The sequence below is a fragment of the Lemur catta genome, chromosome 26 (assembly GCF_020740605.2).
Source record: "Lemur catta isolate mLemCat1 chromosome 26, mLemCat1.pri, whole genome shotgun sequence".
NCBI classification, from domain to species: domain Eukaryota; kingdom Metazoa; phylum Chordata; class Mammalia; order Primates; family Lemuridae; genus Lemur; species Lemur catta.
In genome coordinates, this window is record NC_059153.1 from 7012671 (window position 1) to 7084759 (window position 72089).

General features: G+C 41.9%; 1 protein-coding gene and 1 long non-coding RNA gene across 2 annotated transcripts; one reads left to right on the forward strand and one right to left on the reverse strand.

The window, feature by feature from the left end:
* Positions 1-12574: 12574 nt before the first annotated feature.
* On the reverse strand, positions 12575-18062 carry MAD2L1 (mitotic arrest deficient 2 like 1). The gene is made up of 5 exons (XM_045537353.1): positions 17854-18062; positions 16987-17133; positions 15718-15838; positions 14628-14731; positions 12575-13436 (listed from the first exon to the last, which is right to left on the reverse strand). The coding sequence occupies exons 1-5, from the start codon at positions 17924-17926 to the stop codon at positions 13264-13266; spliced, it is 618 nt and encodes a 205-aa protein (XP_045393309.1). The 5' UTR covers positions 17927-18062; the 3' UTR covers positions 12575-13263.
* Positions 18063-28664: 10602 nt separating this feature from the next.
* LOC123627669 lies at positions 28665-32887 on the forward strand. The gene is made up of 3 exons (XR_006731407.1): positions 28665-28679; positions 32478-32681; positions 32815-32887. It is a non-coding gene; the product is annotated as an uncharacterized LOC123627669 (long non-coding RNA).
* The last annotated feature ends 39202 nt before the right edge of the window (positions 32888-72089 follow it).

Consider the following 72089-nt stretch of genomic DNA (forward strand, 5'->3'; position numbering starts at 1 on the left):
GCAAAAGAGAAACCGAATAGCTGTGGAATCTCCTATGGGATTCAAAAGAGAGGAAAGAAAGAAAGAAAAGAATAGAGGAATAGAGGTGGCCATGCCCCATGTTGGCTAAAATAAGCCTGTGTGCCTTGGAGTGCAGAGATCCGGTTTCGGACAAGGACTGATGTGGTGGCAGCCGCAGGACCTGGGAGCAACCCGGGCCGGGAGCCGCAGGGAAGAGGGTCCCGTCCCAGGGCGGTTGTCAGGCTCGGACAAGGTCAGGGGCACGGGGGCCTCAGCCCGGCACCTGGCCCCTAACGCGCCCCTGATAGACCATGCCCACAACCATGGCCTCTCGGATTAAATCCAACACCCCAAACCACTGGCACTTAACTTTGCACGTCTCACATACCAGTGGCACTTAGCTTTGCACGTCTCACATACCAGTGGCACTTAACTTTGCACATCTCACATACCACTGGCACTTAGCTTTGCACGTCTCACATACCAGTGGCACTTAACTTTGCACGTCTCACATACCACTGGCACTTAACTTTGCACGTCTCACATACCACTGGCACTTAGCTTTGCACGTCTCACATACCACTGGCACTTAGCTTTGCACATCTCACATACCACTGGCACTTAGCTTTGCACGTCTCACATACCACTGGCACTTAGCTTTGCACGTCTCACATACCACTGGCACTTAGCTTTGCACGTCTCACATACCACTGGCACTTAGCTTTGCACGTCTCACATACCACTGGCACTTAGCTTTGCACGTCTCACATACCACTGGCACTTAGCTTTGCACGTCTCACATACCAGTGGCACTTAGCTTTGCACGTCTCACATACCACTGGCACTTAGCTTTGCACGTCTCACATACCAGTGGCACTTAGCTTTGCACGTCTCACATACCACTGGCACTTAGCTTTGCACGTCTCACATACCACTGGCACTTGGCTTTGCACGTCTCACATACCAGTGGCACTTGGCTTTGCACGTCTCACATACCAGTGGCACTTGGCTTTGCACGTCTCACATACCACTGGCACTTAACTTTGCACGTCTCACATACCACTGGCACTTAGTTTTGCACGTCTCACATACCACTGGCACTTAGCTTTGCACGTCTCACATACCACTGGCACTTAGCTTTGCACGTCTCACATACCACTGGCACTTGGCTTTGCACGTCTCACATACCAGTGGCACTTGGCTTTGCACGTCTCACATACCAGTGGCACTTGGCTTTGCACGTCTCACATACCACTGGCACTTAACTTTGCACGTCTCACATACCACTGGCACTTAGTTTTGCACGTCTCACATACCACTGGCACTTAGCTTTGCACGTCTCACATACCACTGGCACTTAGCTTTGCACGTCTCACATACCACTGGCACTTAGCTTTGCACGTCTCACATACCACTGGCACTTGGCTTTGCACGTCTCACATACCATTGGCACTTAGCTTTGCACGTCTCACATACCAGTGGCACTTAGCTTTGCACGTCTCACATACCACTGGCACTTAGCTTTGCACGTCTCACATACCACTGGCACTTAGCTTTGCACGTCTCACATACCAGTGGCACTTAGCTTTGCACGTCTCACATACCACTGGCACTTAGCTTTGCACGTCTCACATACCACTGGCACTTAGCTTTGCACGTCTCACATACCACTGGCACTTAGCTTTGCACGTCTCACATACCACTGGCACTTAGCTTTGCACGTCTCACATACCAGTGGCACTTAGCTTTGCACGTCTCACATACCACTGGCACTTAGCTTTGCACGTCTCACATACCACTGGCACTTAGCTTTGCACGTCTCACATACCACTGGCACTTGGCTTTGCACGTCTCACATACCATTGGCACTTAGCTTTGCACGTCTCACATACGACACACACCCCCGAGGGCAGCAGAAGAGAGTTTTATTTTTCTCTAGTGACCGAAAAGCTTCTTGGTAAGATTTTGTTTGTTAAAATATTCCTTTGCTTTCGTAGTATTTCATGGACAATACAGACAAAATAGAATAGGTAAACTGGCGGCCAGACCGCTCGGTCCCCTGTCCCCGCCGTCAGCCACCTGCCGAGCACCCGCCACCTGCCACGCCCCCGGCCAGGGGTGGCGTCTACTTCGGGGCCCACGGGAAGGTGTCCCCCCGCTGGCTCTGTCTCCAGACTATATCCCAAACCCACCTGCCGCTTCCTCCTTTTCTCCTGGCACTCGGAGCATGGAGTCCTTGTCACCGTGTGTCTGGGCCATCGCCTCCCATGACTGGTCTCCTGCTTCCAATCGTCCCTGCCCTGGGCCGTCTGCCAACAGCCAGAACAGTCTTCTAGAAAGACTCCCCCGTTTGCAGCCCCCCAGCACAGCATCCGACCCCTTCCTGTGGCCCGCGGGGACCCCGAGTGACCAGAGCCTCCGCAGCTCCCGGGTCACCCCCGGCCTCACGCGCCTGCCTCAGTCTCCCCGAGGAGGCCCACGCTGCGCCCACCTCAGGCCTGTCGCTCCTCGGCCTGGAAGGCCCAGTGCCCACATCTGGACACGGGGGCGGCGTCTCAGCCCGTGGGTCAAGTTTAAATGTCGTCACCTCACAGAGGCCTCTTGGACGGCTCCTGCTCAGCACGGTCCCGCCGTCCTCTCCGCGTGGCCCCTGTCCTGGCTGCCATCAGGAGCACCAGCCGCCTGCACTGTCCCCGCCTCTCCCTGGCATCGCCTGTCCGTCGGCCCGGGCAGGAGGGTCCCCACCTGTGACAGTCCCCGTTATGTCCCCTGCGGGGCCGCAGCATAGCACGGGACCTCCGCGGACGCCTGTTGAACGAAGGATCAGAACATTTGCAAAAACAGACGGAAAAATTCCTCGATCTTTTCTTACAGAGAGAGCGGGTGGAAATGCAGTTTATTAGTGACAATGCGTTTCACGCTCATCGCGAGTGGGGAGCGCAGACGTCCCTGGGGTTCGACACAAGCAGCGCGTCACTGAGCCAGAAGCTGCCACTCTGGCCTCCTTCGGCCCCCGTGAGCTCCGCGGGGCCCTCAATCAGCAGCGTGTGACCGGCGGCCTCCGGTGATGTCATTTTCTCACTGCGGGTGTCCGGCTCAGCAACACGGCTCGTCCTGCAACATGCCAAGCACGGCAGCACTGTCAGCGGTCCGTCACGTGACAGCGCTTCATGCCACCTTGCAAAGGTGACAAAACCCAAAATTGGAAGAAGTGCATGCAGCCCGTGGGAGCAAACTCCAGCCCCAGGGACAGCAAGCAAAGAAGGGGGGGACCTCAATACCCCAACCTCAAGGGACTGAACTCAGCCAGACGCCTGGGCTCAGAAGCAGATTCTGCCCCAGTGAGGAGTGCGGCTCTGCCCCCCTCCACCAGCCTTCTGGGGTCCCCCAGGCAGAGGACCCAGTCCAGCCCACCTGGATTTCCGGCCTCCAAAATGGTACCATAAATTCCTCCTGTTGTCAACCCCTAAGTCTGCAGTCATTTGTTACAGCTGCACAAAAAACAAATATGGTCCCTGGATGTGGGGGCTGCTGTATAAACCCCTAAAACCCCTAAAACCGCGGAGGCGGCTTTGGAATCAGCGGGAAGTGGATGCTGGAAGAGGTTTGAGGAGCTGATAGAAACAAAGGCCTAGATCGTCTTGAACAGACTGTTAGTAAAGACACGGTCGTTAGAGGCGGCAGTGAGGCTCAGACTCCATGAGGAGCATGATGGAGAAAACCTGACTTGCTTTGACACATCCCTCAGTCATCCCAAACAAACTGAGGAAAGAAATACGAACTTGATGGCCAGGTGTGGTGGCTCATGCCTGTCATCCTAGCACTTCGGGAGGCCTAGGTGACAGGATCACTTGGGCCAGGAGTTTGAGGCAAACTGGACAACATAGCAAGACCCCCTTTCTACCAAAAACAATAGAAGGACTTAGCCAGGCGTGGTGACAGGCACCTATTGTCCCAGCTACTCTGGAGGCAAAGGCAGGAGGATCCGTTGAGTCCAGGAGTTTTTGGTTGCAATGAGCTATGATGACACCACTGCACTCTAGCCTGGGTGACAGGGTCAGAACCTGTCTAAAAATTAATTCATTCATTAAAATAAAAATAAAAGAAACATGGATTTTCAAAGGTACTGCTGGTAAGGGCTCATAAGAAAGATGTAAATTCAGTAAAAAAAAAAAAAAGAAGAAAAGAAAAGCAAACACAAGACAATTTATAGCCCAGTGTATATAAAACACAATACCATGGAGATTTGTGAAGAAATGACTACAATTTGGTTTCACATCAGCAGGAAAATTTAGATAACTGATGAGTGTGGAAAATCTGCTTCTACCTCATGTAAATCAATATTAAATTTTGGGAAAACAATTTGCTAAAGATCACCAAATGATACTGGAAACAGCAAAAAGTTTCTAATCAAAAAGAAGCACTTAGGTATCATTTGGTGGAGCCATAACCAAGCTCCAGCAGGACTCTGTGCTCGTAGTAGCTGAAACCAACTAGTTTGAATAGGACATAAAAACTCTCAGAAACAGGCAGACTTTTTCACAGATGTGCAGAAAACTGTCTCCCACAGAGCCAGGAGAGTGTTTCCCCAAGAACACTAAGCCTGCCCTCCCGAGCTCAGCAGCACTGAACCTCATGAACATGAGCAGCTTTTCGTGAAGACAGTGCTGAAGTTAAGAAGGAGTTCTTAGGTTTTAGAGGAAACAAGACAGAATATGTCTTGGGACCACGAGTCTGCTTTGATGACCAAAAACAGTACATCAAACGACTACCTTGTGCTGCGAGGGCTTGAACAACCACCAAAAAGGTTGGGGTGCTTTTTGACTGATGTGAACTTCCTTTTTGCTTCAATTCTCAGCACCAGAATTGGTCACATCTACAGCAGTTGGCAGAGCACTGTGGTCAAACCCGCGAAGCCTGCAGACTCCTCAGTCGTCTGGACCAGTGACCAGTACGATGTCACGGTTCTAAGGCTCATGCCATAACTGACAAACCGACATCCTGGCGTCCTTGCTTTTGCTACCTTCTTGTAACCTTTTAAAATATATACATATTTTTAAAAAACAATTATCTGGTACTATTGTAAGTTTAGTTAGTTTCTCCATATTTTGTTTTCTGCATCATTTAAGAGACTAATGTATTTAAAATAATAGCAGGCACATCTCAGAGAGATTGCAGATTGGGTCCAGACCACTGTTCTTTGTGGTTACCATGTGGGGTTACATGTGCCACTAGATCCATCAGGCAAAATCATGGTGGCAGAAAGTAGAATGATGGTGGCCGGGGGGGGGTGGAGGGCGGGAGGAATGTGAAATTATCGTTTAGTTTCCATTTTACAAGATGAAAAAAGTTACGGAGTTGGTTGGTGATGACGGTTGTACAACATAATGAATGTATTTACTATCACTATTGTACCTGTACAATAATATAATGGTAAATTTTGTATCGTGTAAAAAAATAAAAATCAGAAAAATTAAGTCAATAATAAATATAATGGCATTGTTATTTCTTTTAATTGAATGGAAGAGCTCTAAATGGAATAACAGTGATATATAGCCTGTGTCTTTGTCAACTCAAAGCACCATAACAAATTACCATAGACTGGGTGGCTTGACCAACAGAAATTCATTTGTCACAGTCCTGGAAGGTAAAAGTCCATGGTCAAGGTACCAGCATGTTCAATTTCCGGTACGAGTCCTCGTTCTGGCTCGTAGCTGGTCACTTCTCACGGTGTGTTTGCGTGGCATGGAGAGAGAGGTTAGGACTTCAACACCTGACTTTGGGGACAGGAGGTGGGACATAAGTCAGTCCACAGTAGTCTATCATTCATTTAATCGAACACTAAATTTTTCACCCTAAATAGCACATAGAAGAGACAGCATAAAGTAATGCTATGGCAATAATGCCAACATTTAAGCCCATCACAAAGACAAAACGATTTTCTTAGTTGTATTTTTAAATGGATGATGAAATGTCTATATAGGAAAAGCAGGTTAAGGCCATGAGCTCTGGTTTCAAACTACCCGGTTTTGAATCCCCTCTCGTTATTTACTGCCAGTGTAACACCGGGAAAACCAGTCTTACCATTAAAGTAAAACTCAGCATCCTCATCTGCAGAACCGAGATGATTCAGGGTATGTCGTGGGGTCGTGATGAGCATCAGACGCGGTCACACTGCAGAGAGGTCAGCGTGGCGCCTGACACAGCAGTCCCTGGATTGACGCCCCTGTGCCACAGGAGACAGGGGGGACTCTGCCCTCAGCACTAGCACGCCGTGACCTGGGTATTCTTCCCCGAACAAAGAGGAGGGGACAGAACAGTAGAATTAATTGAGCAACTACAAGTCGCCAAGCTCTGGTGTGTGCACATCATCCCATTGCCTGAAGCAGCCGGAGGAGATAAGAATCATTATTCTCATTTTTTTTTTTTTTTTGAGACAGAGTCTCACTCTGTCACCCGGGCTAGAGTGCCGTGGTGTCAGCCTCGCTCACAGCAACCTCAAACTCCTGGGCTCAAGCGATCCTCCTGCCTCAGCCTCCCGAGTAGCTGGGACTACAGGCATGCGCCACCACGCCCGGCTAATTTTTCTATATATATATTTTTAGTTGTCCAGATAATTTCTTTCTGTTTTTAGTAGAGGCGGGGTCTCGCTCTTGCTCAGGCTGGTCTCGAACTCCTGACCTCGAGCGATCCTCCTGCCTCAGCCTCCCGAGTAGCTGGAACTACAGGCATGAGCCACTGCGCCCGGCCCATTATTCCCATTTTTGCAGACGGAGAAACTGAGGCTCAGGACAGGGAAGTCACTGAGTGCCACACACGTGACACCGGGACACACGCTAACCCACGTCACATTTAGGGGGCTCCCAATCGTCTCCCTGGCACGTACCCGCGATGCCCTCAGCAGCCGTCAGAGTCTGTGTTTCGGGCTCTCGGCCCGCTCGGTCTCTTCCCCCGAAAGGGCTGGTTCTGGCGCCCACAGCCCCCGTCGGCAGCTCTCGGGGTGCGGGCAGAGGCCTGTGGCTTTGGGGGGGGCCGGGCCTGGGGCCTCGGAGAGGCTGGAGCAGCAGTGAGGACGGTGACAATGATGCCCACGTGTGCACGTCCCCACGGTGGGTGGGAGGCTGTGACCAGACCCTTCCCCACTCCCCGTTGGGCCTGTTCGTCCTGGGTCACTGTGGCCGGGAGTGACTTCCACCCCGACCCCGGCCCTCCGGACTCTGCTTCCCAGGAGCCGGGTTTGGCCTCCCCAGGTGAGGGATGCTCAGGCCCTGACATTACCTCAGTCCTCACATCAGTCCTGCAAGGATGTCGCCGCCCCCTGCTGTCCTCTGCCGCCCACGGCTGGAAATGTTGCCTGTGTAACGGCAAATTCCGTGTCCCGTCCTGCGAAGGACACCGCAGGACACAGCTGGAGTCATCGGAGCCCGGGCGTCGGCGCGAGAAGGAGCCAATTGCAGAAAACTGGGAATAAAGGAACTCAGACTTTCTGCAGGCTTTTCATCTGCAAGAGGACGTCGTGCGGGGGAGGTGAGAGAATATGGCTCAAGTTTGGGACATTTTTACCCTGTTGATCTGGTGTTTGCGTTCATTTCAGAGTCTGGGGACCTGTTCCGGGCGGGCCTGGGCATCGTTCGTGGGAAGAACCAGACGAGGGAAAGACTGTTCAGCTCAGGGTGCTGCGTGGGGTTCCGCCTGACTCGTGTCGCTCGAGTCTTTTGGGAGCAAAAAGCCCATCAGCAGCTCCAAGGGGACTCAGTGTAGACAGAAGCGGGTTCGGGTCAGTGAGAACACAGCAGCCCTCCCTGCTGGGGGGCACGGCCCAGCCTGGCTTCCTTCTGAGCTGCTGGTGACATTGTCGCCCCGGTTACAACATGGCTTCCCAACCGTCCCCCACACGCCTGCGGGCGTCGTGTGTGCGTGTCACCCATACCAACACCGATACAGTAGTTTTCTCTAAACACTCAGCGTGTACTTTTGAGATCTTGCACTCAATTGTTTGCTTAGGCTAAACAACATGTTCAAATGTTAGTTATGCATCTTTCTGAATATGGATTAAAATACATAATCAGTAAATTTTTTTAAAATGCCTGTCAGCAAGCTACCTACAGCCAGAGTCCACAGAGCCAGTGGACACGCTGTGACACGCTGTGACACGCTAGGAGAGGGAAAGGCCGGCAGGTGAGGGAGGGACGATTCCCACCCACCCTGCAGGTCCCCGCCCCGGTCCCGGGGACAGAAAACCAATGGCAGGAGGAATGTTTTGGGCTCCTCGCTCCACCCCACGTGGCGGAGAAGAAACCTCTCTGAGACCGCGGGAGCCCAGGGGCCGTCTTCCCACTTCCTCCTTGGCGACTCGGTGACCACGCAGCTGCTGGGTCCACTGAAGGGGAAGCAGCAAACGGCGTTTCATCCTCGTCTGAGCCTCATCGAGACACCCAGCTCTTCTGGGGAGCCCTGCGATGTGGGCAATAATGTAGACATTAAATTTCAAGGCCGGGCGAGGTGGCTCACGCCTGTCATCCCAGCACTCTGGAAGGCCAGGGAGGGTGGATCATTTGAGCTCAGGAGTTTGAGACCAGCCTGAGCAAGAGCGAGATCCCGTCTCTACTAAAAATAGAAAGAAATTATCTGGACAACTAAAAATATATATAGAAAAAAATTAGCCGGGCGTGGTGGTGCATGCCTGTAGTCCCAGCTACTCGGGAGGCTGAGGCAGGAGGATCGCTTGAGCCCAGAAGTTTGAGGTTGCTGTGAGCGAGGCTGACGCCACGGCACTCACTCTAGCCCGGGCAACAGAGCCAGACTCTGTCTCAAAAAAAAAAAAAAAAAAAAAAGAACAGCAGCTTTGGGATCGAGCCCGGGATGGATTCTGGGTGTTAGAAGCTGGACAAATTACCCTTCCTGAACCTCAGTTCTCACACCTGCAAAATGGGGACAGCAATCCTTGCAGGACTGATGTGAGGACTAAGGTAATGCAAGTCACGAACTAATTTAACGCCCGATCCCCTCCCTGCCCACAGATCAGGGTAAAGATGTTCCAGAAAGAATCCTCTCTCCCTAGATAGGGCTTCTGCGTGGTTTTCCTCCATGGTGGGGCCTGAGCAGACTTGCGAAACCTTCGTTTGGATCCAGTTATTGCCCCTCCCCCACACACTCCTTCCCTCACAGACCTGCATTGAGGCCTGGGGGCTCTTCCCTTCTCCAGAGGATTCCTTATTTCCTTTATCTCACAGTCCCCCGATCCCTGTGAGTCCCCAAGACCACAGCCTGTAGCCCAAGTCGCCCACTTCCCGACCAACCCCAACCGCCATTCACTAAGGAGCCCGAGAACAGGTGCCCGGCACTCGCTGATAATCAATATCCACTCAGTTCCTCGCCCAGACGTGGGCTCTAGATCGTAGCGCTGAACCATAGTGAACACAGTGCTCTAAGAATTGTACGTTAGACAGGAAATATTTTGCACATCAGCCTCAATCTTTAAAACCACCAGCATCTGCCCTCGGTCTATGAGACCGTGTCTAGGAGCCCACTGAATATGCCCATATCTAGAGAGTTTTTAAAAATGTTCGAGATCTTTCCCTTGCATGGAAATGGAGTATGGGTGGTCTGGCTTACACTTGGTGGCCTTTTTCGGCACAGATAAAATTCCAAGACAATAAAGATCTTCATCTGATGTTAAGTTCCTTTGTGCAAACAAGCTTGCCTAGCAAAATAGTGCAGATAACTACCTAGATGGGAATGGTCTTTGCACAAGTAAATGTAACTATATTATGTTTCTCTGGCATAAAAATAGATCAGATGGTAGAGGACAAAAATAGGTGACATGGTAACATAAACTGGCTTGTGTAATCAGAGGGTCAACTCTGACATTTTTCTCTCTAGGCCTTTTCCAACGGTCTTGTTGCTACGGCTACAGTGTTTTTGCCAGATTGGAACAGAATTGTCAACCCTAATGAAGATTAAGCAGCTTGCCCAACTAGATTTTTTTTTTTTAATAAGCATCAGAGAATACTGCTGGCTTTAAAAGTCATAATCATGAAGAATGGAAAGATCTCGAGAGATCTGTTTTTAGAAAATAGAGCTAATAAAATTAGAAATTTAGTAGACTTTCCATTTCACAGTTATTCCACAATAAACTTTTATCACGGTCAGTCACGTTGAACAAAATAACTTGAAATATAATTTCATATATTAAAAAAAAGAAATTGTTTATAAATTAAGTCAAAAGTAAATTTCCTGAAGACTCTGAGTAACCGAGGTTACTTAGTGAACAATTCTTCTGATTTAGTTGGAAAATTATATTTCACCACTATTCACAAAAATCACACCTGATTTATTCTTTAGACGATATAAATAAAGTGTAGGATAAAGTCCTCTGTCTTTTGGTTTCTGCCATTAACTGGTCCAAGCCATCTGGTTATCTGAGAAAGTGTAAATACAAAGTTACCCAATAAAGGCCGGGCGCGGTGGCTCACACCTGTGATCCCGGCACTCTGGGAGGCCGAGGCGGGAGGATCGCTCGAGGTCAGGAGTTCGAGACCAGCCTGAGCAAGAGCGAGACCCCGTCTCTACTAAAAATAGAAAGAAATTAGCTGGACAGCTAAAAATATATAGAAAAATTAGCCGGGCATGGTGGCACATGCCTGTAGTCCCAGCTACTTGGGAGGCTGAGGCAGGAGGATCGCTTGAGCCCAGGAGTTTGAGGTTGCTGTGAGCTAGGCTGACCCCACGGCACTCTAGCCCGGGTGACAGAGCGAGACTCTGTCTCAAAAAAAAAACAACAAAGTTACCCAATAAAACCTGATCAAGTTTTGCAAAGAGCAATAAAAGAAAACCAGTTTGTTCTGAACACTCAGTTGCTAAAAGATGTAAAAAGTAAGAGGAAAAGGGTGAGGAAACACTCTTTTTGAGGTGCTTCTTGGGGAGTCAGGAGGAGCTTCCTTGGCTGGGGACAGAAGGAAGAGACAATCTAATCTTCAAAAAACACAGTGCGATTTGCATCCCCCTTCACCCGCATTCTCCTTGGGCCCTAAACTATGAGAATCAAAAAATTCACCTAAAGAAAGTGCTTAGCACACAACAGATGCTGAGTGTTTTTTACCCCTGATGTAGTTATATTTTTGTAGCAAGAAATTTCAATGTTAACTTCCGATAAGAAAAGCTGAATGTCTTTAGAACCAACAGAAAGTCACCATAATTTGAATATTGCTCCACTAACGACATCTGGTGGAAAATATAGGCGTTGCAATGCAGCACTAAAAAACTATTCCAACCTTTCATGTATAGTAAATTTAAGATAAATTTTACTAACTAAATGAAAACAGAAGGCGAAGAAAACAATGTCTATGAGGCTACCCACCTTACTGTGTTAATAACTTTTGAGTGTATATTCTAACATAGGAGGTTAAGGAACATGAGAAACAGTGCACTCTAATAATCACATGTTTTTCAGCGTGCATGTTATATAGTGAAAAAGTGATTTAAAATAGAGGTATGGACTGATTATGCTATTCTGGGTCCCGTTTTTATGTATAATGTGCCGAAGAACCTCCCTTCCCAAGCTTTCCGATCAGAGTTCACGGTGGAGCGTCCCAGGGATTATCTCAAAGAAACAGCCAGTTGTGCTTCAGAGAACATGGAATTGAGCCCAAATCAGGAGAGACATCGAACATGAGCAACTATGGATGGAGGCAACAGATGATGATGTTTTACAAGTGAGCCTTAAATATTACAAATCAAGAGTTCTGAGCTGGGGAGGGGTTTGAATACTTGTGACCGAAAGAGCAAACTGTGACCTATCACAGGGTTGGCAAACTACGATTCTCGGGACGAGCCAGCTATCCGTTTTTTTTTTTTTTGAGACAGACCCGCTCTGTCACCCTGGCTAGAGTGAGTGCCATTGCGTCAGCCTAGCTCACAGCAACCTCAAACTCCTGGGCTCAAGCGATCCTCCTGCCTCAGCCTCCCGAGTAGCTGGGACTACAGGCATGTGCCACCATGCCCAGCTAATTTTTTCTATATATATTTTTAGTTGTCCAGATAATTTCTTCCTATTTTTAGTAGAGACAGGGTCTCGCTCTTGCTCAGGCTGGTCTCGAACTCCTGACCTCGAGCGATCCTCCTGCCTCGGCCTCCCAGAGTGCTAGGATGACAGGCATGAGCCACCGCGCCCGACCAAGACTTTTTAGAAGTCTGCCTTAAACTGACCTTGGAAAGACAGGTGACAACTGAATAGAAAGCATATATCTGATGAGACTACTGATGAAGGCACAGGAATAGCGTGGTATTTACATATATAAGGAAAACGAAGCTGACAGGAAGCCTAAAGGTACAGAAATGTCCCACATCCAACATTTGTTAATCTGAACCAACTCAGGACATCTGGCCTTTCACAGCGATGAAGCAATAGATTATTCTGAGTCTGTGGCTGAGGTGAAAAGGGTATAATCAAAGCTTGTCCATCATTCAACTTTGTATGCTGAGCCACTATAACCTAAGAAGCACAAGAAATAATTTGCTATACTGAATCCATTCTATCACTTAACTGTATGAATACTACATACATATCAAAATATTTTAAGACAAATTTTAAAACATAAAAATTTAACTTTATTTCCTCGTTTTCATTTAAAGCTTGATTTTATAAAACACACACAAAAAAATTTTTTAAGAGTTCTGTATCAATCACAGTAAATTAAACAGTAGAAATACCCACTGCTTCATGGGTTCAAGTTACATAAATTAAAATCAAATTGGAGATGTATTCAATATGGAAACTATACAATGAAATAAACGACAAAAGGACGTAATAGAGCAATATATCATTACTGATGGATTATTAGTTATTTTTAGGATTTAAACAAAGAGTCTGAATATTCATACTTCTTTTGCTGTGTATTTAAATTTCTCCCTACCTATTTCGAGTCAAGCTACTTGACCAAAATGTCTGACTCAGGTAAGTACTTAGCAAAAGCTTCTCCATCAACAGTCACCAACTTCGAAGAAATTAACGTAACAATTCTGACAAACATCTGCTGGTTCCCTTTGAACAATGTGCAGTAAATTCACTACGTCAACCCTATGGTAAGTCAAAAAGGTACCCCCCAAAATGGAACAATTACACATAGTTCACTGAAGTATAATGTTGGTTTTCCTCATCTAAAAATTAACCAGTGAAACAAAACATCATCAACTATAGTTGACTCGGTTTCAGGAAAACCACATTTAAAAATTACATATGACATGATTTTCCTCATCTCATCCTTAGTCACTGACGGGAATTTTGTAGGCCACCATGCTATTCACTTTGTGGATCGTGGTGGTGAAGGAACGAAGGCGGACTTCCTCGGAATTGGTAATGAACTGCGGTCCCGACTCCTCCCACTTTTCAGGTACGACCAGATCTTTGTCTGTGTAAATCAGCAGATCAAATGAACCTACATTGGGGTAAGACCATAAAAGTACATCACTTTTCACAATTAAAACTGCCCTCCCGGTCACTCTCGTATTTTGTTAACCCACTGTTAGAAAAGAGAGGTTAGCCTGGTCTCTAATCAGTAATTTACTTTCCTCAATGGAAATTTCTTTTATTAAACACTGTACCTTTCAACTTTATCTTATGAAAAATTCAAGTTTGTTTTCTTTAAAGAGAAAACCATTAAAAAGATCTGACTAAGTATATCATCCCATGAGAAAATATGAACGTAAGGAAAGCTCGTTTCTGCCCCTGTGGTCCTCCAGTGTCCGGCACACAGTAGGTCTCTGGTAAATACATTGTGAATGAAGGCGTGAGCTTGAGACGACAGACACAATCACAACCACAGTCTGAATCACATACATAAACAGGTGTAGAAAATAAAAACCAGTGAAAGAAAGTACATCAAAATATTCAGCAGTGGCTACTGTGAAATGTTTTTCTTTCTTTTCAGCATTTCCAAATTTTCCAGAATGCACACGCAGTCATCCCCCTTTTTCCATGGTTTCACTTCCCCAGTTTTGGTTACTTGTGGTCAACCATGGTCTGAAAATATTAAATGGAAAGTTCCAGAAATAAACAAGTCTTAAGTTTTGAACTGTGCACCATTCTGAGCGACATGATGAAACTTCATGCCACCCACCCCCCAGGGACACGACTCGTCCCCTTTCCAGCGTGTCCACACTGCAGATACTGTTCATCAGCCCCCGAGTAGCTGTCTCGGTTATAGGATCAACTGCTGCGTTTACACAATAATTGTGTTCAAATAACCCGCAGTTTACTTAAAAATGGCCCCAAAGCACAAGAGTAGTGATGCTAACATATTGTTATAATTGTTCTATTTTATTGCCAGTTATTGTGTTAATGCTTACTGTGTGTGACTTATAAATTAAACTTTATCATATGTATGCATATATAGGAATGAACACAGTGTGCACAGGATTCAGTACTAACCCGGGTCCCAGGCATTCCCTGGGGCCCTGTGGACAAGGGGGCATACTTATACATCACTTTTCCTTTATTAAGCTTTTCCCATTTATATTACATGATACTGATAATTAAGAAAAAAATTAATAAAGGGGTGATTTTTAAAGCAGTAGCTCAGTCTCTTCCCCAATAAATTGAAGTCAACGAGAAGTTATGGAATACTCACAAGAAACTTCCAACAGTGGCAGAAATGTCACTGTCGCTGTGATCTGTCTGATCACCGAGCGGATTTCATCCTGGATAGCTTTCTGAGACTTTTCTCTGGGTGCACTGTCAAAGAAATCAACTCAATTAATTCGTTTTAGGTCTTAATTTATTTAAAACAGAGTGGTAAGATCATTTATCTGATTAAATACTCACAAAATCAAATAAGCAATGCATTAAAAAGGAGATTTTTTTTTAAAATATGAGTAAAAGTATCCTTAGGACCTACAACCCAGTAGGCAGAATATATATCCTGATTATTTCATTTAACCTTCCAGTCATCTTTTAGGGTTGGTCTTAGTATCAAGTCATTTATAATAGTATCAGATTGACTAGAAAATTTGTCAACTACTTCAGGTTAGGAAAACTTTATCTGTTAAAAATAACAAGTGGTATCTAAAATATGTAATTGGTATAATCATTTTGGCACTTTTCGTAATGTCTAATTTCTTATTGATGCAAAGAAAATATTAAATTGTATTCAAATTATTTTTATAAGCAAATAAATTTCCTAAAACAGACCAAAAGCTTCAGAAGCAAATGGCACTTTGTGACGAGAAACGGTTCTGGGTTTACAGGGAAGCAGCCAAGGACAATGCGAGGCCCTGACATATGAAGGGGGGACACTTCCCAGCCAGGGAGTCTGGAACCTTCAGAAGCGTCTTAGGACGATCAGGCCGCCAAATGCAGTAGAGCCGCATCTGACGTTGTGTCAGAGTCTAAAATCATCCCTTCTAGTTAAAAGCACCTTGGAACAATTCATTAAACGGTCCATCTAGTGTATTACATACAGTTCTGTATACACCACCATAAATACCTAAGTGAGAAATTCACTGATCTAGAATAAGCACAATGATGTTAAAGGTGTATTATATACACAATAATATGCTAAAGTGAGTACAACTCTTTTCTACCGGTGATTGACGACATCTTAGAAGACATACCCCACAGACTATACTTTATATAAAACTAGTTCAACATAACTGGAACATTTAGTAATGAAGTTTTGGGAAAATATTAATCAAAGTGAAAATAACTTAATACCTTCTTACCTATCATCTTTTGCAGTCTTGTCACACTCAATGTCAAACTGCCATCTTTCAAGGACCTCGCCGCTTTCAATATTTGAGATAACTACAACCAGCTTCTGAACGGAACACTTGTACAGCCAATCTGCAACACACAACCAGGCATCCTTTTCGGTCTACTGCATTGCAAAGCAGCTCTTTCCTTAGGTCCCACCTCCCGTCCTTAGGAAATTCGTTCCTACCACTGGTATTCTGGACCTCCTCCCAGATAGATACAAAGCAAACCTGCCCCGTCAATAAACTAAGCTTCCGTTTTCAAACTCAGTATTTGCACCAGGTATAGCACCTCAGTACTGCGTGCCGAGGACACAGTACTCAACATGTGGTATTTCCATCCTAATCCAAGGTAAGGGTATAGGAATATGGGCATTAATCTAAACATCAAACCAATACAAGAGAAATAATTGGACCCACTTAGGGTCAAACAGAGTGTAGCTATTGGGATCAACAGCATTAAATATGCAGAAGCAGAGGGAAGAAGGTGCAGGACTTAATACTCAGAAGGGAAGAGCACGTGACCAGGGGACTGAAAGCAGGCCAGCAAGACTGCAAGGAGAAAACAACGGTGAACAGGATTATTCTGGCAAGATAAACAGGAGCCACGTTAACTGCAAAACCCGTTTTAAAGGAGTTAGTTGATGGAGACTTTTTTGTTAAGCCTTATCAGATTCCTAACATCAAAATATTCAGGCCATTCAAAATGTAGTCGGGAAGGCTGAGCTTTCTTTCTTTTTTTTTTTTTTTGAGACACAGTCTCACTCTGTTGCGGGCTAGAGTGCTGTGGCTTCAGCCTAGCTCACAGCAACCTCAAACTCCTGGGCTCAAGCGATCCTCCTGCCTCAGCCTCCCGAGTAGCTGGGACTACAGGCATGCGCCACCATGCCCGGCTAATTTTTTCTATATATATTTTTAACTGTCCAGATAATTTCTTTCTATTTTTAGTAGTCGGGGTCTCGCTCTTGCTCACGCAGGTCTCTAACTCCTGACCTTGAGCGATCCTCCTGCCTCGGCCTCCCAGAGTGCTGGGATTACAGGTGTGAGCCACCGCGCCCGACTTGGCCTTTCTTTCTATGTACATTATTTACTTCCTCCCGGGTGAGAATCACTCTATTTGAGATGGGGGTATGTTTTACACTTCTATGTACAGAGCTGAAAAATGAACATTTGAGATGCTAGAAAATGCAGATCCTGGAAGGTGTGCAAAATTCAAATTGTTTACAACGATTAAAATACCTTTTAGTTGTTCCACCACGTTGTTTAGGTATTTTATGAGCTCGAGATCAGTAGTTACAAGCAAGGTGAGTCCGTATTTCTGCACTCGAGTAAAGGTTTCGGAGGGATATATGCCACGCTGATACAAAATGCTGTTGATGCCAAATGCTGAAAGCAAAAGAAATGTGATAGCAAAGTTATCATCCCTTTTTGAACTCTAGAACATAAAACATATTTAGATGTGGTTATAGTTTCATTAATGGAATAAAATTGTAAATGACTAAAACACACACGTGTGTGTGTGTTCTGCTCAGAGTAGGTACAAACAGGCATTCAAAAATCTTAACCTCTTGCTTCTAAGTAAAAGAGAGAACTGCATTTAGGTGGCAATAAAGGAAAAATGCCAAAGGGCATCAGCCATCGCCAAACTGCAGCCCAGCGTGATGCAGGTCCCAATTCGGGTTACGGGGCTAGCGGGTATCAATGCAGGCTTCTGCGTCCGAACCCAGCGGCCCAGGCAGGCCTCTCCTTCGCGTTGTCCTCCTTGTCGCCTCATTGTCCTGCCAGGTTCCGTGACAACGTGCAGCTGGCCCGGTGGAGAACAGGCCACCGGCCCCGGAACCACCGGGAACGCGGTGCTGGGAAAAGCACACACAGCCGCGGACCGCAGTGGCGCCACGTCCCGAGTCCCGGGAAACGAGGGGGGGCGGGGAGAGTTTGCACGTTAATCAGCATCGATGCTCCGGAAAGGGCTGCGCCGCGAGGCAGCACCCGGGCCCCGCTCGTCCCCCGAGCGCGGCGGCAGGAGGCGCCGCCCCGGCCGGGGGTTCCCGGTCTCGGAGGCCCCGCCGGGCCCCGCGTCCCCCGCCCGCCCGCGCGCGGACTCACAGAAGAACTCGGCCACGATGTCGGCGCTCCCGCGCAGAGTGATGCCCTGCTCCCGGGCGAGCTGCAGCGCCATGGCCAGGCCCACGGACGGCGGCGCGCGAGCGGCCGGCACACGGCGACCTCGGCGGCCCCCACGGCGGTTCCCCGCCAGGCGTTTCAAAAGTAACGACGCGGCGCGCCGTCCCGCCCAGTACGCAGGCGCGAGCCACCTCTAAGCCCCGCCCCCGCGGCAGGGGGCGTCCTGCTCTTTGCGTCTTGCGCGTGCGCAGTTGCAGAGCGCCGGTTTGCGCAGGCGCAGTCGGGGCGGGCGGCCGAGCGCTTCCGGGTTGTAGCGGTCCCGCGGGGGCCTGTTGGGAGCCGCCCTCTGGGTCGTCATCTGGCGGATGGGGCCGAGGGAAGGAGGGGGCCAGTCCCGATTTTAGTGGTGGTTCCCCGGGTCTGCGGACCCGGCGGCCAGGGAGCGCCATTTCTGAGTTCCAGAGAGACTCAAACCGCCACGGACTGTTCGCCAGTGCCGCGTGCTGTCGCCCCCGCGGTCCTCGGCGGGCGGTCGCGACTGTGCCGGACGCTTTGGGACTTCAGGGGACGCCGCGCCGCGCCGCGGCCTGGGGGGATCTGTCTGCTGTGTGGGACCCGGCCTTCCTTGAGAAATTGGGTTGAGGGATTGAAGGGACGAGCCGCAAACGCTTTTCTGTCCCCTTGTCCGCGTCTGCCCCGGGTTTAGGGCGCCTTCCGAGGCGGGGAGAGTCCGGGGGCCCCGGGGCCCCTCCTGGTCCCGGGCCCTTGTCCGCCTGCCCCGCCGGTGGCCGGCCGGGAGCGCGGTCCCCTCGCCAGTGCGTCCCGTCAGCGTTGGAGGGTCGTGCAGTGCATTGTGACTCACAGACTCAGTGACTTCGTGTTAGGGTGACAGGTGTTAAGGAGATAGCGCCCAATTAGTGTTCGCGTCCATCGTGAGAGTTCATTCATTCTTAAAGCTGCTTGGAAAAACTATTGTAAAAGGAAGCCTGAAAAACTCGGATATTCACTGGACATAGTGTTATGTAATTACATGAGAAAGGCCCGAGCGTGTCATTCGTAGTTTTATATTGCCGTGTAGCAAGTGACCACCAACCAATGGCTTAAAAACAACACCGTTTGTTGTCTCGGCCCTGTAGGTCAGAAGTCCGCGCGTGTCTGAGTCACACAAGGGTAAAATCAAAAGGTCCGCAGGTGGGATCTTTGGGGTCGTCTTATACGGTCCCTGGTGGTGGAGCTGAGGTCCCTGTGATCTCGCCAGCTGGTGGCCAGAGGCCAGTCTTGTGTGTTTGCCACAAAGCCCTGCCAAAGGCCTTCTCACACTTCCAGCCTCTGACTTTTTCTTTTTTTTAATTTTTTGGTCCCTCCCAAGCCTGTGACATGTTTACATCTTTCTTTTCTTTATTTATTTTTTTTTGAGACAGAGTCTCACTCTGTTGCCGGGGCTAGAGTGAGTGCCGTGGCGTCAGCCTCGCTCACAGCAACCTCAAACTCCTGGGCTCAAGCGATCCTCCTGCCTCAGCCTCCCGAGTAGCTGGGACTACAGGCATGCGCCACCATGCCTGGCTAATTTTTTCTCTATATATTTTTAGCTGTCCAGCTAATTTCTTTCTATTTTCAGTAGAGACAGGGTCTCGTTCTTGCTCAGGCTGGTCTCGAACTCCTGACCTCGAGCGATCCTCCCACCTCAGCCTCCCAGAGTGCTAGGATTACAGGCGTGAGCCACCGTGCCTGGCCTACATCTTTCTTAAATGTTAATGTATTACATTTTTTTGATCCCTCCGACCGTATAAGGACCTATTATTAAGGATTCTCGTAGCATTTCATAGTGCTACTTCAGAGCATTTCTTTCATTGTAAATGATGATGTAATGTTTTGTATGATAGCTTTCTTGTGTCAAAAATAAAATCCTTGCAAGGTAGAATAAATCTGAAAGTTTACTATCCAGCAAAAATTACAGATCGCAATCCAGGAGACTTCAAACCACGTGGTAGAGGGTGGTAAGGAGCTTGCCAAACACCGCTGATGGCACAGTTTATAAAATATGAAGGAGGAAGTATTTTGGTCTTTTTCGTGATTGGTATTATACATTTAGTGTTTTTTGTTTTGTTTTGGTTTTTGCGGTTTTTTTTTTTTTTTTTGGGCAAACAGACCTGTTTTAAGTTGCTTTGTCTATAGCTGATTGGCTTGATTTCAGTGACTCATACTGACAAAAATGGAAAGCCTAGGTTTTGTGTTTATGAGTGGAGATAGTGTTTCAGGAAATCAGGGTGACTTAATGTTTGGTTATGTGGTTATGGGCAGTTGGCCTTGGGCTGTATCTAAACCGTGACCTCCATTTTCAACATATGTAAGACCAGGATGCATTTAGTGGGTTCTTTACAAATATTTGTTGAGTGAATGAGCATTTGAATATTTGCCTGGAAGAGCTTTATGGAAAAGCCTAAAACATTTTCTAATTAGAGAGCCAGTTGGGTGGATGAATGAGGTCACTTTTAGGGAACTTTGAGTACCCATCTGAGTTGATTGGAAGTACCAGGGAGTTCTAGGTTCTTAGGATTGACATAATTAAAGGGACATTTTTTTTTTCAAATGTTAATTCAATAATGGTGGTAGACTGCATTGTTTACAGGACAGTCTAGGGTGGTGGTCCTCACACTTGAGTGTGTAAAAGAATTATCTGGATATTTTGCAAATTCCTGGCTTTTTTTCTCCCTTCCCCAAGGCTGGTTCAGTCCAATTTAATAGTCACTAATCATAGGCGACAGTAAAGCACTTGATATATGCCGGTCTCAACTGATACATGCTGCAAGTGTAAAACAGGAGACATCAAAGACTTAGTATTAAAAAAAAAATGGATGTAAAGTATCACATTAATATGTTTTTCAATTGATTACATATTGAAATGCTATATGTTTTTCAACTGATTACATATTGAAATGCTATTTTATTATATTGGATTAAATATTAAAATAATTTCACTCATTTCTTTTTAGTTTTTCTTTTTATTGTGACTACCAGGACATTTAAAATTGCATATGTGAATCCTGTTATATTTGCATTGGACAGTGCTGGTCGACAGTGTGGGGTTCAGGGGATGACTTGTTTTAGCCAGCATCCAAAATGATTCTGATGCAAATGCTGAGACCACTCTTTGAAAAGCAAGGGACTGTGAGGGATATTTTAGCATACCGGGCTGGGAAGTTTAGAGTCCCAACTGCCAGAAGATGGCACTGTTTCCATGTGAAATAATACATTTTAAAAATTTAGTACCAGGTTATGTGCTTTAGTTCAAGATAAAATGAAGGAAAATGAATTCAGTAGTTTCTAAGGTAGTCATACATGTGGAATACTTCAGAATGAAATGTTGACTCATAATATATTACAGAACTGGTAACCTTTTAAACATTCAGCATATATATACACATACACACACCCATATACTGAAAACATATATACAGGTTGAACATCCCTAATCTGAAAATCTGAAATCCCTAAAATCTGAAATTTTTGAGCACTGACATGATGCTCAAAGGAAATACACATTGGAGCATTTCAGATTTCAGATGCTGAACAGGTGAGTTTATATATGCAAATATTCCAAAATCTGAAAAATATCCAAAATATGAACCACTTCTGGTCTCAAGCATTTCGGATAAGGATACTCAAAGTGTATGGGATTTATATGCATTTATATGTATATATGCATTTATATGTATATATATGCATTAATTTGCATATTCTCACTTGGAAAAAGAAAACATTTTAGATAATTAAATCATTATTCTCATAGACTCATGACAGTTTTTCATCAAATTGCCAGTAATTATTTTATTTTTGAGGCCAACATCTTGAAATAGCAGTATATTCTAAATTTGATAAAACATATTAAATTTGGTCAGACATTTTATGCCTATAGTAGATTTTTAGCTGGTTGCTTCTAATACGTTGTATGTGGGATTATTTTTATTATTGCTTAATATGTAAATATAGGTGAATTATTACAGTTCTGCTAAATCTACCAACTAATCATAAAACTAAAATGTTTGAGTAAATAGAACAATATTTTTTAAGGAATTCCATAGTAACACAAAATAAATAAGATCATAAAGAAAGACTGAAGTCTTTCTTAAGTATTTGTCCAAACCATTTATGGGAGGAAAAATCTGTCTGAAAACGTGAAAAATCACTTTGTATTCATTTATATTTTTCTATCTGCAGAAACTTGGCTTTTTCAACTGGAACAGTTTTCTTATAACTTGCCTTGTGTTTATAGCTCATTCAAATAATACAGTAGTCAAGCAAGATTTATCAGGTCAAAAATCAGTCATGCACATGAATTCCATAATTTGTGCTGAAGTTTTCAACTTATGAATTGAATGACAGTGATTTTTATTCTTTACTTTATTTTATTTATTTATTTATTTATTTTTGGAGACAGAGTCTCACTCTGTTGCCTGGGCTAGAGTGCTGTGGCGTCAGCCTCGCTCACAGCAACCTCAAACTCCTGGGCTCAAGAGATCCTTCTGCCTCAGCCTCCTGAGTAGCTGGGACTACAGGCGTGCGCCACCATGCCCAGCTAATTTATTCTATATATATTCTTAGTTGTCCAGCTAATTTTCTTTCTATTTTTAGTAGAGACAGGGTCTTGCTCTTGCTCAGGCTGGTCTCAAACTCCTGACCTCGAGCGATCCTCCCGCCTTGGCCTCCCAGAGTGCTAGGATTACAGGCATGAGCCACCGCACCCGGCCTGATTTTTATTCTTGAATAATGTATATAACCCTTTTAATATCAGCCAACAACAAAGGCTTATTGGACTCCAGAGTTTTTGGTTTAAAGTGAGCGATCAAGTGGATTCAAAATTCAGTGATGTCTTTTCATGATTGCTTAGTGCTAACACAGTTGTAAACACAGATGTTACCTTTTTGCACTGAAGTAGATGGTAATTCTCTGTTTTAAGGTAGTTTTTCAGATGACCCACAATATGCCTTTCTTCACCTGTATTACATTATCATCAAAATACGAGAAAACTTGAAAAAGTTTCATTTAACTAATATAGCTACAAGAGTAATCTTGCAGACTCTAGTATGAGGAGCAATAGACTAGCATTTGGATATTTTAAAATTATTCACAAGATTTTGAGGTTTACATTTCAGATGTGGTTATGAGTTTGTATTATTAAAAGATAATGAGATAGGTTCCTTTTTGTCTTGGAATTTTACATTGACTCATTAATTTTTGAGTTATTCTAATTTTAGGAATAATAAGATTCTTCATCTCCATTGAAATCAGAAGAAATTATTTAATTCCCAAAAGCACCCAAAAATACTACTGTAACATAGAAGATGAATGTCTTGGGGACTTAGGGCGTCATGTGGTGCTACTCCTGCCTACCTGTCTTAGGAGAAAGATCAGGACTGCAGGAAAGGCAGGTCCTAAGTCTACCTGTGCCCAGGTAAGCTCACCTGTGCTTTCTGGGGGATCGAAACATGGAAGAAAGTTTTTTGAAGGACTGCAGAAATGTGACTGTACCTTTCTCTTCTCCTTCTCAAATATCTTGTCTAGAATACTATATCCTGTCAGTAACAGAAATGTAATGAATAAACCTATATAAATGTAGGTTATATACCTCTAAATTACAAAGATATTCCGCAGTGTTAGACATTATATATGTATATGTAAAAATTATATACAGTTGTTAGAAATTAAGATGAGAAAAGAAATACTTAACTTAAAAAATAATTCTTTTTATATCATTAGAAAATAAGTTATTTTTACTTTCACTAAATATATGAATAAATATATTAAGGCTTATGTGGTGAATATGCCTCATTACTTTTTAAAATCTTGGTTTAATTACCTTTGAAAGAGTGATTTAAAAGTCTGATACTTCAGGGATTTTGTTTGTTTTGGGACTTTGTGTTTTTTGGCCATCAGAGCTAAAAAAAGATATGTCATAAAGATGTGAAGATCCAAATGGAAGAAAGTGTGCTGTTGACTTCTTATTTCTTTTTATTTACCCGTATTAGCAATTATGCAAAGTTTTAGTTGAAAACAGATTATTAGATTTTCATTTTCCTAGTGCCAATTAGGTGGTCTTACAAGCTAATTGAAAGGTGATGTATGATATTTTTATGATTTTAATGAAGAGTCTAAAAATGAAGACTTCAAAGGTTTAAGCAGTTTTTTGACCCATTTGTTAAAAATATCAAAGCACAAGTACTTTCTATTGGTTGGGAACTAATTGAATGAATTGTTTCCACCCTTTAATTAGTTTTAGAACTAATTTTCATGTAGAAAAATGATAAATAGTTTAAAGGAATCTGTCCAAATTTTTCAATTGTGTAGATGGGAAGTGTTTTGTTGTTGCTGTTGTTGTTTAATACTTGACTTAAACATGCTCTCTCAGTAGCATGAATGTTGAAAAACATTTACTTGATCATTCGTTTAAAAGAGTCCCCTTTCCTTTGAAAAACAGAATGAATGAGTGTTAATTTTTCTGAAATTGCTGGATAGCACAGTATTGCAAAGAGAAGGGGCCAGTATGTCTGGGACAGTTGGCCGCCATTTCCTCAGGGGACCAGTTGTGACTCATGACTTCCTGACATTCGGCCAGTGTGAGTGTGCAGTGTTGATCCATTTTTTAAAATTTTACTAAAGCCTAACATATTTTCTTAGGTTAAAAAATAAATGTAAGTAGAAGTTGTAACATCCCTTCCTGTATCCGCAAGGGTTGTTTTGTGCATATATTCCACCTTGGAAGCCATTGAGTTAGAGACTGTATATAGAAACCCTACAGGTTGAGGGGTCAGGCCTGTTTTGTTGGAAATGGTAATGTTCCTTGCTGTCCACTTTCCCTGGTAAATGTGGAGTAGGTGTGGTTAGAACCGCTGACCTGCATCCCTGTGTGGAAATCTGAGCTATCCTTCTTTATGCTGGACTCTTCCAGAACAATCCCGTGAGGAAGATACATTTTCCGTATCGGAAAGGAGTACTCCAGACTTTTTAACCCTGTCCCGTTACCACTTAAATCTGCTCAAGGCACAGAATAAAAGCCCTCTTCGAAGTTTCGTTAAATTCTTGTGTGATAAAATCCTGAATAATGTATCCAAGTTCACCCAGCTAGGAGAACGGAAGTCAAATCCAAGCAATCTAGATGACAGGAGAATGTGAATCCTGAATGTATAGAAGGTCTGACTATATTTTAGATGATCTACCTTGAGGCAAACTATAGAGGGTCCTTATGCCCTGTCCTTCCTCCGTCCTTGATGTGAAACTGCTGAGACCCGTCCAGCAAGGGAACCCAGGGGAGCTGAGTGGCTGGAAAGTCACCGAATTGGAGCCAGGAAAAGAGGACAGAAGTGGAAGAAGAAAAACAAGAGGATAGAGTCCAGGGCAGAGTATTGGCACTTCTGACCAAGAGTGGGTAGCCTAACTAGAGCTGCAAAAACAGGAGTGGTTTTTATTTTGTGCATTAAACAAATGCTCTGGCCAAGGGCTAGAGTGGTAGTTGAAATCTGGCCTATTGCTTGACTTGCCAACTCTACTGGTAGGTCTGGCAAAAAAAAAAAAAAAAAAAGAGAATGTTCAGTGCAGTAGGAATGTAAAAAGATGACAAATTTAAGGGGCATTTTGAAAATGTGTTCAGATATGTTTGGTTGAACTCTGAAGAATATTCTGGATTCTTTGCAGTCATAGTGGAGTTGCATACATGGCGATGATAGGTAAGTTTGTGGCATTGGATTGGTTTTCCTTCAAGTGATTTTAGGCCAGGAAAAGAAAAGATTCAAGGGGAGATTTGGAGGTAATAACTGATAAAATGACACATGGAGAAAGAAGAGGTGGTGAAGAAAATTCGGAAGGCATGCAGAAGCAGGAGGCAAATCATGAGAGGAATGTCCTAAGAACCTACTTCATGAGTTTGGGTTAGGTGGGAAAATATTATTTAGTAGTTTAGTACACAATTCTGCACAAATAAGAATGACTGGGCAAACTCATTAGATTTGGTACTTAAAAGATCTTAATAGGTGAACCAACCAGAGAGGAAGCAATTTGGGTCACATACTGGAGGGTGAAATTCTTTTTCAAGGAGTTCGGAAGTGAGAGATAAGAAGATATAAACAAGACATTCTATAAAAAAGACATTCTGCACTTGAATGTTTATAGCAGCACAATCCACAATTGCAAAGATGTGGAAACAACCCAAGTGCCCATCAATCCACGAGTGGGTTAATAAAATGTGATATATGCATACCATGAAGTTCTACTCAGCCACAAAAAACAATGGTTATCTAGCACCTCTTGTAGTATCCTGGATAGAGCTGGAGCCCATTCTACTAAGTGAAGTACCCCAAGAATGGAAAAACAAGCACCACATGTACTTACCATCAAGTTGGTATTAATTGACCAACACTTAAGTGCACATATGGTACTAACATTCATTGGGTGTCGGGCAGGCGGGAGGGGGGAGAGGGAATGGGTATATTCACACCGAATGGGTACGGTGTGCACCGTCTGGGGGATGGACACGCTTGAAGCTCTGACTCTCAGGTGGGGAGACGGCAATATATGTAACCTAAACATTTGTACCCCTGTAATATGCTGAAAAAATAAAATGATATAAGCAGAAGATTTGTAAAAGAAATGGAGAGTGGGAGAAACAACATCAACAATTACTGGGTCTTGGGAATTTTGTTTTTAGAATATAGAGGAAAGAGCCAGAAGAAATATAAACACAAGTTGAAAATTGGAAAGGGACAGACATATGATAACACTCCCTTAAAAGCATCATTATAATAGTTTTTGAGTATCTGGAAATCATTTTTAAGTTACTTTTAAGGCTTCAGAAAGTAGACATTCTGAGTAATTATGCTTCATGCAAATTGTACTGAAGGCAGTAAGAAAGCATCGAGTAGTCAAATTGACTTTTTAATTATAAATGAGATATTTTATTAATGATTCAGTCCTGCACTTCTGCCTGAACACTTCTCCTTGAAAGCTCTTTCTTTTTTCCTCGGTGAAAGAGGACAATCAAACTTAGTTTCAACTCAAGAGTTCAAGAAGGGGTGAAAAAAAATGAATAGAAGGAAGTCTTCGTGCTGGAAAACAGATCCACTTTGAAGTGCAACTGGGAAAAGCTCTTTAAAACATTTTTTGTATGGAAAACGGTATCTCAGTTTATAATTAACTTGCTTATTTGATTTATAATGTAAATAAAGCATGATGTTTCTTGCAGCCTATGAGTAAACACTTTCTCCAAGCACGGCAGATTAAGGGAAAACAAAGGGAGGGAACAAAAATAGGAGGGTCATGAGTCCCTATCTGCATGGGGACGAGGGCAGTGCTTCTGGGGAGGACCATTTGCATGAGCATCTGGGTCTTTTGTCGTGGTTTGGATGGGTGACCTGAGTCTGATATATTGGTGAATAGCATTAACAAAGGTCTGGTTGTCAAAGGCGAGGAAGAAAAATGCAATTAGCCACAGCAATGAAGTGACGTCTGTGTTTGGGAGAAAAAGAACCCACACCTAAATGGCAATAGAAAACACTGAAACAATAGCATTAGCAAAAGGCCAGATTTGTGTGTGTGCGTGTGTGTTTTCCTGTATCTATAATATAGCCATCTTAACTCAGTCGGATATGACAAAAAAGTCATTTCTTTGGTAATGTTTGGTTCCTGTGGTAACAGTGAATTTGTACCTGTTATTAATGACCTTGTGTACTCAAGGCATTTGTGACTCATAACACACTAGTTTCACCAACCTGACATTTGTAATTCTGTTTGTTTCTGTGTAAACAAAATTAGAATTAAATGAAAGTACATTGGAGTTCAAGAGACGTTTGCTCTTTTTTTGGGGCTCATTTTTTCCCCCCTGTAAACCACGCCATCCAGAGTGGAGAACCATATCTAATCTCCCAATTAGGTCAGGCCCCGGGATAATCAATCTCCTTAACAGCAGATGCCTTGTTTTAGCAAATGAATGCTTGGTTTCAAAAGAAGTTTTGTGTGGAGAGAGGACTGCAGTTGGCATGGGCGATTAGAACTCTTTTAAACCTTCAAAAAAGCTTCTGCGGATTGTTTTGTGCCCACACTTTGGGAACTGAAGGAAGCGCCATCCACATCCCTGTTGAAATGAACGTGGTAGGGACTTTCTACAGCCTATGAGAACATCTATAAGGACAGAAATGGAACTATTTCAAGTAAAAAAAAAAAATTGTGCATTGGAATTAAACTGTGATTTTGATGAAATCTAATATATATGTTTTGAGTAGGTGCTCTTCATATTTATTATGCTCCTTAATAACAATAATAATTAGATTAGCATCGTTTACACTGAAGATATAAGAACAAGTTAATACGATTCTCATGTATTGCTTGGACTCCCTTCACACTATTTACAAGTGCCTTTCTTCATTCCTGATGCCTTTTCAGTTCGAGTTTGTACCATATGGAAACGGGCAGTGTGTGAGACAACTTGGAAGTCAGGAAGAAATAATTTTAAAATTAGTGTTTATAAATAACGTATATTAAGTCAAAACCAAACACTGACTTTATTTTGCTCACAACTCATTTAATCTAAGATATACTGAAATATAGTGAAATAATTTTTAATATGGTATAACTTTTTAAAAAAACTCTAAAGCCTGAACAAATTATTTTAGATTGTCTTTGTTCAAAATATGATTATTGGACCTTATCAGTGATACCTGAAGTAATAGAGAAAATAATTCAGGAGGCTACATGAGTACATGTTTTGTTTTTTAGGACTGCATATTACATAATCAAAAACATCAAGCTGGAACATTTGCGAGGTAGGTAAGAAAAAAAGCAGCAGCATATTTTGAATTTTATCATTTCAATGTTACTATATAATGGTCAGTGCTGCAATTTTTGTCCCCTTCTAAAAGTTATTTCAATTCTATGGAAAATTAACATTTTCCATAGTGAAGGCTGATAAGAGGAAATATGAAAAATAGATGATCTCTAATTTAAGAAACATTTGATGCTCATTACTTCTTACCTTTTCACAGAACCTAAATACTGGTAAATGTATAGGATTACATTACTTTTCTAAGTGAAATTTTAATGCTAAATTGGTAGCTAAAGTAGAGATTCATTGAGATAATTATATGTTCATACAAGATTTTAAAACTACAGACATTCTTGGTAATACAAAAATACCAGAAGCACCGTGACAATTGACTTTGGTTTATTCTAATTTGGAACAGCATTTTAATATAACTAGAATGACTTTGGCATATTAAGCTTCTTACAGTTTTTAACTGGAAAAAAGTGTGCTGTCCAGATCAGTTACTCAACCACATTTTAGATGTAAAACTTAATTTAGTTGTTATAGCATGTAAGGCAGTATACATTTCATTTAATGAAATTCGCACTTAGGTTTATAGACTGGCTTTCATGCTTAGATTCCAGTGAGTTTCAGAATCCAGAAATTTCCAAACTTAATTTTTTCTCACCATGGTGCTCTTGTAGCTAAATTTTTACATGTTTTTTTCTTCTTATACACACACACACACACACACACACACACACACACACACACACATAATATGAAAAAAAAGTCTGAAAGAAAATATACCAATATGTTAACAGCACTATTGAGCAGTGGATAGATTTGGTTGATTTGTAGAATCTTCTTTAGTGAATTATACAGGCTTACATTTTTATGATTATTTTACAATTGGGGAAAACATACCTATTTGCAGTTTCAAAAAACATATATATTACTATCCCATCATAGGTAATGTATTATTTGGCAATCATTTTATAATAAAGATTGACAACAATTTTTCCTGGCCTCTTGATTTTCTATAAAACCTGAAAAGGCAGCTAACCTGTTCTTGGTATTATAAATTAGGCTATGGTATTGATATAAACCACTCAGTGAGAGTTACAAGGCAATACCTATAAACTATAAGCAGTATGTTGTGCTTAAAGCATCTAAGGAATGAGCCAAGATAACAACCAGTAAACATGGTAAACAGAAGTTGTACCTATCCAGGATCTCAGGAACCCTTTATACTATTAAAAATTATTGAAATGACATCTAGTCACAATGGCAATAAAAAAATAAAAAAAACATTATTGAAGACCACTAAAGAGCTTTGTTATATCTGTCAGTATTTATCATACTAGAAATTAAAACTGAGAAATTTAAATGATTTCATGATTATTTGTATCATGAAATCTGAAACCACATAAATAAACTTTTAAGCCTTTTGAATCTAGTCTGTTTCTCAAGGAAGATTTCTAAAAGGAATCTAACTCTTGCTTTAAAAAATAAACTATAGAATTACAATCATAATAAAAAATCCCAAACATTCTGAAGGGTATTTTAACAGTTTAATTTTCATGAAAGTTAACATTTCAGCAAATATTTTCTAAAATACTCAAGCACTGCTAAAGTCTCGGATCCTAATTTCTTAATCATTAGATAAATTGGCATTAATGTTTATTCCTTATTATATGGATTAGCTTTTAAAGTCTTTGCTTTTCATCTTTTTTGGAGATAACTTTATGTGTACGAACTAAGTAGAATTGAGCAGCACAGGGAAAAAAATAAATTTGACCAATGATCTTGGCATGGTGCTCCACTGTTCTAGATTCCCGTCCTCTCTGTAAGTACAAAAAAAAGTAATTTCCAAACAAAACCTTTGCTTGAGCCCTGAGAACCAAAATATTGATTGCTAAACAAAAATGTTTGTTTCAGTGGTAAATGTTTATACCAGAAACTGAAGCCAAACTACACATTTCCTTTCATGACACTCAGATAATATGTCAGACATTATTAAAAATAATTTAGCATGTTCCCACGAGTTGCTTTTGATCGTGTTTCCTTTCTTTGTAAACATTTGTACAAAATGTCTTGACAAATAACTGATTATAAAGACACTTTAAAATCCCTTTTCTTTCAAAAATGAAGTCTGGTTATTTCCAGTATGAGACATCTTTTTGCGAATGGCAAAAACGATGTCTTTACCCACAGGTCAAACAGCAGCACTGGAGGCTGTGGCCATAGGATATATTTCAGGTCCCCAGGAGACCATTCTTTGCCTTCTGCTGCTGTCCCCGAATAGACCAGGTTCCTTTTTTGTGCACTCTCATCTCCGCCATCTTGGATTCCCATCCAGTTGCGGAATATACGAATAAGTGAAGGCTTCTGATCAACCGGTGGACTTTGGATTCCCGAGAATATTTTCCTGCACCTTTTATATTTTGGGGCTTCTCTGTCCTTCTTGAAACTGGCTTTTATGATAAGTATCAGTCCTTTATTTCCCTCACCTCCTTGACTGTTCCATTCTTGCCATCTTTCTTTTTCCTTTTTTTGTTTCAATGTCAGATTTCTTAAGGCAAGCATAAAATTCTGTCTTGCCCTTTACGACTCTTCTCTTGTCACAGACTTGTCCTCAATCAGCCATAACCTCTGTGGTTCTTGCGTCCACGTGTCTAACCCCAGTCTCTCCCCCAGACTGTGGCATTGCGTCTTCCAGGCCTTCTCTGTGCCTTTGGGTGGGATGTCAGCCTGTTAAACGTGGGAAGTCCATGGCTAAATCCATCGTCTTCCATGCTGGCCACCATCCCTGTGCTTGCCTGCGTGCCCGGCCCACGCGCCGCCCTCCCCACTGTTGTGTGGCCTTCGTCTTCGCTTCCCTGAGTTTTTCGGGTGCCTCACTCAGGGGCCACGTCTCCATCTCGGTCACAGCAGCTGACATCTGGGCTGTCTCATTTCTGCCCTGCTGTGGTGGCCTGTACACTGCGCCTTCCAGGTGCTGGTCCCCTTGGCTTTCATGCATCTCGTGCATTGGTAGGAGAATGACCTTTCCGAATCATTGTTTTTATCACAGGGTTCTTCTCTTTCAAACCTCCAATCAGTGGACAATTTGAACATCGCTGGATATTTGATGGTTTTAAGAAATTATTGTTAATTTTTTTAAGTTTGATAGTGGTATTATGGTTGTATTAAAAAAAAAAAGAAGTCCATGGGGGGGCGGTGCTTTCCTGTAGCCCAGCTACTCAGAAGGCTAAAGTGGGAAGGACGGTTTGAGCCCTGGAGTTCCAGTCCAGCCTGGGCAACACAGTGAGACCCCATCTCTTAAAAAAAAAAGAAAAGAAAAGAAGTTCTTATCTTTTACATATATACTGAAATGTTTATGAATAATAGATATAATATCTGGAATTTAATTCAAATAATATGGAATGGGAAAACATGGTTGGAAGTAGGGATAGAATAAGATAGGTCAGATTGATGCTTGTTGGGACTAAGTCCCAAAGTGGTCCCCAACCTTTTTGGCACCAGGGACCGGTTTCAAGAAAGACAATTTTCTGCAAACCAGGCTGGGGGGCAGGGTGGGGACTGCAGCCATGTCCCCAACAGCCCGTGGACGGGTGCCAGTCTGCAGCCCACAGACTAGATGATGTGTACATGGAGGTTCACTATACTTTTCTTTATAATGTCGTCTATGTTTGAAATTCTGCAGAATAAAAACATTAAGTCAACTCTTCCAGTTTTACCAGTGCTTATAAAATAAACCCCAAGCTCTTTATGTAAGAATTCGAAGAAACAAACCAATTCTAGTGTATCTTTTTAGGGTCATTGGCCAATGTCTTCTACACACGTCCTCTGCTGGTGTCAGGCTGTTGGCATGTGTGACCAGCTCTCCCCAGGACTCTGCTCCCTGCCCACGTCTCACCACACGTACCTGGGCGGCAGGACTGCCGTCAGCCCAGACACGGGGTCGTTTGGATGTGCTGTGAATACTTCCAATGACAGCTCTCAACCGACGACAAACAGGGTTGGTGACTAAATTCTCCAGTGTTTCCCATGTGTGGGTCCCCGAGGAGCTGTGGATCGTCACAGCCGCCATCAAAGAACACTTCCTAACTCTCTTGGTTTTACCCACCTTCTTCCTCTTTCTTTTTCTGTAGGCAGCAGAACCCCCTGGGGTAGACTCACATCTGCGGCTGAAGGTCACTTTCACTTGAGTGCACCCCTGTGAAAAGACACAGTTCTCTTCTCCATAAAGGTTTTTTTTTTTTAATTTCTCAATCTCAAACTGCGTGGGGGCCACCCCCAAAGCAGCAGCCGCGTGCCAGAGGGCCCTGGAGCGGGTGACAGGACATGGACAAGCCCCAGCCCTGACATCTGAAGGTCCTGCCACAGGTTCACCGTTGGAGTCTGAAATGCCAACCTAAAGACTTAGAGACACAATGAAGGCTGCAAATATTGCCCCCAGCGATGCCTAAGAACACCCACTTTCTGTCTCAGCCGTCCCTGCGAAGTCAGCTGAAGCAGATAAAAGGGTCCCCAGGTACCTGCCAGATTCTGTGCCCCTCTCAGGTTTGGAAGCCGATGTAGCCCGGCCTCAGCCCCAGATCGAGATGCCATGATGTCCCTCGCTATGCCCTGCACCTGCCTCGGTGTACCACCTGCTTATTTCTCAGGACTCCTGTCCCTTTACCAAGATGTTGGAGTCTGGAGTGATGTGTCTCTATCCCCCATCCTGAGTCTTGAACCAACCCACAGACAGAGGCAGCATTTCAAGATCTAACTCAAAGGTCATTTTTCTCTACGAGATTTTCTTCCAACACCCATGTCATTCCCCGTCGCAGCTGCCCAAATGTTTGCTCTCTCCTTTCTCGTAGGGTCAGGAGGGACATCGGCAAATAGCTTTGACTACAGCGTGTATCATTTTGGGCCGCAGATGACGTTTGATCGCCGGACTTCCTTGTTGGATTGTGCTCCTTGTGGTCAAGGGTTGAGTCTTTGTTTTCTCAGCCAGTTAGGCGGCTCCTTGTACAAATGAATAAATGAATGAATCAAGGTGTGTTGCGTGCTTCTGAAAAATAATGCATCGCTCTGTATGGCAAATGTCACTCCAAGCAAATTAAAAAGTTGGGGTTTGTAAGCTTAGTTTGCATTTCTTTCTATAAAGCACTCCTTAAATTTTCTTCAGTGGCTGTAGCTGGTCATCTAAAGCAATTATACTTCCGTGAGTGAATCAATTTATTGAGTTTATTAATTCTTAATGGACTCATATTTCTTTTTCGGATTGGAAACTGCCAAGCTAAAATTTGTACAGATTATTCACACTGTGACTGATGATTTCTTTTTCACTGTGCTATCAGAGAGTGGCACAGTTGAAAAGTTTTTGCCTGAAGCTGGTAAAAAAAAAAATGATAAAAAGAATGGAACTATAACTGCCTTTTAAACATTTAAATGCTATAAAAAAGAATAATAGTTATGTTCATTTATCTTTTCATATCTATAGCCCATTTATTTTTAAAGTTCATTTCAAACTTTGTAAAAATCATTTGTGTCTAATGGAGAAATTTATGAATCACATCGGACCAAAAATGTCTTCAGGGGATGCATTATATTTTTAAGGACTCCTTTAGCTTTTATGAGATTTTCGGAAGGAGAGAAATCAGATTTATTTCCTCTCTCCCAACCCTCCTCGTTCCCAGCCAGGGAGAATCCCTTTGAAGTCAGTGAGAATTTCTTGCTCCCATCGTAGAACCAAATGGGACCTCTCCCCCCAGCAGCCAGGCGAGGGCCAGGTGTGTCTGGGCAGGCTGGGGGGCTCCGTTCTGGGGTGATGCTCTGGCTGTGCTTTTCCAGATCTCCCTGATTTCAGTGAAGGAGGCTTTCGTGTTTTAATTTGCATAGCATTAGCACTTTCCCCTGAGAAGTCACAGCTTCGCAGAGACATTTCCTTGTCTGTTCTCATGAAATTAAAAACAACAAAAATCCACGGGGCATTCATTTACACTTCTAGAAGCGACGGGCTGTGTGTTTTTGTGCCATTTCCATTGGCACTGCCTGGGATCTTGCCGTCACTAATTAGAAAGGCAATTTAGGGTCATATAAACAGTGCTTTTTAGCTGTATTAGCAGCTTTGTGTTTGTCTGATATTGAAGGACAAGGATGTGCTGTTTATGGCTGGCTCCCAAGAGGCCTTCGAGTCTACTGTGTGACTGTACCTTCCTTTCCAGAACTTTCTTCCAGTTTGGCTTCTACCACCTGTCATTCTGTTCTGCTCCAGCCCAGTGGGGGAACCCTAAAGTCAATCACTTTGGAGGGAGGGAAGAATTTAAAATGGATCGTGAAATAGGAATATGATGTTAGCATAAGGGGAGTTATTTGGTTATGCCTAGTTAAAAAAGAATTGTCAGTGGAAGCCCAGATGTAAGGAGAATCCCAGAATGTTCTGGGGGCTGTTCAGTGCTCAGCTTTGTTGGATGGTAAAAGGTTATTGAAACAGGAAGCATGAGGCCAGGTGCAGTGGCTCACGCCTGTAATCCTAGCACTCTGGGAGGCCGAGGCGGGAGGATCGCTCGAGGTCAGGAGTTTGAGACCAGCCTGAGCAAGAGCAAGACCCTGTCTCTACTAAAAATAGAAAGAAATTATCTGGACAACTAAAAATATATATAGAAAAAATTAGCTGGGCATGGTGGTGCATGCCTGTAGCCCCAACTACTCGGGAGGCTGAGGCAGGAGGATCACTTGAGCCCAGGAGTCTGAGGTTGCTGTGAGCTAGGCTGACGCCACGGCACTCTAGCCTGGGCAATAGAGTGAGACTCTGTCTCAAAAAAAAAAAAAAAAAAGGAAGCATGAGACCAAATGGTTGAAAAACGTAAATTTGGATCAAGTTGTTGGGACTCAGTACAGATCATGAGTTCTTGAAGGATTTTTCAATGAGTGGGATGATGGCAATGTTAAATTTGGGTGGGTCTGGGTCTGAGACAGCCTGAGACTACATAGATAGTCAAAAAGTGAGGAAAGAGAGGGAAACGCACTAGATAAAACTGGGCCTTGGAAAGCTGACCCACATGTATAGCCTGGTCCACGGGAAGCTCACAAGTTCAGCTGCTAAATGGGCAATTATAGCACCAGAATCATTTTCTACTGGGGAATCGCAAAAAGCAATAATGAACAGCAATCTTTGAGGTCGAGGGGTTCACAGTGCATGTCACGGAATCTTCCTATTTGGCAAGTCCCTAGACTATAAGGGACAACTTCCACACGCCAGCAATGAGACACCACCAAAGGCTTAGCATGACTGAGGAAGGGGACTCTCGTCACCTGTCGAGGTTCAGGGCGGGATTTCAGTTCTACAGTTTGTGTGTGTGACGGGCTGGGGTCAGGTGAACGTGGGGCTGAGATTTCGGGCCAGGGAACCCGGCAGAAAGATCAGAGCCGGAAGCTCAGTCTGGTGGATCAGTCCCACGGGATGTGGCCTTACAGTCTCCCCGGGTTCGTCCCCAGCTCGCTGGCCCCTGAGTGTGCTGGTGATGACGGAGATCACTCGGTGACATCAGTAAACGTGTCGAGTGTCCCTTTTCCCAAGATTCTACCTGTTGGCGACAAGGAAAGCAGAGAATGCCATGGCTGGCTACCTACCCACGTTCCTCTCCCCAAGAGCAGCTACCAAATAATCTGAGGCCAAAGGATGTCGCCAGTTAGTTTCATCTGGACAAAGAAATGCAAATTGCGACAGAGCTCTGTTCATTAGCATAAGCAGGAAAACCACAGGTAAGGAAGGCGGACCACACCTGTCCTTGAGGTATTCGTTGTGCTTTGGTTCCCTTCAGACTGGGCATCAGGGTTAGTTCACCAATTCTGGGTCATTGTCATTCTTTTTAATGCTGCCCAACAAAATTGTATGTTTGTCCGCATGCTTTTGCATATATGTGAATTAGAAAAAAATGGCCCTTGTTAGTAGAGTTTTTGCTAAATTAAGAGTTGTCTTAGGCTCAGCAAAAAGGGATAAACAACACGTTGAAAGTCAAATGCCTCCCAATGGGTATGTGTCATGATTTTATGAACGTCAGGTTGGTAAAATGGCAACATGGAGACTTGAACCTACTTTGTTTTCTTTCTTGAGAATATTTACAGCCTATACCTTGAAATAGCCATGATTGGAGTTATTCTTTGGACTCAGCCATTGTTCAGCTTTGTTCTGTTTAATATCTGTTCTTTGTTTGTTTCGTCTAATTCTTGCATTTCGGGCTATTTTATCCACCTATATATTACTTCCAAAAATCAAGGGTATCTGATGTGGAGAAGGATAATGTTCTTCAACCTTTTGTTTTGTTTAACTTGCTTACTTCGCTCAAATATTCTAACTAGCAATATTCTAGGAATTTTTATGTCAGGTATTTAGACATAGAATAGAATTCTAAGAAGTAAATAAAAACTTTATCTGCATCCCATAACTCCTACCACTAGCCCAGTTCCCAGGGTCTGATCTGACACAGGTGGGGCCTTAGAGGGTTGGCTCATTTCCTCACCGTCTCTGCTATTCACAGAGAAACCACGTGTGAAAAAATTGGTTCCAGTGTCGGTCATGGCCCACGTGGGTGATTACGCTTCGCTGTCATCCAGAATGTTCCTTTTCTTCATTTCTGTCCAAATGGTCCATAAGTGAATGGCAGCCTGTCTTTGTGTTTGAATGAGAAGAACACTGATTTGGCCGTATCTGTCAGGATGAGAGAGCAGGTTTTTAGCTTTATGTGATGGAAACATTTGCGAGAGGCGTACCCCACTCTGCCCATATTTCTACTAATTCTTGGTTTGGGGTGGAATGATTTCTAGCCCATTCGAAATCTCTGCTCCTATAGATAATTTGCACCTTCCCACGATTGCCTCAGTGGCACATGGATCAGAATTTAGCATCTAAAAACGTTTCACGTGTAGATTCTGGAAAACAGAATAGCTATTTACGTACGTTTTACCATATGGATTTTCGGTGAGTAAAAAAAAAAAAAAATCTCAAAGCTGGTCTGAGTTATGATCGCTATGGAAACTGAAAAGCTAAAATTTCACTGTAGATAATATATTCAAGCATACTGTTTGTTTAGATTCATCTTTTAGTTGATTTTGTCTGGTTCAAGTATAAACTTCCAAAAGTGAGCGTAACACTACCTTGATCACACACAGGGTACTAACAGTCTGACTCCCGGAATGTTTACTTCAAGATTAGGTGCTTGGCTCAGTGTTTATAACTGCAGAAAATTGGAACCCAGTTTTCAGAAATCAGTCTATAAACTTGAAATAAGGAGAAAACAATATTTTCTAAAAAAAAAAAAAAAAAAAAAAAAAAAAAGGGCCATTTCTCCCAAAAGCAAGGTCTTTTTTTTTTTTTTTTTTTTTTTTTTAAATTTTGAGAATGTGGAACTAGGACCAGTGTGGTTCGGTGGAAATTCCATAACCCCTAAGACATAGCTACGAACAAATTTCTGGGTTTGCAGCTGCTGGTGAAGATGCTGGGGCTGGTTCCTTTGCTGACATTATCACTACAATAAGAGAAGCAGCAGAAGGCTGCTGTTTTCTTTATTAAGGCTCTATCTGAGAATGTTGACACTTTCCCAAATTCCAGATTTAAAAGTTCAGATGAACAGTGAAGAAATTCCAATATGTCTTATAGAAACCAGAGCTGTATCCCATTTCTTGATAGTATCTCCAAGCTCTTAAGATGTATCATATTTCAAAGATTCTAATCTTTACATTTTTGTACATTTTAACATCTCTGGAACCAAGTTGTGTTTGTGGTGGTCCTGATGTAGTCACCGTTGCCTGTCCATGTGCATCAGAAACCTGCGGAATAATTGTCAGCAGCTTGGAATGTTCCGGAGAGACAGTACAGCATCAGCAATACTCGTGACTGTCTATAGAGAACAGTATTGTGCGGTGAAACATGGCCACTCATGACTTTGAATTGAAATTATTTGGGGGCTTGGCGTGTGGCTCAAGCCTGTCATCTCAGCACTTTGGGAGGCCAAGGCAGGAGGATCACTTGAGGCCAGAAGTTTGAGACCAGCCTGAGCAACATAGTGAGACCCTGTCTCTACAAAAAATTTTTTTAAAAATACAAAATATTTGGGAAGCCTAGACTTGAAATGTAGCTAAGCATCAGGAATATCTTAACCAATTTGTTTTGCTTATATTTTAATTTTTATATAGGCTCAAGAATGATATAAAATAATCTATACTTTAGTAAGTATTAATATTTTAAAACCCTTTCAATAAGTATGAAGTAAAAGTTCTGGGTTATAGAAAACATTGTGTTATCACCAAACAAGTTAGAACATTTTTTTCCTGTATGATACATAAAATAGTGACATCCTTACAATCAATACAGTACTGTGCTTGTGATACAAACACAGATTGTGGCATTATAGAATTCTTAAACTGCTAATTTTAAGTAAATTTTTATTGTTGCTATTTTTTTAATGGCTGATATGACTCAGACCATATCAAAGAAGTCGTTAAGGCGTTTTTCAGAGAGACTGGAAAATAAAATTTAGAAGTACTTAAAATTTCCTTTCATTCTATAAATCACATTCTTTTTTGATAACTACTTCCAAATATGTCCTTTCAAGGCAAACTTCAAAGTCTCACTTCGGGCCGTAAGTAAACGACTTTGTCTTGTTTATGATAGACAATCATCGTTGAGGGTTTTCAAGTTTATTTTGGAAGAGGATTTAGCACTCTGTGAGTTTATATTTAAGATCGCAATATTGACTGATTGTCTTTCCTAAGATGCAACAGACGTAATAAATGGCTTGCACCACTCGGTAGTTTCAGAGTATCTGCCATTACTGTATCTGACGGTTTTTATTTTTAGAAAGTCCCTCTGATCTCCCTGTCTGAACAGGAAACTAAAATCGCCTCCAAATCATGTCACTGTCCATGTACAAGCTATGATTTGATGTTGTGAGGTGAACACAGTAACTTCGCATTTTCCCAGTGTTGTCCAAGACAGATTCATCAATGAATTTCCCAGATAACTAAGAAGGGATATTTAAATGCCAAATCTTAAACTTTTTTTTTTTTTTTTTACCATTTCTTTTTTTTTTTTTTTAAGACAGAGTCTCACTCTGTTGCCCAGGCTAGAGTGCTGTGGCGTCAGCCTCGCTCACAGCAACCTCAAACTCCTGGGCTCAAGCCATCCTCCTGCCTCAGCCTCCCGAGTAGCTGGGACTACAGGTATGCGCCACCAGGCCCGGCCAAGACTTGCCTTCTTTAGTCTAGAGGATCATAAATGATTCGGCAGGGTGATCTCTTGTATCTCCAGCTTCTTTTCTTCCCTTTTGTGATATTACAAGAGTTTTTCTTAATAAACAGGAAGAAAAGAAAAGAAAAAAAAAACCTTGTTTTTTTTCCTAGCTTGTTAATTGTCTCCCTGAAAAAATGTCTTTAGTATTTACATTTTTTTAAATTTTTTTCAGTTTCTTGAATTGAAGTGTTTATTCCAATTTCAGGAATAGTGATATTGCTGTAATAGGGAAACTCTCTTATTCTTTGGCTTCTGATTTTGTTTTAATTGATCTTATTTTTAAGCTGAAGTCAGCGTGCATAATATTTTTTTGTAGCATGCAGTTACTATTGACACTGTTTTAAGTCTTCAATGGCACCAGTATGTTATATGGCTTTATATGGCAATCTTACTACACTTTTTTTTCCCCCAGAGATAGGGGCTGATTCAACTATGTTTCCAAAAGAGACCAATGGTGGCTTCAGCTTCTGTCCCCAAATGGCACTTAAACAACAGATGAGAAAACCTTCTTCTATTCACTTTCAAAGTCTCCCTGGGAACAGAATGCTTGATGTCCGGGCTGGGACCTTCAGGTCTAACTTTAAGTGCTGACAGAATTATATAATAGTTACCAAAACTATGTGGACTTCGGGACTAACAAGTCATTTGTCATAAACTGGAGATGAATGTGAGCCTCAGTGTCAAGGAGAGAGGCAGGAGCCTGGTCCTGGGAACCGTGCCAGGTGCCAGGTGACATCACCTGCAACCGCCAACGCCGGCCCGTCCTGTCCCGTGGCCGGCCTGGGCACCTAGGTCCACGCAGGCAGATTCATCCCTTTGCCAGATAAAAGCATTTGGCAATTTTTCAGTGACAAACTTCACATTTCATGGTGGGGGAAGTTGCCAAGGTTTCTTAGATTTTTAGCATGTTTTGTGACATATTCTCTTTCTTTTGGGAGGATTCTCTCTTTCTCAGAGCTGTTACATTTAGTTCATTTTTGGAAAGTCAGGAAGCACACCTGGAGAACGATTTTATTAGAAAGGCCAAGCGTTTGATCCTAGCTCTAAAGAGAGGGACGGGAAAAAGGATATTCCTTTTTTCTGAGAAGGACACTGTATCAATGAACCCGTGCACATTAGAGGAAACATTCTGCATCATTACTTTTCCAATAATAAACAGCTGATTGTTAGGAAACTTTCTTGTCAAGTATGTAAACAATTAGCCAAATACCGTAGTCCCAGAGAGTAAAAGAAATCACCTGGGTCAAAAAGAATTGGCGGGAGTGGGGGGTATATAAGCATTTTAATGACAATGACGTTCACAGCAGCGGTTGCTGATACTGTTATTAGCTTCTATCGGTAGATGTTATTGCTCTTTACCCAAACAGCATGGGGTGGTGTTTATGTGGGTAACTCACACCTGGCCCTTCTGTGTTCGAATCCTACCTGCCTCACCTGACAGCGACGTGGTTTTGGATAATTTGCTTTTCCTCCCCAAGACTCAGTTTACCCATATTTAAATAAAGGGTAGTAAAGTTACCTGCCTTGGAAGAATTTTATAAAGATTAAACTGGTTATTTGGAAGTATGTCGGACTAACTCCTGCACAGAGTAAGTTTTAAAATTAAATTTAATTTTACCTTAACTAAAAAATGTAAAATGGTTACTTTTTATTGTTAATTCCCTAAGAGAATAGATTGCTCTTATATATATGTATGTGTGTATGTGTGTGTGTACATATATATATATGTATATATATATATAAAATAGGCCAATCAATGTTTGCTTTTAAAAATGAATGAAAATCAGGCCGGGCCCCGGGGCTCAGGCCTGTAATCCCAGCACTCTGGGAGGCCAAGGCGGGAGGATCGCTCGAGGTCAGGAGTTCGAGACCAGCCTGAGCAAGAGCAAGACCCCGTCTCCACTAAAAATAGAAAGAAATGATCTGGACAACTAAAAATATATATAGAAAAAATTAGCCGGGCATGGTGGCGCATGCCTGTAGCCCCAGCTACTCGGGAGGCTGAGGCAGGAGGATCGCTTGAGCCCAGGAGTTTGAGGTTGCAGCAAGCGAAGCTGACGCCACGGCACTCTAGCTCGGGTGACAGAGCGAGACTCTGTCTCAAAAAAAAAAAAAAAAGACAGAGTAAGTTTTAAGTTCTGCGGGTCCCGAGAGAGCGGCTGGTTGGAAACACTGTGCCCTGAGTCAGGCTTCTGCTGGACAAGAACATGTGACTCGACGGAGGATCATTCCCCTGTGATTCTGGTCCCTCTGTGGGGAGCCCGGGCCACGCGACCCAGACACTCACTCCCTCAGGTGTCACGGCTGACGTCTGCTTCCCTGGTGGTTGACAATGCAGAAACCAGCCTGGTGGTCCTCTCAGCTCTAACACGCTTCACCTGAAAACCGCAGGGGCGTGGGGCCCCTCTTCAAATCTAAAGGATTAAATTTAAGCTTTGCCCCATTGCATTTTTTCCCTATAGTATGCATTTTCTTTCCTTAATTCATTGAATTTTCTTCTGGCCCAATAGAACTTCCAACCAATTACGACGAGCTTTTTTTTCCCTTAAGGGAAATCATTTGGCTTTAATAAGAGCAACTGCTTCTTTGTAACATTTTTCTGTATGAAGTTTTGCTTGGTGTAGGTGCAGCTGCTCACAATTGCAGCTGATAGTTCCAGCTGCTTTGGACGGCTCTTCCTCTATCGTTAAGTGGGAGATTCTCTGTTGAATGGTTATTGCAGTATGTTTTCCTTCCTTTTCTCAATGGAGCTCGGAAATGACTTTAAGTTTTTTGGTGAAGATTTCAAACATCACTTTTTTTTTTTTTGAGACAGAGTCTTGCTCTGTTGCCCAGGCTAGAGTGCCGTGGCGTCAGCCTAGCTCACAGCAACCTCAAACTCCTGGGCTCAAGCGATCCTCCTGCCTCAGCCTCCCGAGTAGCTGGGACTACAGGCATGCGCCATCATGCCTGGCTAATTTTTTCTATATATATTTTTAGTTGTCCAGATAATTTATTTCTATTTTTAGTTGAGACGGGGGTCTCACTCTTGCTCAGGCTGGTCTCGAACTCCTGACCTCAAGTGATCCTCCCACCTCGGCCTCCCAGAGTGCTAGGATGACAGGCGTGAGCCACAGCACTGGCCAAATACCACTTTCAAACTGTGCATTTTTGTCTTCAATGAGAAGTCTGGAGAATTTTAATTTGATCTGTAAATTCCTTATATGTAATGGAAACATTCTTGAGAAGGTGAAAATTGTGAAAAGAAAATAATTTCAGTAAATGCTGATTTTGCAAAGAAAAAAGTTGGAATTTATAGAGCCTTGCTAAACCAGGCTTATTTTTTTCTCTGAAGACTGTGTAAACGTAGCTGAAGACACTTTATCAAACATAAACAAGGCTTTGATAGTTTTCCCAATGTCTGCTGATGTAAACATTGCCCATGATAACTGAGATATTACTGTCATCACGGTGCAAGTTAAATATGTGACTTTAGCCTCCCGTCTTTGGTACCTGCAGGAAACAAGTGAATTTCCTTTCTTGGCGTTTGTAATAGGAAACATACCTGCCATCGGATTATTTGTCACAAGGTCACCAACTTAGACCAATAATTGCTCTTTTCTATGTTGCAAAACAGTTGATTGTTAGGGAATGAATCGCAGGTGATTTAAGTTTATATGCCTTTGTGGCATAGCTCCGTGTGTGAGTGTGTGTATTTGGGGAAAGGCTTCAATATCTCTTTATTGATCTTACTGTCAATGGATGGCTTATTCAGTGGGATAGTGGCAATTGTTATCGACAGCTACACCTGCTGTGAGAACACAAATGGGAGGTTATCAGAGCCTGGGATTGCCAGAAAATTAACTTCTTGTTTCTTCTCAAATATGATGCAAGGTGACAACAATAAAACACTCTTGTAAAATGACCTTTGTTTTCTATTGTATTTCATTATGGGAAAGAAAAATTCTAAAGACATTTTTCAAAAGCCTATATTTCACCTGAATAAACCCTCTATTCAAAGACGTGTGTATACAGCATATGTTTTTATGTCTAAGCAGAATTTTTGTTTATGTCTGTGTATACAACATCCTTACCTCTTTTCATTATAGGCTAAAATGCAAATCTAGGAAATGGTCTCGGAGGAGATTGTCTTTTAACATATTTGAGTTAATTTTAGGACAATAAACCACAAAACTCGATTGAATTACCGACTTTATTTGATTCTGTTTATTTTTAATGAATTCTTTTGTGATTTTTGTCTGGATAAAATTCAGGCTGCATTACTGTACCGTTTGGAACACACCCATCCACAAATTGCAAACTTTTGCAACTTCCACATTGGGGAATTATTCTTTTGTTAAACATTTTACAAAATAACCAAAAAAAATTAAGAAAATATCATTTAACAGGACTTTATGTAACTTTTGTAGTTATATTTGTTATAAGATCTGGGAAAAATGCATTTCCAGTGTAAACCCAAGTATTTTTATTAAAAATTTGTGTTTCTGCTGCTAGTTTGAGAACATCAAATGTCCTATTTACTCACCATTATTGTCCCAGTTGCTGGGAGAAAGTAAAGGAGACTACAAGATTGGTATGAAACCATTGTAATGGGTAGGCTTTTGAGTTGTCATTGTCACAGAGAGCCTTAGAGTAAGTCTCTATTGTTAAGCAGTATTTTATACTTAACATGTGCCTTCGTGCACAAGATGGTCCTTATTCAGAACGTACGAGTGGCTCATGCCTGTCATCCTAGCACTCTGGGAGGCCGAGGCAGGGGGATCGTTTGAGCTCAGGAGTTTGAGACCAGCCTGAGCAAGAGCAAGACCCTGTCTCTACTAAAAATAGAAAGAAATTATGGATAGCTAAAAATATATATAGAAAAAATTAGCTGGGCATGGTGGCGCATGCCTGTAGTCCCAGCTACTCGGGAGGCTGAGGCAGGAGGATCGCTTAAGCCCAGGAGTCTGAGGTTGCTGTGAGTGAGGCTGACGCCACGGCACCCTAGCCTGGGTGACAGAGTGAGACTCTGTCTCAAAAAAAAAAAAAAAAAATAGAACGTACAAGATACGAAAAAAAAAAAAACTCAGAATATGTCTATCTTACTAATGAGGAATGTGACAGCTGACATAGTCATCCAAAACTCAGACCTTCTCAGGTGTGGTCTACTACCCTTTCCACTGAATTGCCTCTCATCAGATACCTGCTCTAGCCAGTAACCACAGGGAGCGTTAATCATTACATTAAATAACATCCTCAGGGCGAGATATTGTTGCAATTCTGTTTATGGTCTAGTCCAATGTATAATCATTGATCAATAATTTACTTTATAATTTAACCAAATTATTTGACTGAAATTTAAGTTCATTTCTCTGTGACAGGACTCATGCATTATCACAGAAGCAAGTTATATTTTACACACAATAAGCTTTTTATATACTTTCAGCGTTTCTAGTCTTTTCCTCTTTAATCAATGTCTTTAATTTCTTTAATAAGGCATGCATTACTTTCTCTTGTAGTAATTTTCATTCCATTACATCTTTTGTTTCTCTATTCTACTCTGCTCTCAGGATTTGTGTCTCCACCTGATTTTTTTTTTTTTTTTTTTTTTGAGACAGAGTCTCACTCTGTCACCCGGGCTAGAGTGAGTGCCGTAGTGTCAGCCTAGCTCACAGCAACCTCAGACTCCTGGGCTCAAGCGATCCTCCTGCCTCAGCCTCCCGAGTAGCTGGGACTACAGGCATGCGCCACCATGCCCGGCTAATTATTTCTGTATATTTTTAGCTGTCCAGATCATTTCTTTCTATTTGTAGTAGAGACGGGGGTCTCGCTCTTGCTCAGGTTGGTCTCGAACTCCTGACCTCGAGCGATCCTCCGGCCTCGGCCTCCCAGAGTGCTAGGATGACAGGCATGAGCCCTATTAATGTATTTAAACTATTTCAGTTTATTTATTTAAACTAATTTAAACTGCCAATTGACTTAAGGTAACAATAATAAACCCATTATATGTTAACATGAAATACATACTTTCATGAAAAATAAATATTTATTTTAAAAAATCATGAGAAAAATGACACTGTTTTACTGTGGTTTTGTTTGCATTTTTCTTTAACATTTTTCCTAACAGACTATAGCTTGATCCTCATATCTATTTCTGAACTGAATCTGTTATATGTCATTCATAATTTAGCCTTTGGAAAACTCCACCATATGCTTACGAAAGAATGAGAGTGAAAAAAAGCAAATAACTTCCAAATAGGATGACGAATATCGTTTTGAGTTTGTGGACCCTGCAAGGTGTTGGAGCACAGTCTGAGGGTCACTTGTCTCGTGGTTAGGAGCCTGGGCTGCTTGTGTGTTCAAGTTTCTTTGCTCTTAGTTTCGAAATCTTGGGAAAGTTATTAAACTTCTTATGCCTCAGTGTTTTCTTTTCTAAAATGCAATTCACAGGAATATCTCTTTCTTAGATATGTTTTGAGAATTGAATGAATTAACGTAGAATTTACAGTTACAACCATGCCCAGCTCTGGGAGTAGTCAATTTTGTGGCAAGATCAATATTTTTTTTTTTTCTATCAAGGTGTTCCTCTCTCATCCCTGGTCTTCAATGTCTTCTCTTATCCAAATTAATATTTATTTATTTATTTTTTTTTTTGAGACAGAGTCTCACTTTGTTGCCCGGGCTAGAGTGAGTACTGTGGCATCAGCCTAGCTCACAGCAACCTCAAACTCCTGGGCTTAAGCGATCCTCCTGCCTCAGCCTCCTGAGTAGCTGGGACTACAGGCATGTGCCACCATACCTGGCTAATTTTTTCTATATATATTTTTAGTTGTCCAGATAATTTATTTCTATTTTTAGTAGAGACGGGGTCTTGCTCAGGCTGGTCTCAAACTCCTGACCTCAAGTGATCCACCCGCCTCGGCCTCCCAGAGTGCTAGGATTACCGGCATGAGCCACCGCGCCCGGCCAATATTTATTGGTTTTAAACACAGAATTAACAGGGAATATCTTTTTTTGTGGATCAAGTCTTCAGGCAATGTTTTGTGGAACGCATTTTAAACGGTATTTGTGATGACAAATATTCCCAAAAGACTTTTCCTTACATTTCCTGGAATCCCCAACAGAGACAGGGGCTAAAACTATTTTTCTGAGTACATGGAAAACAGTGAGTGTTGCATGTTTAACCTTAACATTTAAGGTTAAATGTTAAGGAACAAGGGCTTCACTTGGCTGGACTTGTCACATATGGAAAGATCACAAGTCTTTAATTTTATTTGCGTCCAGAAGATGGCAGTAGTGCCTCGAACAAAAGCCCAGTGTGAGGCAAACGGGAACAACGCAAGATAATGCAGACATTTAAAACTACCCAGATGTCATAACAATCCAAGAGAATATTACACAGATATTCAGACTTATCTAGTTAAGTGCAAAATAAAATGGTTGAAGTATGTTTTTAAAAAGAGTTTCTCCAGATTTTAAGTTTGCAATTCATTGCTGTTACTCCAGAAAAGTAAAAGACTACATAGAAAAAAAAAAAAAAAAGCAAACATAAACTACAGAATTGTTCCAACAGAAAAGGCTCCTTCAAGGTCAAGATGTGCTCCAAAATGCTTTTCGGCTATATCTTCCCTGCAAAATTTAGAAAAATAGTCACAAAAAGGAATAGAAATCATTCAATTTCTCCTTTTCTTAAGATATCTCATGTCTTTGTTATATTTTAGGACCTCACCAATTGTTTGCAATTATGAAAGAGACACGCATTAGTTACTGCTGAAAATTAGAGAAGAAAAGCAAGAATAAGCCAATACTTTCAAAATTTAACTTGAGAAAATTAATGTTTTAAAAAGTTTTCTTGGCATCAAAAGCCCTGATTTATAATCATAGCATCCTTCTTCCGGAATATTGTTATGTTCCTTTCCCCAATGGAGTGATCAACAGTTTTACTCTTCTCTTAAAACCTGAAATGAACAAATGTTTACCCACAATTTCTTGAAATATCATTTGTTTTTCTGTGATTTTTTTTTTAAAAATCCCCTTTACTGCCTTTCCTTTTTATTACATGAAACTAGACTATATTAGATGTTAACTGTTTATAACTTTTAAATATGATAGGTTCATCATTTTAAAAATCTGTTTTCCAGACTCATTAATTACCTGATTTAACCTAACAACTCACATAAAAGAAAATAAGATCTCCTATTACATTAAGATAGTATTATGTTATATTAACAAGTTGAAATCACTTTATTCAGTTAGATCACAGTAAGGATTGGGGGAAGCATATAAACAGTACTTACTTGCTCTTAAATAAGGCAAATATTTACTCTCTCTTACGAAATTGAAGAAATATTCCAAGAAGCTATTTATATAGAGGGATTCTTTTTTTTTTTTATCATTTAAGCATGCTTTTGAGGAAACAAAGTAATTATTAAGAATTAGTATGTAGAAACATAAGAGTGGAAATGACATGAATTTGTTGATTTTTTTGAATTCTGTAATTTAGTAGTGGTGTTCAAAGGAAGGAATAAGACCGTCCAGTCTCAAATGTGTGGCCCATCATGACTTCCCTAAAATTCCAGGAGGTCTTCCTTTCTCCCTACCCACCCTGACTCAGCGACTCCTCCATCCTCACTTCTGTGTCCTTATCTTGAATAAATAAGGAAGAGAAGGAATGGAAAGCAAGAATGAGTGCCTTAGGGCAGGACCAGGAGCCCTGCAATCTCATATTGAAAATTAAATAAAACCACACTGTGCGTTTACGTAGTCATCCACATGCCACGTGTAGTCCCAGACTCTAGATTTCTGTAATTACTTCATAGTCATCCGAAGAAGAATCTATTGGCGACAGGTGTTTTAAGGCAGTTTTGTCTGTGTTCGGAGAGTGTATACTCTCTTGGACTCATCTGTAGAGGCATATCTGCTTCATATTGTCCTTAGAAATCATTTCTTGGCCTGGCGTGGTGGCTCATGCCTGTAATCCTAGCACTCTGGGAGGCCAAGTCAGGAGGATCGATCAAGGTCAGGAGTTCGAGACCAGCCTGAGCAAGACCGAGACCCCGTCTCTACTATAAATAGAAAGAAATTATATGGACAGCTAAAAGTATATAGAAAAAATGAGCCGGGCATGGTGGCGCATGCCTGTAGTCCCAGCTACTGGGGAGGCTGAGGCAGGAGGATCGCTTGAGCCCAGGAGTCGGAGGTTGCTGTGAGTGAGGCTGACGCCACGGCACTCACTCTAGCCCGGGCAACAGAGCGAGACTCTGTCTCTGGGGAAAAAAAAAAAAAAGAAATCATATTTCTTTGGTTAATTATTGTCAGCTTTGGTTTGTTATGAAAATAGACACCTGATGGATAGTTCCAGCGCTTTAAGGAATGAAGATGGAACTAACAGAAAAAGGGAACTGTCCTATGGGCTGTCCTCCAGCCCTCTGTGCCCGCCCCGTGGTGCCCTGTCTGGGGGCTCGGTGTGGCTGCCCCAAGGACAGTCACCTGGAGGCAGAGCCCTTAGGAAAGAAGTGGGAATGGCTGGGAATGGCTGGAATCAGCATCGGGAAATGTGGGCACAGCCCATACAAATTTTGTGGGTTCAAAGAATTCCAGCAGTTGGAATGCTTTTGCAAACTATTTGGAAAGTTAATTTACATGGTTTTCAGGGATACATTCTTTATTACTTTTTTTTAACTAGAGAGAGAGAGAGAGATGGAGAGAGAGAGGCAAATATCTATCCCTCATTTCATCTACTCCTTAGATGTCCTAAAATTTATTTGTCTGCTTCCCACTACCACCGATCTATGAAGAAGGAATAGCACGGCTTTTGTGCTTTAACCAACAACGTGAACTAAAATTGCTTTGACATTTCTGTTTTGAAAAAGCAAAGTAAATCACTGGACTACAGAGGACTTATCTTAAACAGACAACCGAACAGCAACAAGAAGAAGAATCTGCAAACTCTACCATCTGCAGAAGGCTACGTTTGCACTGAAATCTTGGGCCGTAAATATAAATCTGGACTATTTAAACATCTCTTTGCTTCGAGGCGAGTCCCATCCAGCGGGGCCTGTTTTGCAGTCTACCTTGCAGTGCACACTGCTCGGCGAGCTCTGTGAGCAAACAGAATTTGTTCTCAGGGTGAAACACATATTTATGGTTCTGAATACACTCACTGCTCAGATTCAAAACCTATTCGTGCGACAGTGCTAGACACCAGGAATGCGGAGGCCGAATGGGATGTTTGTCGTCGCCATTTGCATCTCAAAGGCCAGACCCCCCCTTAGGGATGCTGGGGCTTCCTGACAATGCCCTTGTCTGCCGTGGGGGAAGAAAACCCATAAACGTTTGGACTCACTTTTCAATGCCCTTGATTCTTTTTTTTTTTTTTTTTTTTGTGCTTTGGAAAACTGTGAAACAAGGTCACCAAGTTCCATTCGCCATAGTGTTATTATGTTTTAAATGAAGCGATTGAACCTGCACAGAACCCAGACGGACAGACTGCACAGGGCTGCTGGGAGAGGCAGCCGCTTTGGGCCGCTGAAGCTTGTCTGCCCGAGTTTCATCTGTGACCCCATCCTCCTAGTTTAAAGAACCAAAGGAAACCAAACTCCAAAGCAAAATACTTAGAACCCTTTTTCCTGCAGAAAAAAGTACATATTTAATAATAAATGGTTCTTTTAGGTATTGAGAAGCTGATCTAAGAATGAAATAGTTATTTGCATGCCAGGTGATGGGTACCAAAGGGATTTTATACGGCAATGTCATTTTTTACCTGGTGATGGCTGTCCTTGTCTTTTTTTTTTTTTTTTTTTTTTGAGACAGAGTCTCACTCTGTCACCCTGGCTAGAGTGCAGTGGCATCAGCCTAGCTCACAGCAACCTCAAACTCCTGGGCTCAAGCAATCCTCCTGCCTCAGCCTCCCGAGTAGCTGGGACTACAGGCATGCGCCACCATGCCCGGCTAATTTTTTCTACATATATATTTTTAGTTGTCCAGCTAATTTCTTTCTATCTTTAGTAGAGACGGGGCCTCGCTCTTGCTCAGGCTGGTCTCGAACTCCTGACCTTGAGCGATCCTCCCGCCTGGGCCTCCCAGAGTGCTAGGATTACAGGCGTGAGCCACCGTGCCCAGCTGATAAATTGTTCTTGAATTCTCAGTTCACAGAAACTCTATGAGGCAATAAATATTTTTGTTTTATTCCACAAAGTGTTGGGGTCGTACGCTATGCAGCGATAGCTATTCTACCACTCTGCCAACATCCATCAAATACGACTTGATTTCCTATACAGTCATATGTCCTTAACAACGAAGATACATTCTGAGAAATGCACCGTTGTGCAATTGTGTTGTTTTGCAAGCGTGCTAGAGTAGACGCACACAAACCCAGAGGGTCTAGCCTACACACCTGGCAGCATGTGACATAAGAGTAAGGTAATAAAGGTTAACGATCAGTCAGCTATTGCTGCGTAACAAATCACTCCAAAGATTCAGTGGTTTCACCACAGTTATTTATGGCAGCCCGAGATGGCGCATTCAAAAGCTGAGCAGTTTTCCCTCCACGTTGCTCCATCCGTAGCTTCTTATGTCTTTTCTATGTCACACGCACTGTCAATTCTCTGAGGACAAAGAGAATATCTCCGTATCCCCACCGTACGTGGTGTGTAGAGTAGATCTTTCGATATTTCACAGGACACAGAAGGTTTAAAAGTGGGAGGAGGCTAAGCTGTCAGTTTACCCCCGTTTCCCAGCTGATGAGTTCAGATCCAGAGAGGCCAGTGAAGAGCCGGGTGGGGTCCCAGAGCTGCCTGCTGGCGTCTGGGATACGGGGCTCCCAGCACTTCTCCGGGGGAGACAGAAGTGGGGTGCAGCAGCCCCCTGCGACGGCCACCTCTCGCTTTCACTGACACTGTGTGGTGGGACCCGATCGACACACAAGCTGAACAACTGAAACTGTATCCTAATTAGAGTAAGAAAAATCGACACCACAGGATATACCAAAAAGGAAATAGAAATGAATGCTGCTTGGCCGGGTGCAGTGGCTCACGCCTGTAATCCTAGCACTCTGGGAGGCCGAGGCAGGTGGATCGCTCAAGGTCAGGAGTTCAAGACCATCCTGAGCAAGACCCCGTCTCTACTAAAAATAGAAAGAAATGATTTGGACAGCTAAATATATATATAGAAAAAATCAGCCGGGCATGGTGGTGCATGCCTGTAGTCCCAGCTACTCGGGAGGCTGAGGCAGGAAGATTGCTTGAGCCCAGGAGTCTGAGGTTGCTGTGAGCTATGATGACACCACAGCACTCACTCTAGCCTGGGCAACAAAGTGAGACTCTGTCTCAGAAAAAAAAAAAAAAAAAAGAAAAAGAAATCACGGCTGCTCAAGGAATGTGAGGAAGCAAACGCATTTAGCAGACATATGATTTGGTTTCTTATTGACTTACTACGTGAAAAATTAGAAAATGTGCATGTGTGTGAGTGTGGAAAACATCAACATATGTATGGGATTAATATAATTACGTACAATGTGCTTGCTTTTATTTTTCAGAAGGTGGCGGATTCAGGTGGCCCACGGACAGGTCAGAGGCCCAGGCGTGTGTCCCTCCGTCCACCAAGCCGTCTGGGCAGGTAAGTCACCGCTCTGTGGTCAGGACACAGTGCGTACATGACTGGGGCTGGAACGGAAGCCGTCCATAAAATGATGACAGCATCTCATGCTATGATCGAGAGTTATTTCAAATGCTAAATCAAAAGGATGCCAACTGGCAGCCTTGTTGCTAGTCTCAATGGAGAAGAAAATGATTAAATTAAAATGAAGTTTTTAAATCCATTCGCACTTGGTAGAGAGGTCTGAAATTGATCATCTCGGCCACATGTGAAAACTTGCACCGGGGTGGCTGGTGGCACTTTTGTTTATGAGGTAAACAACACTCACAAGTTGTTGTTGTTGTTGTTGTTGTTTTTTGAGACAGAGTCTCACTCTGTTGCCCGGGCTAGAGTGAGTGCCGTGGCGTCAGCCTCGCTCACAGCAATCTCCAACTCCTGGGCTCAAGTGATCCTCCTGCCTCAGCCTCCCGAGTAGCTGGGACTACAGGCATGCACCACCAGGCCCGGCTAATTTTTTCTATATATATTTTTAGTTGGCCAGCTAATTTCTTTCTATTTTTAGTAGAGACAGGGTCTCGCTCTTGCTCAGGCTGGTCTCGAACTCCTGGCCTCGAGTGATCCACCTGCCTCAGCCTCCCAGAGTGCTAGGATTAGAGGCGTGAGCCACCGTGCCCGGCTGACACTCACAAGCTGGTAGTGCAGGCTGTCATTTGTGTTCAGTCAGTCATCCAAAATTTAGACCTGTAGTCTAAATCCTGAGATTTCAGGCTCTTTTTCTCTCTGTTGCAAAGATGGTTGTGTAGACGTGAGACCACCAAAATGCCCAGCTGCAGACAGGTGGCGTGGCGTGGCGGACGGGGCGCTGGGACAGGACTCAGATCTTGGGGTCACCTCGCTGCATCCCCCAGGACACGCAGTGGCCACACGGGGTGCCTTAGCATCACTGCACCTGTCTCCTCCTCTGTGGGATGTTCCCAATTCCACCCTTGCTCACTGCAGACTGGTGTGGTGAAAATCAAAGGCTAGAATGCCATTTACGTTTGTGTGGTCCTAAGTAGCTCATGAAATCCTTCCTATCTTTTTTTCATAAAAATGCAATGAATTAGGAAACACAGTAAATAATTTTTCTCATTTGGGATGCTCAGAGGTTTTAAGTGCTCAAGATAAGGAACTGAGGACAGACTCGACTTGTCCTGGCCATCGCGTCACCCTCTCTGGCCAAACGTGCAAATGAGTATTACGTGTGTGAAGGGGGAGGTTTGGCTATGACATCTCTGATTCTGAAAATATTATTTTGACAATCTACATAGTAATATTGGGTTCAATTTTAAGAGCATGTAATTTATTTTTTCATTTATCCTCGTTTTTCTATGGGTAATTTACTGAATTTGTATGTTTCATCTTCCACATCCATCAAATGGGCATAATAATACGTAATAAATGAAAGGTCATGCTAATTAAATGTATTAAATCATGTAAATGCTCAGTACTCTTCCTAGCACATGGTAAGGATTCAATAACAATAATCATTATTATTTCTGGACTTGATTAAAGAAAAGTTACATATGTGTAGGATGGGCTAAGATGGTAACAATGTTGTTATGTGTGTAACAATGTTACGCCTGCCTGAATACGTGGCTTGGAAACATTGTAACTGCTGTGTGCATCATGGGACCAATGTCCTCAGTCTTCTCTATGAAAAACGTATCTGTGTCCTCTGTACACCTCTACTCCTTGCTTAAATCTTTCTCAGGGCACTTTTTTGGGGGGAAATAGAGTCACTGATGCTAGCTACTTGTTCCTTCTTCCTTATTAGAGTCCAGTCATCCTGTGGGTTTGTGTCATATTTGTCCTGTTATAGACTGTCCCTTGCAGGGCCTAATGCAGTGCCTTGCACTTCTCATGTAGTAGGCGCCTTATGTATACAATGCTATGGGACTAACTGAGTTGCAAAGGAAGCAATACCATTCAGTCTGTATTCCAGAAAACACCCTTTCACACCCCATGCTGTAAGAGAGGGTGGTATCACATATCACTTCTTCTCACATCTTTCTGTCCCACAGAGCTGGCCACCTCATACTAAAAATATATGGAGTATTGATTCTTTTATGCACATAGCAAACTATTAGATTCAAACACAAACAGGACGTTTAACCCAAGGAATAGGAATATTAGCCACAGTACGTCTGTAACACGGTGATGGTTTTGCAGAGAATTTCCTCCAAGCGCTGCAAAGCAGCAGAAGCAGTCTTGTGGCTGCAAACGCATGTTCATTAAACCTTCCTAATGCCATTTCCTTACCCATCACTTATAGAAGTCTTTGGTGGCTGGGCACTGGTTTAGAAAATATGTAGACATTCTGTGATGATTCAGATTTCCACTCACAAAAAAAATTGTGTAAGTAAAAACCCTGGCTATGATTCCTGAGTAAACATTATGAAAATGAAGAGAAACTTTAGTATGAAACCCATAATTCTAACAGTTTTCTTACCCTGAGCCTGGCCTGGTTGCAGAGGGTTGTTAGACCAGCATTTGTCTTTCCTTTCCAATTTTTTATGTCATTTCATTCTCATAAAACTCACATTGCCCAATTTATTCATTCCAGTATAAGACTTGAAAAATCAATGAATTATTGATCTACACTTTTTTTTTATTTTGTATGGGACTGTCCCACAAAGCTGGCTACCTCATACTAAAAATATATGGAGTATTGATTCTGTCATGCACATATGATTAAAATAGTTTCATTTGCAATTAAAGGTAACTAAAGCTATAGGGATGTGATTATAAAACTACTCATCCTTTTATAAAATCACTTTTATACACATATACTTAAATCTGTATATTTATTTTGCAAATTATTTGCATTTTAGAACCACCTAATATTTTAGAGGTAGTAATAGTTTACTTATTAAAAACCAAAACCTAGTAGAATAACAACAGCACCAAAACCTCCAGTCTGAAAATGCCTTGGCTATTTACATCCTTACTTTCTCGATCTTTTTAACCTGGGTCCCAGAACGTCAGACTAAGCAAGATAAACACCTTGGATAGAAGCAAGTGCCTTTGCAGTGTTCTCGCAAATTTATATTCCCATTTATACAGATCTGAGGGGAACAGAGTGTATTTTAAGTTTCTTTTAGGATCACGGCTGTGTTTTCCTTCTCACAGTTAATGGTGAGATTTCATCACTATTGGGAATTCAAGTCCACAAAGGAGGAGAAAGAAAAATCATTCTTCAATGACCAAATGTGATTTTTCACAAATTATAACTTTCATTTAAAAAGAGTCAGAAAAGAAGACAGCAAGAACACCTTTCTTCTTCTTTTCAACTGCATTTCACACCACAAAGGCTAAGATCAAACAAAGAGTAGAGAGTCACGTGACAAACTGTAAAGGGTAATTCAATACAGGAACTTGCATAGAATTATTTTCCATGAACTAATCAAAATCTTCATTAATGTAAATGAAATCTATTTTAGCTTCCAGAAAGGTCGTTGATTCTTTAAGGGGTCTAAAAGAATTAAGAACACATGCATGAGAATAGCAATAAGCAGGTAATGTGTAATTACATATGGCCTAATTGCACAATATAGTGCAAAGTGCAATCAGTGCTTTGAGGAGCAATCGAGTAATCACCAAGGATTCCTAGGCGTTTCCATCATGGTCCAGTGACAGGAAGCATAGGTCCGTACATTTTACACTAACATCAGTCATCGCTTTAAAATTGACTTTAAGTTTACCCCTTTTTCAGTACACAAATGCTCTTCTGTTGATTTCAAATAACTTTTAAATATAAAATGTTTGGATATTATATTCCATATGAGGTACTAAATTGTGCATCCTCCAGCCTTCCACAATGCAGCCCGATGCTTTTTTATTCCCACATACAAACTTAAATGTCCTTTGAGGAAAATCCTTCCCTAGCTGGTGTTTCTTTTTGTTGCTATATCCTAGGGATATGCTAGCTCCAGAGAAAAGGATAAGGAGACAGCAATCTTAATCGCTAAATCACAAAATCTTTAATAAATAGAGTTGAACCACCTACAGGCGCTATCTTCTTACCCTTGTAAACTAATCATATCTCAAATGATAAATATTTCCCTCTTTCATAAAGTCGTTTGTTAACCTTTTGGAAGCCTACAAATAGCAAACTAAATAAAATAAATAGTCTTTTTTTTTTTTTTTTTATTTAGCCTAGGGAAAAAAGAGAGAGCTGGATTTTTCTCAAAGCAAAACAACTCAAATATACCAGCGCTATGTCCAAGTGTAGGTGAGGATAACTCAACAAACATAAAATCAGTCCACTGTGAGAGCCTCGAAGAGCTTTCCTCCTTTTCCACTTCTTAGCGGTTATTCCAGACCCTAATTAAAACTGGTTTTTATTATTATTTAAATGTTCCACAGGGAAGGACTTGTCACCTTTTAAAAATACTTTTGCAGAGCAAAGTGCCTCAATGTCATGACATAAGGGTACGGCGGGAAAAGACAAATGAGGTTTGGCAATGTTTTCCCACATGGATAAATCCAAAAGGAGACGCCAATAAATCAGGAAGGGTCATTGCCTTGAAAAGGAACATTGTCCATTCCTGAATATTTTAGACGTTCCAAAATGGGCCCCTCGGGCTTCGTGCTACCTTTCATTTCTGCATTGAGGGGGAGGAGGGCACTAAAGCAAACGTATATTTAAACAATTAAAAAATCAGAAAAATTTGTCTATTATTATAACAGTACATAAATACAAAAGAGGCTAAGCATTTTAAAATTGGGGAAAGATAGAAATGGATACAAATTTGTTTACACTCTATGAAAAATGGAGAAAGAATTATTAGTGTAATGTAATAAATATCAATAAGTTTTGGAAAACATACTTAAGTGTTTAACTATTTAATATATTCAGAATAAAAAGGAAGCTAACTAGGCACCACCTTTTATTTAGACTTGGAGTAAAAAAAAAATGAAGAGAGGAGAAATCTTTGACTATACTAAACGTATTTTATTTTTACCTGTGTGTTTTTCAGCAAAATCCTATTACAAAGAAAGTTTTTATAGACAATCCTTAAAGTATTATGTGGTAAAACCACATAGAACAAAACATTAAGAAACACATTCACGCCACCAAATCATTGATGAATAAATGATCGATCTAATTGCAAATATAATAAAGGCAGATAGACAGACGCAGGGGACCCAGTCTAATTTCCTAAAGATTAAAGATTAGAAACCACTAAAGAGACAAGATCAGCCAATGCTCCCTTATATCCAGCTGGTTTGATTTGAAATATGGTAACGAGCAGCATGCAAACATGCCCAAGGGCACAAGAAAACAGCAAGCCTCAGCAGAAGCCCAGGTATCAGAAAGATGCCTGCCAAGACTTCAGGTACTGAAATGATCAAGTCACCCTATAGAACAACTATATTAACACATTTGAAGTAAGAAAAACCAGAGAAAAAGAAACCTTCATCCAAGTATTAACAAATAGAAATATTAACAAAAAATGAACAGTTCAAATTAAAAGGAAGTCAATGGAAGTCTAGCATTTATTTATTTATTTATTTTGAGACAGAGTCTCACTCTGTTGCCAGGCTAGAGTGAGTGCCGTGGCGTCAGCCTCACTCACAGCAACCTCAGACTCCTGGGCTCAAGCGATCCTCCTGCCTCAGCCTCCCGAGTACCTGGGGCTACAGGCATGCACCACCATGCCCGGCTAACTTTTTTCTATATATATTTTTAGCTGTCCATATAATTTCTTTCTATTTTTAGTAGAGACGGGGTCTCGCTCTTGCTCAGGCTGGTCTCGAACTCCTGACCTCGAGCAATCCTCCCACCTCGGCCTCCCAGAGTGCTAGGATTACAGGCGTGAGCCACCGCACACGGCCTGACTTTAGAATTCTTACCATGACGTTTCCTTCTTTCCATCCTAGAAGCAAGAGAGTCAGCCAAGACTGTGAGTGCTCCAGGTGGGTGGTGATGAGGGCTACAACTTAGCAAGAAAAGCAAGGAGTAGACATAAGGCACACAACAAGGCGTCGTGACAGAGTGAGCATGAGGTATAGGAAGTGGAGATCAAGGTTATGTTTCTCGATGGAAAGGCACCTATAATTCACATTTTCATGTTTGCACTTGGGGTGCATCTTAACACTGGGATTGTATATATGTTTTTCTGATGTGTCTTACAATTGGAGGTCTTTGATATAACGGAGCATGAGATAGATTAAGATCATGGGGCACCTAGAGAAGGAAGGAAAAGATCAAGGACTGGATCCTAAACTTAGGGTGTAAGAGGAGATGGAGAGTGAAGAGTGGCAGGAAGCCATGGACGAGAGCAAGTCCCAGCCCCCTCTGCCGCCCGCTCAACGAGCCGACTGCCTTGTTTCCTTCTGGCCAGCTACACTCGCCGGCCAGCCCAGGGGGACCCAAACCACACATAAACTACAAGTAGGCCACATAGCAGCATCCATTTCCCCCTATCATTAAAAGTTTAAAGTAAATTAGCTATAATGTTCCCTTCCCTCCCACCCTTGGTACCTAAGAGCATTTGCTTGCTCTTGACCTTACATAACCCCAGCACGGGGTAAGAGGAGCTGTGGTTTCAGTCCCCAAAGGGGATACTACTCCCAAGTCAGCCCCCAACATACCCAGTTCTCCTTGAAGTAATTGAGATTTTTACATTGGTAAGTCTTGCATTTCCAAGTCTGGTACCCTCTCGCTAGGCACGAAACATTTTTGTGTTAGTTTCAGTTAAGGCTTCCTCCCTGGCTAGTGCTGGGCTACTAACTCCTCAGTGAAAACCTTCCAATATCCATTTGCTTAAGTCCAAGGTTTAACTGGCTTTTTCTGTTCCTTTCAGTTTTATTTGCAAAAAAAAAGAAAGAAAGAAAAAGAAAAATTCTCATACATGTTTTATGGCCACAGAGTTAAGGCCAAATGCTGTAAGCTTTAAGACCTGGGAATTCTGCAAACCATGTGGAGCAAAGTCTCCAGGATAAAGCTCAGGGGACAAAGAAAATTTCCAAAATGAAGGGAAGATGAAGGGTGAGAGATGTAATATGATCTGATTTTTCTTGAGACATGCAAGAAGAAAATTAGTAGTTTAGGGGAAAATATTGGATTTGTTAATAGGAAAACGCTGAACGTAAAGAAAATTCTCCCATGTTTCAATGATTTTAGGAGAAGATGACTAACTGACTGTTTATAACAATGGCTAAACACAGTTGGTACTAAACTACCAAAGATTATTTTTCAAAGTTCATAACATACGCTTAAACTTGGCTGTCCAGAGTCTATTTGCTGGCTAATGGGATAATTAAAATGTCAACCCAAAATGTATATATGTCAATTATAGCCATGCCCGGTGCAATTAAAAATGCCTCACAGGGAAATAAACTTGTTACTATTATTATGGGGAAATTTTTATGAGTTAAGAAATGTGTTATCGGAGTTGATTGAGGTGTTGTGGTAATGTCACCTTAATTCTCATAAATCACATAAGGAACCCAGAAAGTGAACTTTGCAAAACATTTTAAAATTTTCAGCCTGAAGGAATATAGATAAAGGCAGGTTCTGTTGCCTTAGCAATTTTAGCGTGGTAATTACCCTCCCAATAGGTGAGTGAGTAGGAACATTTGGCAGACCGCAGGAGTTTAATGCCTATAAAATGACCCTTTCTTAAGTTTAATGGCAGATGTGTAGTGCTATTACCTCATTTTCACTCTCATAAAGGAGAAAGTACGGCAATGTTATTAATAGGTGACTGAACACGGGTCTCCAGAATTTTCTGTCCTCTTCCTCGGTAGTTTCATAGATAATATCCATCAAATTTTCAATTAGCATTTATATGTAACGCAGGAAGAAGAGAACTGTGAAACAAAAACATATGTACCTTGACTCCAGCTGGACTTTCATGTCTGATAGAAACGTAGCCTTTATTTCAATCATATTTTCATGCAGCTGCAAAGCTTGCATCAGAAAAAAAAATTATTTTGCAAAACAAATATGAACCGGTCAGTAAATATTACCCTAATATGCTCAGTTGTTTCAGTGGAAACCTAGGAGCCGTCTTTGATCGTTGTCTTTCCTTCCTATTTGACAGGCAGCTCTTTGTCAAGTCTTGTTCACTCGGTCTTAAAAATAGAACCCTCAGCCGACCTCTCCTGACAGCTTCTTCTGGAGTCCAGGGTCTTCTTCCCTGTGGACCCTCTGTGATCCGGACTGTGGGGCTCTCAGACTTGGCCTGTCCCTCTCTCACGGCATCAGCTGGTTCTTTCCATCCTCAAGGGCTGTCCTTGCTGTTGTGCCTGGAACATTCCCCTGGCTGTCCCGTGTCTGCCATGTGCTTCACCCAGGGCAGGCTTTGGGCAGTTTCCAGCTGCAAACCCTCGTGCTGCTCTTGCTGTGCTGCGGGGGGGCTCTCCGGCCGGGACACTGGGTGCTCTCACCAAGCCCCACCCAACTTTCCCATCCAGCATCACCAGCCCCCCACTTGACACCCGGGACCCTCTGTGTCACCTGCTACTTCTCTCCATTGTACCCACCATCCTTTAACGTGCCACATAACCTACTTGTGCATCACCTTTATCATCTGTTGTTTGTCTTCCTCGGCCGGAACGCAAGCCCACGGAGGCAAGGATTTATCCGTGTCTTTTTTCATGTGTTCACTTTTGCATCCCAAATGCCTAGAATATAATGGTCCTGTAAGAAATATTTGCTGCATCGATAAATGAATTTTTTGTTTTAGTTGTAATGATCGTCTATCAGAAACATCCTTTAGCTGTAAAGAAGAAATTTCAAAATTAAGTTTCATAGGAAGTAAGACAATGTTCTCATAATAGATTAAAATCTCATTTTTGATTTTATTTATTTTATTTTATTTTATTTTATTTTTTGAGACAAAGTCTGGCTCCGTTGCCTGGGCTAGAGTGCCGTGGCGTCAGCCTAGCTCACAGCAACCTCCGACTCCTGGGCTCAAGCAATCCTCCTGCCTCAGCCTCCCGAGTAGCTGGGACTACAGGCATGCACCACCATGCCCGGTTAATTTTTCTATATATATTTTAGCTGTCCATATAATTTCTTTCTATTTTTAGTAGAGACGGGGTCTTGCTCTTGCTCAGGCTGGTCTCGAACTCCTGAGCTCAAACGATCCTCCCACCTTGGCCTCCCAGAGGGCTAGGATTGCAGGCGTGAGCCACCACGCCCGGCCTAAATCTCCTTTTTGGAAAATAGCAAGATGACATGTTTCTGTTGTTACTGAATCGATAACAGCGGCTGATCTAAAGGAATTTCCATGGTGCTCAGACGTGTGGTCACACATTATGCTGGATGCTTCTGTGAGGATGTTTTTGGAGGAGATTAAGATTTTAATCAGTGACTTGAGGAAAGCACCTTGCTTTCGTTCATGATGGGCCTCTTCCCATCAGTTGAAGTCTGGGGCAGAAGAACAAAAGCTTGACCTCCCCCGAGGAAGGAATTCTGCAGCAGACAGTCACTAGGTTTGAACTGCAGATTTTGAATTTGCCAGCCTCTGTAATCATGGGAGCCAATTCCTTAAAATAAACCTGTCTCTATACACACATGTCCTAATGCTTCTGTTTTTGGGGGACTCTGACTGATACACCTTTCTATGTTCCAACCTCATTAACATGATGACGATAGTCCTAAAATTGGTCACAATAGCAAGAATTTAATGAGCATTTACTGTGTGACTGGCACTGTTTTAATATTTTGTATGTATTAATTCATTGAATCCTTTCATAAGGTGAGTATTATAATTACTTTCCTTTTACAAGTAAGGGAACTAGAGCAAAAGAATGTAAAAGGATTTTCCCCCAAGCCACAGAGCTAACAGGAGGTGGAGCTGGGACGTAAACTTTGGTGATCAGGTGAGCTAAAAGTTTTAATTCCAGTAAATGATTGAAATACCCAATTTTGTCTTTAATATTCTTCTGCAGAAATGTGATATATTTGAGTTTAAAAGCTTCAGGTAAGCAAAGTTTTTCAAGACAAAAAACAAATTGTATGTGTTTATCTTTAGAGCCCTGCAGAAATCCTTTGAACCTTTTATTGGCATGTGTTTTAAATCGTTCTGCTGCAGAGGAACTTCCTTTGTTTATTTCTAGCTGGTGACTTCTGTCCCTCCCCTTTACACTAGCTGCTGACCTTTGTCTTCTCTCCAAGCTGTAAGAAAACAAGAGATATTCTAAATTAACCCCAAACTTCCGACTTGGCGGAGCTATGAAGGTAATGCCCTCATAGACAGCCAGAAAAAGGTAGATATCTGGGGATTGTTTAATGGAGTCCTTTTTGGAAACCATTCAAGAAGATGTTAACTTGATTTGGGAGCTAAGAGGGAAGAGTGAGGAGGATACTGAATTCATTTCTACTATTTCTTGTCCTGTGTTCAGAGACTACTGAATACTGAGTTATTGTGGAACGATGTCAACCTTAAACGGTTGAGTTCGAGCACCTGGTCATGAGAATGTCCATGGCACTAGGAGGCCTTTCATCTTAGAAGCAGAGATACAAAATTGGGGAAATTTTATCCCAATTCTCAAGCTACTTCTTCGTGAAAAATAATTTGAAAGAAACCATTATATTTTTTTGAAATCCATAAAGTTGTTTTAAGTTATATAATATGAAAAAAAAAAAAAACTTTCCTGGATTCCTTTCCAGAAGTAAGGATTAAAGTTCGTATTTTACAACAAACATGACTCCATTTTTGCTCACCGATATCTGTTTCAGAAGTTCTGTGGATTCTACAAATTAATACTCATTAGAGACCATCGGAAATGCAACACAATTCTCTTTTGCTTTTCATGGGCTATTCATTGACTTCTGTCCAAGACCACTTTTTGCGTTTTCTGGAAACAGAAAACATACGACTGAGAAACAGATGAAAGCTAATTCCAAGATTCGTAGCTGGGTCCCCAAAGAATACCCTACTTCCTACCCTTGTTTGTTTACATTTTGCAGCGGGAACCTTAAGCACTTGTAATATTCATATATTATCTTCATATTGCTGATGACACAGACTTTCAGAAAAGCAACTTGGTAAACAAAGAAAAAAATAGTTTGTTGGAAATGTGTGAGAGAAGCTGAGAAACATCAGAATGTGAGTGAAAGGGGAAATGATCGTGGACCATGGAACTATTAATTTTGTCCCACAAAACCACTAATTGAAGTCAACCTTCTACCTTGTGATTGGTGTGAGAAAATTCATTCAACGGAGCCATAAAATTTAAAAGCCAAATTGCACTCTTTGAAAATGAGATCCAAATGTTTGTGTGAATACGCATCTGTGTGTTTTGGGAGAGGTTGTGAAGAATTGTTTCCATCACATGACCTTCATCTTAATTTTATCCACATGACCTTGGATCCTACAGGGACCCCATCAGAAGACAGAAGTGGGTCGGTGCAGGTGTCAGAGCAAGATCAAAGGACAACAGGCCATCTTCAGAAAAATAAAACAGGAAAATAACAATCTGGAATTCAGCGCTCAAATGCTTTGAAAGGGACACCTACTTCAAGGGAAGCTTTTGGTCCATTTGCGATCCACATTGAACGAACCCATAAAAACATACACATTGTATGTTGTCAAATAACCAATTATCTGCGAGGAAATTTAAGTAATTTTTTAAAAAAAAAAATCACTTTAGGATTTAAGCAGAATCCTGATGACATCAGTTTGCCAGAGACAGAGCTCCTTTGTGGGAAAGTGTCACCTGTTTGTGAGATGTATCCACCAAAGTTGAACTGAAACATTGTTTCTGGAGTTTGCCCTTTCGAGGGAAAGCTGATCTTACGGAACTAATCCAATTAATAAATGTGTAATTTGAAATGTGAGGAGCTCAAAGACAATAAGTCAATTCTGGGAAAGCACATCGCGGACACACTTGACCAAGTATGGGGAATTGCAAGGGAAGACCCCTCCCCTGGGATCAGAGGGGCGACCAGGTGTCAGCCAGGTGAGGGCCGGACCGGAGGGAATCGCGCGCGCGCGTGTGTGTGTGTGTGTGTGTGTGTGTGTGTGTGTGTGTGTGTAGGGAACAGTGTGCATAAAACAGGCTGGCCAGGGACTAGAACAAATTCTTATTTGCTTTTGCAGCGATCCAGGTGAAAGATGCAGATGAATTACTACAACAGAGGCAGAAGGAGAGAACTTAGTGGGATTTAGACATGACGAAACCCGTGAGTTGCCTGAATTGGGTGATTCCCTTGATGTGGGAGGTGGAGGCTGGGGAAGTGTCAGTCATCTTTGACGCCTAGGTCGGGGTTTGAGCAGTCGGGTTGGGGACGTGGTCACTGACTCAAATGTGAAATACTGTGAGAGGGTCGGTGAAGGTAAGAGCTTCCATTGAGGGTGTGCTGATTTTTTAGAGCCTTCAAGGAATGCTCCAAAAAGGAGGTAGCTGAAGAGCAAATTCTGGAGCACAGGAGAGACTTAATTGTGAAGTATGAAATTAGCGTAACTAAAGGAACGGATAAAATAAACCAAGAGAAAGAGCATTGCTTGGGAAGAGATTGCAGCGAAGGAAAAGCCAAGCCCACGACGTCTAATGGCTGGATGGAACCCCAAAGGTGAAGGAGACAAGCAAAGACCAATATGTGTTGGAATAACAGACTCCTAGGTCCAAATGAAACCAAGACATAAAGCAGTGTCAGCGCCTTCATAGGCCTAAACCCTGGGTTTTGTTGGAAGTTATTAAAGACTAGAGACTGGATTTATTCTTGATTCCAACGTTTTTTCTTCCAGAGTTGAAAAAAAAAGTTGTTAAGATTGGCCAAAATGAAAACCCTCAGTAGTGGGCACCTGGCCACTGAGTTGGGTCCGGCTCTGATATTTTTCCAGAAAATCATGACGTGCCCATACACGCCTCTCACGGTGCTCCGTGTGAGCTTCCGGATGATTCAAGGGCTGACTGAGGGGAAACCATGTTTCAGCTTTGACTGCAAGATTGGATCGTATCTATTCGCTCTGCCCGGGCTCTTTTGTGCACAGCATTGATAATTCCAGGTGGTATAACATTTATGGGCACAATTAGATGAGTATGAAAGAGACTCAGAGCAAGATGCAACTGTCTGTCCCAAAAGCTTAAGTTATTTTTATTGCACTAACTCAGTTTCCCTGATGTTATGATTCTTTGGAAGCTTCAAAAGAACGTTCTCTGGCCCAGTGGATTGGAATCATCCCCAAACGTGTTATTAAGCTTTGCCATGAGGAGCTCTTTTGGGTGCTGGCCCAGAAATGCGAATGGCAAGGGAGGCAGCGTGGAATCCTGGTTCGCCGGAAAACTCTGGAGTCTTATTTTCTAGGTTTCAGTCCTTCCTGGGATTGTTAATAGCTGCATGCATTTCAGCTGGTCCCATAATCCCTACTGTTCTCATTTTTCTCATTTGTGAAATACAGTTAATAATAGCGTGTATCTCGTGGGGTTCGTGTGCACATCAGGTGAGATGTTGTGGGCAGAGCAAGGAGCCCGGCCATGGAAAGTAACCAGTTATTGGCTAATAATAGTACGAGGTGCTTGGGGAGACACTTTGCTGTTTATTACCTGTGATACCTCTGCCACATCTGCAAAACAGCAGTGCCATCCCTGGGCATTACTAAAATATTTAATTGAAGAGAGACTCTTAATTTCATTAATACCTTCAAGTTCTTTTTATGTGCTAAGCGTCTTCATCTAAAACTGATATCCTCTTGCTTTAGCAAAACCGTCTTGCAGTAAAGACTTCATAAGGGAGAAATAAAGTTGTTTTTTTCTCTTAGACCAATGAGAACTATACCCAGATTCCCAATCCCATCTGCCTACAGATTTATTGAAATACAAGTGCCAGAGGACGCAGGGTAGCAAATATTTGGCATGCAACAATAACAACATTAATATAATTTACTAGTTTAGCAACTGACTTCTAATAACCTTTATATACAAATGTCATGTTTCCTAATCTCATCTGAAATTTTGATTATTAACATTTCATAATGTTAATATGCTTCCAGTTCAAACAGATTTTTTTTCCTGATGAGTTGTAATTCAACACATGCCCTCTATACATTTCAAATGATGGATGAAGAAGCAAAACTGATATTTAATGAACACCCACTATGTGCCGTGCACCATACCAGGTGCTTTACCTGCTGTATCTCAATTAATTTGCAAAAGAAACTTACTTGATATTTTATGTTAAACCAGATGAAGGGATAGTATCCCAATTCATGAGGAGCCTGTGGGGTATTTGCCACATGTTCAGGCCTAAGTTAAGCTGGGCTGTCTGGTGACCATTAGGTGGTTGAGTTGATTCTACACTTTTCTTCATTGGTCTCAAATCCATTCTAAAGTGTTTTACATGTTGGATGTTTTACATAGGTTAGATTCACTCAAGGTTTTGCTGCCAGAATAATCTTGTTTTCTAATATATCTAAACCCTTTTGGCCCTAATATTATGCTAGTTATAGGTTTCTCTTTTAAAATTTTTTTTTGAGACACAGTCTTACTCTGTTGCCCAGGCTAGAGTGCCGTGGCGTCAGCCTAGCTCACAGCAACCTCAAACTCCTGGGCTCAAATGATCCTCCTGCCTCAGCCTCCTGAGTAGCTGGGACTACAGGCATGCGCCACCATGCCCAGCTAACTTTTCTATATATATTCTTAGCTGTCCATATAATTTCTTTCTATTTTTAGTAGCGACAGGGTCTCGCTCTTGCTCAGGCTGGTCTTGAACTCCTGAACTCAAGTGATCCTCCTGCCTCGGCCTCCCAGAGTGCTGGGATTACAGGAGTGAGCCACTGCACCTGGCCTAGTTATAGGTTTCTTACTAGAGAAATCAAATCACTATTCTGCTTATGGTTCCACACCCCAGGAGCCAAAGAGTATCTATTCAATCTTGCATATTATACAGAAAGTGAGTTTGGCCTGAGGGTAATTGTGCTCCAAGACGGTCAGCATATTTATCATATTTATTGAGGCTATAACTTGGTTGCCATAAAAGTAAAGTATTTTTAGGTTTTATTTGCATAGTTACATATTCAAGCTAAATCCTTTGCTTTCCTTCTGACATCCTGGCATTTTGTGCAGCACGTAAACTAAGATTGAAATACCAAATCAGACGCACACATTGTGCTTTTTCAGGCTAGCAAGTTCCGTGGCCTCCAAGGCAACTTGCCAATAATTGGTCTAAAAAAAAAAGGCATTTATGAATATGTAGGTTTCTAATAAAATGTGTATTGCACATACACATAAATTTCTCCTTTTAATTTGATCGCAAAATAATATATGGTCATTGTAAGGAATCAAACAATTAGACAGGTATAAATAACAAAGTAAAAATCACCATGAATTCTTCTGTTTGGAGATGAATACTGTTACTACCTTGGTTAAACTTCCAGGTTCATTTCTCTCTCTCTCTCTCTCTCTCTCTCTCTCTCTAGATCTGCCTCTCTGATTCTGTGTGTATACGTGAAGTGTTTTGTAAATAGCTTTTTTTCAGCAGCAAAATATGGAGTATTTCCCTTAAGAGATAGAGATATTTATTAGAATGCTTAAGGGACACAAAGTATGTCATTACCTGGAAGTATCGAAATCCTCCCTACGAGTGGGCATTTAGGTTGTTCTCACCTGTTTACGATTGACAACACTGTGATGAAATTCTCTTCTTGTATCTGCTCCAAACATCTCCACATCTTTATCTCTGGAAGCCGTAAATATGTCATCTTGCATGACAGAAGAGACCTTGCAGGTGTGATGAAGTTAAGGATTTGGAGAGGGAGACAGTATCTGGATTTTCTGGGTGGGCTCGATGTCATCACAAGGCGGGGGGTGGGGGGCAGTATCAGAGAGAGAGAAGGACTGAGAGCAGGAGCAGGGGATCAGAGACAGAGAAAACACGAGCTAAGCAATGCAGGGATCCTCTACCAGCTGGAAGAGGCAAAGGAATAGACTCTTGTCTAGAGCCTCCAGAGAGGAGCCAGCCCTGCAGACACCTTGATCTTAGCTCCACAAACCCATTTTAAGGCATGCAGAGCTATAAGATTACTTTGTGCTGTTCAAAGCCACTAAATTTGTGGTGATTGGTCACAGCAGGCATGGGAAACAATACAGAGTGTCACGCTGGCCTCTGTCCAATTCAGATACATTCTCAAAAGTGAGATTGCAAAGTCAAATGCATTTCAAATTTGTTGCACGTCCACAAAATCCCTCCAAAGGTTTTTTTTTGAGACAGAGTCTCACTCTGTTGCCCAGGCTAGAGTGCCGTGGCATCAGCCTAGCTCACAGCAACCTCAAACTCCTGGGCTCAAGCGATCCTCCTGCCTCAGCCTCCCGAGTAGCTAGGACTACAGGCATGTGCCACCATGCCCGGCTAATTTTTCTATATATTTTTAGTTGTCCAAATCATTTCTTTCTATTTTTTAGCAGAGATGGGATCCCGCTCTTCCTCAGGCTGGTCTTGAACTCCTGACCTCGAGTGATCCTCCCTCCTCGGCCTCCCAGAGTGCTGGGATTACAGGCGTGAGCCCCTGCGCCCGGCCTGACAACACTATTTTTAAAATATATGTTCCCTTCTTGTGTTTCAAGGGCTACTTTCTCTTTTTTTTTCTTTAGCCTTTAAGTTCTTTTTCTATCTGGAATTAATGCTGTTTAACAGAGTGAAGTAGGGATTCAATTTACTTTTTCCCCCAAAGATTAGCCAGCTATCCCAACACCATTTATGGAATAATCTATTTTTTTCTATTGTTTGAAATTTTATCAATTTTTATAAATCCAATTTTGTATACAGTTAGTTCTATTTTGCAATTCTTTATTTTGTTGTACTGTTTGGTCCAATTATTTCCAAATCAATATTGAACAAATAAAATGTATGTTCAAATAAATATATCAAAATAAATATTTGAAATGAGTAAATAAATATATAATAAAAATATATAAAATTGAATAAATTTATTATTATCTAAGAAAATATTAATACTAAAAACATTTTTAGATATCTTAATATCTTTATTAAGGTGTGAAAGGTAAATTTTGCTCTGGCTTTAAATTACATTTTAATATTCAGTAGATCAAAATTTACTCTTGAAATATTTATTTAGAATTTTCCTAGTTCTAAATGTATAGTATTTCATAAATTTCAGGAAAGAAATTTTTGTTGAAATAATCATGTAGCTTCTTTTTATATGTTCTAATAATATTAAGATGTCATTATCTTAATGGTATTCTATTTTATAGCACTGGTGCTTATTTACCCATGTATTATCTTAAAATAAGCATCCAGATAGACCTTTGGGGGCTGATCATAAACTAGAAAAATAAATAAATATATAATGATATATTACTATTTGAATTTTTGTTAAATTATATAGTTAAATTGGAACTGCTTAGTCATCATTGAAAAATCTTGTATTTTTATCTCAAAACTGTATGCAGTTCAAAATTCATATAACAAACTTGTATAGTTATCAAAATATGAGCTTCTTTCAGCAAGTATTTGATTTCCATGTCGTCCCTGTTCTCTGTATATTGAAGCATCAAAAACTGACTCTTCTTTGGTGGTAACACACGCTGTCTTTGGTTGATTCCGGGCTCTTGTCATATTTTCTGTGGTTATCATCAGTTATTAACTCAGAAATCAAGTTCTCTACATCTTTAAGGGATTCAGGCAAACAAAAGATCTATAGCTCATGGAAGGTTGAAGGCAAAAAGTATTCAGCATTAACCATCAACTACTTAAAATGCTACAGAGATAGCTGCTTCTCCAAATTAAATGTAACAGGAGCATACTAATTAATTTGGAATAAACTGTGACCTCTTGTAGCAGGATTTTTGACATTGTTTCATTACATTTATGCTGAGCATTCTCTGGCTAATGATCAGTTTAAAGGCATCTGTCACTTGCTAAAGACCAGTGTGGCAGGAAACGGTTTTCTTGGCAGTTTGGATGCATTGTGAGAATCGAGGTAATGAAACTGTTTCACTGCTAATCGGCAGGGTTTTGGCTTTTGGCAGTTACAAAAAGCTTCCTTCTGTTTGTTTAAGATACAATATTATTTGTACAGTTCAAACAGAACTTTTAATGATGTCTTCGTCATTATTTCTTTTTCTTTACTTCATTTGCAAGATAAAAATCTCTTTTCATGTGCCCAGGCAAACCCAAGTTTGGGAAGGGAGACAGCATTCTTGAATTTCTTTTTCTCTGACTTTTTTTTTTTTTAAATAGAATGGTCTGTTTTGTGGAACAGCAGGTTTTTGTGCCATTTTCAGATGGCGATGATGGGGCAGAATAGGCCCCATTCACGTTTTCTGTCTGCAAAGGCGCCGGGCTGGGGGACGCTTTTTTAAGAGGAGGTTCTGCAGGGACCATCCAAGGGCTACACAACACCTGTAGCAAGACACAGTCTGGTCAGGACTCAGGTCTGAGTTTACACTTTGCTTTATTCCCCGTAAGTATTCGGTGTATGTTCCTTTCTGTGCAAAATAAAGGGCTTCCTCAGACGGGACATATCCAGTGAGCTCGAGGAGGTTGATAGATTAACTCCAATCAGTCTGGACGCTCCGTCTAAGACCCTGGTGCTCGTTCTTCACGACCCTTGTTATGACAATGTTCATTTTACTAGAGCATATAGCTCGATGGCCAGAGAGCACAATCTTTTTGCTGTGAAAATCTTTCTGCATGCCTTCTTTCCTCGGGAAAAAAAAAAAAAGCAGCAATAAAACGGTGTGCATTCCCTTTACAAGACGCACAGCGAATCTGGAATAACAGAAATCGGCTTTCCATTTTGAATAGCTGAACTGAACGTCTGATCTTTTCGTGGGTCTGGTAGTACATTCTGTGGCCTGGAATTTTTAAATACAGTGTTTCTAAGCCCCAATGCCCTGACATGTTTCTTTCAGTCTCCTTCCCCCCTCTTCTATTTCTAAATTAGAGCAGTTGGTCTGTACGGGACTGATGCTCTCGGCTTCAAAGGATGTTCAGTCTGGGTCCCACGGAGGCCCACGGTTCCCAGCACACAAACACACACAGCTCAGGAAGGAGAAAGCAAACGTGGCATCAAAGAAAACTTGTGACTATAGACACCACGAAAAAAAAAAAAAAAACTAGCTCTGTGTTAGCCCAGTAAAGACAGAAATAACAAGGGTTTTGAATGCTAAAATATAGAGGGTTTGTATGAAAGGGAGGGAAACATACACAAAGTGGACAAACTGAATAAAAGTATTTATCTTTAAACCACACAAGTCATGGTAATTAAATTAGGTCAGGCTGGTGACGATGCTACAAAAAGCAGCCTGTAACTAATTTCAAAAGGAACAGAAAAGACCTGAAAAGAAAGCAGATTGACAGCTCCTGATTTTTTTTTTCTCTCTATCCAATCAAGCAACCCAACATCAAAAAGTGGAAGAGAAACCCAGACAGGCAGGAAATTTGTCTCATCCCAATATATAAACTTTGCGAATATACTCAGCATCAGTTTAGAAATAGGAAAAATTATCAATTGCTCTATGTGAGGAAAAAAAAGTACACACACATGAAGTTTGCATTTGAAGGAAACTGACAAAAACTCTGCTTCTTCAATAGTTCACCCTCTATTA

Excerpts from the sequence above, each read along its gene's own strand:
- MAD2L1 (XM_045537353.1), bottom strand. The coding sequence starts at position 17,926 with ATGGCGCTGCAGCTCGCCCGGGAGCAGGGCATCACTCTGCGCGGGAGC. Across the intron at positions 15,839-16,986 it reads CGTGGTGGAACAACTAAAAG|ATTGGCTGTACAAGTGTTCC; the intron begins GTATTTTAATCG and ends TGTGTGTTGCAG. Across the intron at positions 13,437-14,627 it reads GCCACTGTTGGAAGTTTCTT|GTTCATTTGATCTGCTGATT; the intron begins GTGAGTATTCCA and ends ACCCCAATGTAG.